Source organism: Aedes albopictus, unplaced genomic scaffold (assembly GCF_035046485.1).
Source record: "Aedes albopictus strain Foshan unplaced genomic scaffold, AalbF5 HiC_scaffold_144, whole genome shotgun sequence".
In the NCBI taxonomy this organism is placed as follows: Eukaryota; Metazoa; Arthropoda; class Insecta; order Diptera; family Culicidae; genus Aedes; species Aedes albopictus.
Genome location: NW_026916857.1, coordinates 1 through 57439, shown reverse-complemented (window position 1 = coordinate 57439; position 57439 = coordinate 1). Strand labels below are relative to the sequence as shown.

Sequence of the window (57439 nt, the reverse complement as noted above, 5' to 3'; positions counted from 1 at the left end):
ACGCCATTACGGTTTCGCCTTTCCGTGAAAATAACAATAGATGTTTTTCTCGGATTTACCGAAAGGCAGTCGTCGGCAAAACCATTTGTAGGAAAACCGCTATTATTGAGTTGCCTCAATAGGGTATCTGCTACGAGATTCCACAAAAGTGGTGATAAGACTCCCCCATGGGAGCATCCACAAACACTCAATTTCCTATCGCTGCTAGACGCAATGTCGAGAAGATATATCGGTTTTCGAGCATTTGGTGAACCCAATTGGAAATCATTGGAGATAGGATACCATGACTCCGTGCGGCTACCAATATGGCATCGAAAGGCACGTTGTCAAAGGCACCCTCGATATCTAAGAAAACACTCAATCAAAATTGCTTTTGAGCGAATGCTTTCTCGATATCGTAAACAACCTTGTGTAAAAGAGTCACAGTGGACTTACCAGATTGGTAGGCACGTTGGTTCACATGAAGAGGCACGTTGGCCAGATGAACATCACGAATGTGATGATCCACAATGCGTTCTAAGCATTTCAGAAGAAAAGAGGTCAAACTGATAGGTCTGAAACTCTTTGCTTCTTCAAACGACGCACAACCAACTTTTGGAATAAACTTCACAGTAATATCCCGCCAAAATTTGGGAATATACCAGGGTGGCCACTCAACCGGGAATACCGGGAATCGCAAACAACCGGGAAAAACCGGGAATTCGCTTAGAACAGCAGCCTTCCTTGGTATTGAAAGTCCAGCATAATCTCATCTATGAGAACTATTGTATTTTTTTTTTTTCTAAAATATTACCTATTCTCTTGTGATCCAACTATACCAGGTCATGATTGTTTCTCTATATTTTTTATGGCATACAGATTTCAACTTATTTCTTAAAAATTTCTTTATAAGACATATCCATAAAGTTTTTTTCTGAAATCATTGATTTCTTTTCTAGTTGTTTTGTTTTTATAGTTACACTTTCTTTAAATAATAAAAGGTATAACTGAAAAGCTTAAGATAATGAAATGCACTCTCTAATATTTTGTGTTGCATACTGCCAATTTTTTTTAGACTTTTGTTGATGTTTTCACTCTAAACGATAATAATTTCCAATCTTATAATTAATTATTCTAGTTGAGCTAAGATTAGTTAGGACTGGTAGTACATGTACCACGCACAACATTTCTTGGGCAGGACAGTCAATGTATTGTCCTACCTTACCTATGATTTTTTTTATGATGCTGAAAATCCTTCAGGTGATTTGATCGTCTACAAGAGTTTCATAACGAATTTGTCCATGCACTACACTTGGACATGTTCTCCAGATATTATACCATCAATTATTCAAGTTAGCCTAACATTTCTTTTGGCGTTTATACAAGACGTTCCCCACAGATTTTCCCAGATATTTTTTTTTTTCAAAAATTCCTCGACAAATTTTACTAGGAATTTCTTCAGGGCTTGCTCGAAACATTCTTGAAGTAAGTTTTTCCTAAATTATAATAAGACATTGTTCAAAACCAACCGTTTTTAAAAATGTTCTCTAGAGTTTTTTTTTACGAAATTTTTCAAGGATTTCTGGAAAAAAATTCTAAAAATATGTTCACCCTTCTAAGAATGGCTTTCTTTAGGAGTCATCTCAGTTATTTCATTAGTATTCTGTTAACGAAACCAACAGTGAACAGTAGCAAGTATTCCTACAATAATATACCAGAACAACTTTTAAATCTCAGATTACCTTCACGAATTTCTTCAAAAGATTTTTCAAAAAATCCTCCAGAGATTCCCCATGGATTGCTCCAGATTCTCAAGAAATTTATTAAGTGATGCCTGAACAATTTCATCCCACAAATAATTATGGTAGAGATTTCTTATGGAAATGCCAAATGATAAATTATTTATCATTTGGCATTCCCATAAGAAATCTCTACCATAATTTTAATACAATATTATATGTACAAAGAATCTATGAATATTTCGGTCAGACATTTTTTTCCTTTACTTTTAACTTTTAACTTTTAATTTCCCCCTCTAATACTTGTCCTTTGACAGATATGCGTTTTTTGACTACCACTTGTAGTCTTTCCTAGTTAAGTTATCCACTTTTTCATAAATTAAATTCAGAAAAGCAAGAAAACTGAAAATAGTACTGTCAGAGTTCCTATTTTACCATAGAAATAAGTTTTTATAAAACCGGGAAAAATGTTGAGGAACCTGGAAAAACCGGGAAATAACCGGGAATTTGTTTTAGCAAGTTGAGTGCCCAACCTGATATACCATGTAGGAAAACTACAAACAAGTATTTTTTTTTTCAAAAAATGTTTGAAATAATCAAATCCTTTCTGAAGCAAAATAGGATATATCTCATCTGCTCCAGGAGATTTGAAAGGAGCAAAGCTATTTAGTGCACATTCAATCGATTCTATAGTTACAATACTCAGAGCCGAAGCTAAAGAATCATAACTACCGTACGAGAAAGACGTCAGGTTCATCCAAAGATGTAATATCTACGCATCCGGGGAACTGTGTGCTGATTAAGTATTCTAGAACTTCCTCATCAGAGGAAGTGAAATCGCCATTTGGCAAAGGCATTTCGTTGTTCGTTCACTCGGAAATCCTTACATTTCGCAAGGATTTTGTTTACCCGACTGACTTCACTCAGACTGGAAACATTTGTACAAAGGTTTTTCCAGACGGATCCTCGGCCGGATCGTTCAGCAGACCGGAGAGCTTTCTCCTGTAGACCCTGCGAGCCAACATGAAAGCCTCCGAACCAGCCGAACGTCGACTGTTTCAACTCTTTCAACATTGTTTCCTGAGTTGCGCCAGATCACAGTTCCACCAAGGGGTTCCTCTTGTGATCTTCACAGTGCCGTTCCCAAAGCAAGCCGGACCACAGTCGCCAAGGATGTTGGAACTCGTACATACCAATTTGTGTGGACCCATGAACACCGTCACTCCGGGAGGAGCCCGATATTTTATGACGGTCATAGATGATTTCACCCGCTACTGTACCGTATACTTCCTACGAAAGAAGTCCGAAGCTGCAGAACGCATGGAGGAGTATATTCGGATGACTGAAACCCGTTTCGGAAAAGTTCCTGCCATCGTTCGGTCCGACGGCGGTGGAGAATATAATTCATCAAGGTCAGACGTATTATATCGTCAGAAGGGAATCTTTCCGCAGTACACAGCAGCCTACAGCCCCTAGCGCTCAGCAAAATGGAGTTGCGGAACGTTCATTTCGTTCGGTTGATTCAATCCGCAGATAAAACCGCTCAAAGTTGGCTATCGGATAATTATACCTTTTTCTAGATCCTTTCTAACTACGTGTTAAATAGCTCGATCTTTTCCACATCCGTTCAAGTTGATCAAGTTACAGTGAAAATTTGAGAATATTTAATGCACTCTTCGAAGAGTTACAGCAAGTTGAACATTTTTTTTTTTTGAAAAGTGAAAATTTGGCCTATCCCCATCGTTTTGTCTATCCCCTGTTTCTAGGCAGACCGGGAAATGAAGTTGATGTTAATGATCAACTTCATACGGGGCCGAAAAGCGGTGTAAACATTTCAACTTGTTTTTTTTTCTGAATGTGTGTTCCACTGTAGATTCTAGAGAATCCACATTAATACCAATGACTGCTTAAATTAAGTATTAAAAATAGTAAAATTTTACAAATATGCGCATACAGCTTGATAGCTAGCTCGCGATTGCAGGTTGGTACTATGTCACGGTCGCCATGTTGGTATAAAGCGACGATTGGTTTGTGATACATATGTAATAATTCACAAGGCTCTTTACATCGGTCCGAAGACAATAACTCGACTCTGTATCCAAAAATATGCTGGGGTTTCATACGTCCAAAAGTGTGATTCCGTTTGTGCTTACCTAGGACCTAGGACCGGGTCATAAGGCTTCACTAGGCCGCTGAGTAAGGATATGTACTAGGCAGCCTGCAAAATAACACATTAACCAATTCACTTCCATCAATAGAAGAATGGCCATAGAAAGTGAACAGCGTTTGCTGAAGAGTTGGCCAAAAAAGCAAGTATTTTAAAAGCAGCCTATTCAAACCAATAATTTTAAAATGGAAAACTTTATCTTGCCATATAATAAAAAGAACACCGAAAAAATAAATATCTACACAGTACTTCAAATAGACATAAAATGACAACAAAGTATCTGTGAGGCGTGGGGGTACTTCCAAAGCAATAGATAAATGGATCCCTGATTACTCATGCATTATGCTAACCCACTGTGACTCATTTCCCAGGGCACCCTTTGGTTCAACATTGGCAGCGTTGATTCCTTCGAACGCAACCTGGAAAATGCACAAACCGATATGAACATTGAACCGGTGAATTTCGTTCCGGTCATTTATCGTAGCGAAATAGAAGCTGCTAGTCTTACCGGCCTCTTGCCGACTCTGTTGATCATCGGTTTCCTGATCTACATGATGCGGCGGTCATCGGAAATGATGGGCGGCCGGGGCGGACGTAAAGGCGGTGGCCTGTTCGGTGGAGTGATGCAGTCCACGGCGAAGCTGATCAACGCCAACGAAATCACCGTTGGATTCAAGTGAGTTATAAAAGTTATTATGTATACAATCTAGAATGATGTTGAAAAATTTAAATTGTTCAAAATCTAACAATAAGTCTACCAAGTCATGTTTTTGCAAATTGATTTCGTTTATTTAATTCTACATCTTATGTTTTATTTCAGGGACGTGGCTGGTTGCGAGGAAGCCAAAATCGAAATCATGGAGTTTGTCAACTTCCTGAAGAATCCTCAACAGTACATTGACTTGGGAGCAAAGATCCCAAAAGGTGCTATGCTGACTGGTCCACCCGGTACCGGTAAAACCCTTCTTGCCAAGGCGACGGCCGGTGAAGCCAATGTTCCCTTCATCACCGTGTCGGGATCGGAGTTCTTGGAGATGTTTGTCGGTGTTGGTCCATCCCGTGTGCGGGACATGTTCGCAATGGCTCGAAAGCACGCCCCCTGTATATTGTTCATTGACGAAATTGACGCCGTTGGTCGGAAGCGTGGTGGAAAAAGTTTCGGCGGTCACTCGGAACAGGAGAACACTTTGAACCAACTGCTGGTCGAGATGGACGGTTTCAATACTACAACGAACGTTGTAGTTCTAGCCGCTACCAATCGGGTTGACATTCTGGATAAGGCCCTGTTGCGTCCGGGGCGGTTCGATAGGCAAATTTTCGTGCCCGCACCGGACATCAAAGGTCGTGCCAGTATTTTCAAAGTGCATTTGGGTCCTCTCAAGACTGACTTGAACAAAACGGATTTGGCGAGGAAGATGGCTGCTCTGACGCCGGGATTCACCGGTGCGGACATTGCTAACGTTTGCAATGAGGCCGCTTTGATTGCAGCCCGCGACTTGAACGAATCTATCAATTTGAAACATTTTGAACAAGCAATAGAACGTGTTATTGCCGGTATGGAGAAGAAAACCAACGTCCTCTCACCCGATGAAAAGCGCACCGTTGCCTATCATGAAGCTGGTCACGCCGTATCCGGATGGTTCCTGGAGCATTCAGATCCTCTGTTGAAGGTGTCGATCATTCCGCGAGGAAAAGGTCTTGGCTATGCGCAGTATTTACCAAAGGACCAATATCTACTGACTACTGAACAGCTTTTCGATCGCATGTGCATGACCCTTGGAGGACGCGTTTCGGAGGAACTTTTCTTCGGACGGATTACCACCGGGGCTCAGGATGATCTTAAGAAAATCACCGACAGTGCTTATGCCCAGGTACGTTGTTAACATAAATAATAGCTTTTTGAGGTACTTTATCCGCGTTAACTGTTCCGACAATTTGTTACACTTCGATGTTGACATTCTGGTCTACACTTTGAAGTTCCTACAACATTCTGGCATTGAGCTTCTGAATCGATTTAAAAACAAAATATGGCAACAGATGATATTATCCCTAATACTATCACATTTTTCAAACATTACAGATAACTCGCTTCGGAATGAACAAAAAAGTCGGTCAGGTCAGCTTCGATTCCCAGTCCGGAGATCCAATGTTCACCAAACCCTACTCGGAACAGACGTCTCAGCTCATTGACGAAGAGGTGCGAAAGCTGATTGACAGTGCGTACAAGCGGACAACGGATCTACTGGTCAAGCATAAATCCGACGTGGAGAAGGTTGCCGAGCGGTTGCTGAAGAACGAAATCCTCAGCCGGGACGATATGATTGAACTGCTCGGAAAGAGACCTTTCCCGGAAAAATCCACCTATGAGGAGTTTGTGGAAGGTACGGGCTCTTTCGAGGAAGATACCACTCTTCCGGAAGGATTGTCGAGCTGGAACAAGGAAAAGGCACCCGCAGAGGAGGACGATTCGAGCAGTAAAAAGCCAACTGAAACGACGAAAGCGTAGTGGATAGATTATTGTTGTAGGGCTATTTGAAGCAAACACAAAAGTATATTGGTACCATTCGAGTCGACTTCAATAAATTACAAATTGTTGCTGAATCGATTCTCTTCGTTTATTTCATTCCAAAAGCCTTATCAATCGTCAAATTAATTTTGCATCGATTACTGTTTTCTTGATAAAGTCGTCCCGATAGCAACACAAAAGAATCTGTGGTTAAAAGGTTTTGAGTTCAAAGTTCCTTTGTATTCCGGTTTCATGAACGATGACGGAGGAAAAAAAGGCCTAGTTTCTTGGTCCCAATTATCTAGAGTAGGGCTACCCAACGTTTTTTTTTTGTTTCTGATATTTTCAATCGGTGCGCTCGCAAAAATAGTCATACATATTTACATGGGATATTCTCTGCTATACGCTCGGCGCTGGAGTACATCACATGATTGCTAGCAACTATCAACTTCAATTAATTATTTAATATTTGACATAAAAACATCTTAATTTAAATGTTCAATCATTCAAAAAAAAAAAATATAGGGTTATTCGTTAATTGTTGAACGCTATCCAAATGTTGAACAGTTTCTGAAAATGTTATTATACACTAAGGTCGATTCTTCACACGGGGGATACGTATCGTGTTAAATAGCGAAATAGTGTAGTAGGAGACTGTCAACACTCCACAGGCCCATGAAGCATGGTGGTGTAGAGAAAGATGTTCCAAGACACCCACGAGCTTCCACGAGTAAAGGCTTTAGTACCTACGAGCGTAATCGGTGGATTGTTGTGACATTACTGATATGGTGCAACCTGTAGGATGTCCATGGAGCATGGTTCTGTAGAGATCTACTTTCCAAAGATGATCTAGGTCCTCCAAGAACTTCCACGAGTAAAAACCCTAAAACCTATAAGCCTAATCAAGGATAATCTGCCCCATTCACAAGAAAGGCGACCAAATGTGAGAACTTCAGGGCTATCACTATTTTGAATGCTGCCCAGAGATGGCATTTCACCGCAGCGATTCACTGCGGCGTCAGTTTATCGACCACACTGGGGATAGGAACATTTTTCACCACACCAAAAAGCCAGTTTCTCTTGTTTTGGGTGGTAGGTACACGGAACCGCCAAACTACCCAAAATTGAGTTCTTTTGACGCAATCCCATAGTTCGGCCCAATAAGCCAAATTTGAGTAAATCGATTAAACTCACACTAGGTAAATTGCCTTCACCTCCAGCAAAAACATTTACTTAAGAGAAGGTAAATTCAACCCAAGACCCCCCCCTCATTCAACCCAAATTTGAGTAAACCTGCATTAACCCAAAATTGGCTTATTGGGCTCAAGGACCCCCGTTGGGTAGATGCATCTCTGTTTGTTTTTGACAACATCGGTGAGGGAAAGAGGGAAAACAACCTAATTTTGGGTAACTAGTTTATTCGATATACTCAGCTTTGAGTAAAATCGACCCAAAAATTAGGTAGTTTGATTTCTCCGTGTAGACCAAGACACTGAAAGGCGGCTTGTAGTAATGACAAGCACAACAATGTTTTTAAATTTACCATGGCAAAACATGATCATCGACTCACCAACGCTTCTTGTGTGCGTTTTGTTTCTTCTCACATCAACCGGTTCGATAGCCGAGTGGTAGCGTGCGAGCCTGGTGATGTCAAGGTTCTTGGTTCGAATCCGGTTGCAAACTGAGACTTTTTTTAATTGAAAATCGAGTCCATGGTAAAATTGAAAACATAATTCTGTTGAATTGAAACGAAAATCAGTCTGCACAAATTTAGTGGCGTTGTGTATTTAAATTGACCCTCAGAATAGTAATTTTCACCGCAAGCCGCCGTTCAGTGTGGAACTGATTCCGGTTGTCTCAAATATGGTCTTAGACTATGTTTTTGTCAACTGTTCATCACGTGACATGAAAAGCCGGAAAATGATGTGATTTGAGGCTATTTTCTTGCTAACCGTTCGGCAAATTTTTGAATAAGAGAAGGGCTCCTGTTTAGATGCACAGCGTGAGTGGTGTATTTTCTATTTCTCTTTCCCACACTGAGGATATATGGACATCTCTGATGCTGCCTACATAGTGCTATCCCAGATCATCTTCCGTCGTCTGTCACCTAAAACAAATGAGTTCGTGGGAAGTTATCAAGCCGGCTTCATCGACGGCCGGTCGACAACGGACCAGATCTTCACCGTACGGCAAATCCTCCAGAAATGTCGTGAATACCAGGCCCCAACGCATCACCTGTTCATCGACTTCAAAGCGGCATACGACAGTATCGACAGCGCAGAGCTATGGAGAATCATGAACGAAAACGGCTTTCCTGGGAAGCTGACTAGACTGATTAAAGCAACGATGGACGGTGTGCAAAACTGCGTAAGGGTTTCGGGTGAACTATCTAGTCTAGTTCATTCGAATCTCGCCGGGGACTGCGACAAGGTGATGGACTCTCATGCCTACTCTTCAACATCGCTCTGGAAGGTGTAATGCGACGAGCCGGGCTCAACAGCCAGGGAATGATTTTTACAAAATCCGGACAATTTGTGTGCTTTGTGGAAGACATGCCAGATATTGCCAGAACATTTGGAACGGTGGCAGAGCTGTACACCCGCCTGAAACGCGAAGCAGCAAAGGTCGGACTGGTGGTAAATAGCTCAAAAACAAAGTACATGCTGGTAGGCGGAACCGAAAACGACCGGATCCGTCTGGGTAGTAATGTTACGATAGACGAGGATACTTTCGAGGTGGTATAGGAATTCGTGTACCTACATTGACCATGCTCGAGGAGGACTTGCAAGCACTCGGAGTTTTCGTGCGACGCGTGCTAAGGACGATCTTCGACGGTGTGCAGGAGAACGGTGTGTGACGGAGAAGGATGAACCACGAGCTCGCTGCACTTTACGGCGAACCCAGCATCCAGAAGTTGGCCAAAGCCGGAAGGATACGGTGGGCGGGGCATGTTACATGAATGCCGGACAACAACCCTGCAAAGCTGGTGTTTGCAACTGATCCGGTTGGCACAAGAAGGCGTGGAGCGCAGAGAGCACGATGGGCGGACCAAGTGGAGCGCGACTTGGCGAGCATCGGGCGCGACCGAAGATGGAGAGCGGCAGCCACGAACCGTGTATTATGGAGAAATATTGTTGATTCAGTTTTATCTTGAATTTGATGTAATACTAAATAAATGAATAAATGAATCTACAAGCCTAATCAATGGATTGTTGTTACATTACTGATACGTAGTAACATACTTACCTTACCGATCAGGCTAACGCCGGGGTGGCTTATGCTGTACATAGTAGCCGTCTGCATTCCACTCGGTCCATGGCTGTTTGTCTCCAGTTCCGCACTCTGCGTAGGGTCCGCAGATCGTCCTCCACTTAATCGACGTTGTAACATCCTACAGGTCCATGAACCATTTTTCTGTTAGGAACTAATTTCCAAAAATGTTCTAGGTCCTCCAAAAACTTTCAAGAGCAAACGCCAATGGTTTGTTGATAATCTACAATTGATTTCGCTTATAGACCTTAATGCCTTCACTCGCGGATGTTCTGGGATGCCCTAGAACATACTTGGAAATCTAAACTCTACAGAAATATGTAGGATGTTAAACCGTATTAGTAATGTAACAAAAATCCATTTATTACGTAGATCTTAAATTATTTACTGTAGATCTTAAATTCTTTACTCGCGGAAATTCTTGGAGGATCTGGAACATCTTTAGAAAATAGTTTTCTACAAACCATGCTTCATGGATGTGTAGAACGTTACACCGCATCAGTAATGTAGTTACAATTAATTGATTACGCTCGTAGTAGATTTTCAGCCCTGTACTCGCGAAAGTTCTTGGAGGTCCTAGAATATCTTTGTAAACTACGTCTCTACAGAATTATGCTCCAATGACTTGTAGGATGTTGCACCGTATCAGTGATGTAACAACAATCTATTTATTGCGCTAGTAGATCGTAAAGCGCTGACTTGTGAAAGTCCTTAGATAACCGAAGTTATTGAATAACCTTGAACATATTTAGATTAGTTCTTTACAGAACCTTGATTATAATCAAAGTGAATTCAGATCCAATGATACCTTCCCGGCTTCCCGACTAACAAAGCATTCCTGCAGCATTTGGTGGATTCGGAACGGTATCACTAAGAAAGCGGACCTGGTGTGATGGTTAAAACTCGTGACTCTCACGCCGAGGACCTGGGATCGAATCCCACTCCCGACAAACTCGCAAAATGTAAGTTCTTCCTGCGGAAGGGAAGTAAAGCCTGTATCCGCAATAATCGGGACACAGACATATGGCTGTAACTCTGCAATAGATACATTAAAATTGCTCAAATTTTGCCTGATAATATCTTAAGATGTGTTCATTTCACCTGCAAAATTTCATGTGAATCGGTGTAGTACCTTTTGTTGTAGCAACACTGAAAGGCGGCTTGTAGTAATGACAAGCACAACAATGTTTTTAAATTTACCATGGCAAAACATGATCATCGACTCACCAACGCTTCTTGTGTGCGTTTTGTTTCTTCTCACATCAACCGGTTCGATAGCCGAGTGGTAGCGTGCGAGCCTGGTGATGTCAAGGTTCTTGGTTCGAATCCGGTTGCAAACTGAGACTTTTTTTAATTGAAAATCGAGTCCATGGTAAAATTGAAAACATAATTCTGTTGAATTGAAACGAAAATCAGTCTGCACAAATTTAGTGGCGTTGTGTATTTAAATTGACCCTCAGAATAGTAATTTTCACCGCAAGCCGCCGTTCAGTGAATGAAACAGTAGAACGCGAGCATTTGAATTTTGTACAGCCCCTGGTTTAGCTTGTCAGCGCTGTAACTTTTGAATTTGATAAAGAAAATGACTGAAATTTTGAACACAAACCTCTCAATCTACTTTACTAACATAGGCAAAATTTCAAAAAAATCGATGCACTAACAGCAATTTTATAGTCGAAACATATATTGGGGCTGACCGTGATTTTAGCCCTTCAGACAACCCTTCAGTGAGCACCCCTTATTGTTTCAATTGTATTGTTGAAAGTACCACCAATAATCATCAAATTTTGCAGGCATAATATACACATAATCAACTACTTTCTGTGAAAATTTCATGCAAATTGACAGAGATTTTCAAAAGTTATGAATGGGCAAACATCGCACATAAAAAAACATGTAACATTTTCACTCACACTATCCTTTATCAACACCAGTAACTTTCAATCCAATTGATAAAAGTTGATAAAATTTTGCAAGAAAGTGTCTCTATAAGTATCATAACTGCTCACGAAATTTCATAATTATCTTCACAGAACTTTGAATTGTAGCGGAAAAGAACCATCTAGTATGCGAATGAAAATTTGTGATGATTGTACAAAATCTTTAAAACGTCGTCTGTTTGTTTCTCATCCACAGTTAAAAGTAATGCATCGATTTTTATGAAATTTTGCACAAGTGATAAACATACACCAAAGAGTTCTCAGTTAATTTTTGGCCAATTTTTATTGATTCAGTACAGAGTTACTGCCGTACTTTTGTGTCCCGATTATTGCGGATACAGGCTTTAAAGCCTTGGTCCAGAGATGAATTAGCCTAGGGCTGAAAGTCTCGTTAATACAGATAAAAAAATCAATCGCGAACAAAACTAGAACCGTTCAACAGTTGAGGGGGTTAGCAGCAAAGGGATGTATGTAAGTGACAAAACCCCACTTTCGAGTAAATGAGGTTTAAAGTTTATCACTAATTTTTCTTCCCACAAAATGTATGAAATTTCAAAATCGACCCAATATTATACGATTTAGTTTAATTCTTCTGATAATCATAAAAGTAATCTTTGAAAAGATCCTGAAAGCTAGAAATCTGAAGATTTTTTGATATGCTCAGCTCAGAATCGACAAAATGATCACTTAAGGTACACCGGGGCAAGTTGAAACGGGTGGGCAAGATGAAACAGCGGGTTAACATGATGTTTTCTAAAGATGATAAACAGTTTGATCGCCATAACACATAGTTTTTGATTCAAACCATCTTCTAGCGAAGGATAAATTTCCAAATTGTATTGAAATATATTTCAAAACTTCGTGTTTCATCGTGCCCACCCGTTTCAACTTGCCCCGGTGTACCTTACACCCCTTTAATTCTGGACACTGGACCCTCAGTTAGCGAGAATCATCCAACATTAAGATGAGCTAGCTTGAGGAAGCATTCAACATTTGGGTGATTCTAAAGAATGTGCGGACAAAATGCTTGCTGCAGCCACTGCTTCAATGTCTGAAGCGTATGACGTAGATCTTCAAAAGCCGTTGAAGCCGAGGTTGAAGATTTCCGGTTTACCAGAGAACATTACGGAAAATGAATTAGTGAACAAGTTGAAAGCAGAACGACTTACCTGAGTCAGCTAAAATTTCAGTTAATCGTCTGGTGAAAAGAAGGAGGATGAATTCTGATACAGCAGTTGCCTACTTAGAGACGGATTCATGCACTTTTGATCGTTTGTTGAAAATGCGGCGTGTTAACATTGGATGGGAGCGTTGTCAGGCTTGATAATCCTCCTCGAAATCAAAAGAGTTTTGCAACACGCTCTAGAGCGGTGTTTTGCTTTTGCCTCGTCGCGAGGGAGCGAACAAACCCCAAACAGAGAGGCAATAAAAACTGAGCGAGGAAGAGGGGGACGAAAAAAGAGCCGATGATTATTTCGGGTTTTTGAGTGTGATTTTCGCCTCGAGAGTCTTTCTTTGTATGGGAGTGGAACTCGCGAGAGCTTTTTGAGTGTGAGTGGACGTGAGAAACACAACAAGCAATTATGAGTGTTGGACGAACTCCTCGCTGCGCGGCAAGCTCGCGCTCGGTGCTGTTGAGGATTTGCGTTGTGATTTATGAGTTTTATTTTCACTCCTCAGAAAATCGCCAAAATCGCTTCCTCATTTTCTCGCGAGGGAGTTTCTGTCAAGCCTGAGCGTTGTATGATCGTCGAATCCATTGATGTGATGCGTTGTTATAAATGTTGCGAATATGGTCATAAGGCGTCATCATGTAGAAATACATTCTGCTGTCCGAAGTGCGCTGGAGATCATGAAGTGAAGGACTGCCTAAACGACTATGAAAAATGCGTTAACTGCGACAAAATGAACGAGCAACGATCTTCGCGAGATGACGAAATTCTCAATGTTTGTCACTCGGAATGGAGTATCAACTGTCCACTGTACCAAGCACGACTTCGAAACACAAGACTGAGGATTGACTACTCTACATAGCAACCACTACATGACACTGGAGAGGATCCGGAAGAGAGAAACCATTCATCGTTGGATTATACTGTTTTGTGAGGTAAATCATTGAATGGTATATGCTCCGCCGAAGCTAGATGTGATACTGCGCAAAGCCTGAATCAATATTCCGAGTTACAGATGCTACCGACCGATCGACCCATCAACACTCCCGGAGTTGGTTCTGAGCCAAACCATTCATCGCTGGATTATGCTGTCTTAGCAGATTGTATCCTCTCATCTATTCGGAGACTTGTACAATGTGTACCGTGTGGATCGAAGTGCAGCAACCTCAAATAAGGAGAGAGGAGGCGGAGTGCTTATAGCAGTCGCTCGCAGACTGAGTTCTCGTGAGTGGCGCCAACAAATCAGTGAAGAAATCGAGCAACTTTGGGTACGCATTGCTGCTTCTGGTCGAAATATCTGAACCTGATGACTTTCATCCTGCTTTGCTCGTTACTCTGAAGTGCCCTGTCCCTATTACCTTTGTGGACCTGGTTGAAAACAATCAGCTCAACTTTCGGAAAACTGACTTCAACTCGTTGGATCGCTCTCTCCAGCTGATTGATTGGTCGCCATTATACGATGCGCCTGACGTCGATGAGGCTGTGGAATTCCTAGTGAACACAATGAGGATGCTTTTCCTAGTGCATGTTCCTGCGCAACGAGCCTCAGTGAACCCCCCTTGGTCTAACCGTCTGCTACGAGATTTGAAACGAGAGCGCGCTAAATCGCTTCGCAGATATAAAGCCAATCAAAATGCCAGCAACAAACGTGCTTTTGTTGAGGCAAGTAATACGTACAAGAGCTACAATCGCCAACTCTACTTGCTACATGTGCAAAAAACAGAAAACGACCTGAAGCGCAATCCGAAGCATTTCTGGTCCTATGTCAACAGTAAGAGGAAAGAATCTGGATTACCTTCAAGCATGTTCCTGCAGGATGATGTTTGCAACAGTCCACAAGCACTAAGTAACCTATTTGCTCGTCACTTTTAACGCGTTTTCAACAGTGAGTCGATATCGAATGATCAAATCTCGGACGCACTTCGCGATGTTCCAGAAAATGTGCTCGGAATGCGCAATACTACTTTCTCAGTTGAACAAGTCAAAGCCGCTATTGGAAAGCTGAAATCGTCCTGGCGGATGGGTCCCGATGGTATCCCTCCCACGATTCTGAAAAAGTGTTCGGATGCTCTTTGTGGTCCGCTACTCTCGATTTGCAACAAATCTATGGCGCAGTGTAAATTACCAAGCTTTTGGAAAAGGAGTGTTATGTTTCCGGTGTTCAAAAAAGGAGATAAACGTGACGTCACCAACTATCGCGGGATTACATCACTTTGCGCTGGATCGAAGCTTTTAGAAGTACTCGTTGGAAATGTATTGTTCAACGAGGCCAAGCAGTACATTTCGAATGACCAGCACGGTTTTTATTCGCGAAGATCAACTTCAACCAGCCTGACCGAATTTACATCCTTCTGCCTCAGTAACATGGAACGTGGACACCAAGTAGATACCATATATACGGATCTAAAAGCTGCCTTTGACCGCGTGGACCATCGTTTGCTTCTAGAGAAAATAAGACCCATGGGTGCCGTGAATAGTTTTGTTCTCTGGCTGGAGTCATACTTGACAGATCGTCGTCTGTCCGTGAAGCTAGGTGACACCGAATCGTACAGTTTTTGCAACCAAATCTGGTGTTCCTCAAGGGAGCAATTTAGGGCCCCTCCTTTTTTCGCTGTTCTTTAATGATGTATGTGTCGTGCTGCCTTCAGGTTGTAGGATTCTCTACGCTGATGATCTAAAACTATTTTTGATAATCAAAACTCTAGAAGACTGCCTAAAACTTCAGAGGATGTCAGATATGTTTGCAAATTGGTGCAGTAGAAATCGACTTCTAATAAATGTTAAAAAATGCGCGGTTATTTCCTTCACACGTAAGAAAAGTACCACTAACTGGGACTATTCTTTATGCGGATAGTTATTAGAGAGAGTTACTTCTGTGAAGGATCTCGGTGTACTGTTAGATTCAGGCTTAACATTCAGAGATCACTATTCAGCGATTATTGCTAAAGCAAACAGGAATTTAGGATTCCTCATTAGATTTTCTAAAGAATTTCGCGATCCGTATAGTCTAAGAAATTTATATTTTGCGCTAGTACGACCGGGTTTAGAATATGCTTCCGTAATATGGAGTCCTTACACTGAAATTTGGAAATCTAGGATAGAGGCGGTGCAATCTAAGTTCATCAGATATGCTTTAAGACTTCTCCCATGGAATAACTCTGCTGAACTTCCTCCCTATGAGGATCGTTGTAGACTCTTAGGAATTGATACCCTTGCTTACAGAAGAAAATTACATCGAGTATTGTTTGTAGGAAAGATCTTCAAAGGAGAAATTGACTCACCGAGCATTTTAGGACAACTCAACATTAATGTTCCTCCTCGACCTTTGCGTAGAACTGACTTTTTATATCTTGACTGTAGACGCACCGATTATGGCAAGAATGATCCAATTTATGCTATGTGTAATCTGTTCAACTCTGTGCATTGTGTATTTGATTTCTCAATTTCAATCGAAACGTTCAAAACGCGTATTTTAGGTTCAGATTTGTTGTAAGTAAGCTAGATATTCATTAAGACTGTAATGTCAGATGGATCAAATAATAATAATATAATATATAATATATAATAATAATCTATATCTATATCTATATATATTAGACCTGTTCACTTTGAAACTTTTTTTCTAAAATTCTCCGTGACACATCAAATTATCAATCCACATGTAAAACCAAGTCTTCATTCCAAAATTGAGCCAAATTGATGAAGATTTAATGGTGTATCGAATCGATTTTGTGTTTTTTTAGCCGTTTTCACAGAAATATACTCAGAAATTCACAAAATTGCTCCGGAAAGATGCCGGAGATACCGTTAAGATATAGTTAGAACAATACTCTACAACTTTGCCGAAGACACTAGGGTGTTTAAATTGCGTATTTCAAAGTTATTCAACAATTTAAGTTAAAAAATCACGACAAAACACGATATTTTTACGATTTTACATATAAAAGCCATGTAATTTTACATTGTTTTAGGTGACTAAATTAATTAGCGATTACTCCTTTGTATAACGAACATTTCGTCCATACATCGTTTTTGTGTAGGAATTCGTTTTCATTGACTAATTATCAAAAGTATGTCACGTTGATACTAAAAATCGCACAGAGTTACCAGCACGAGTTAAAACAAAGTTACCCATGATTAAGACGTCATGCCATCGTATTCTAATGTCTTTTGATTTAAATATCAGAAATGGTGCAGATGGTATGGCTCGAGCTTGCGGATCAGAAGGTCCCAGGTTCAAGCTCAAATACATGATAAACTTTTTTTTTTGTAGCAGTTAGGATGATGAATCTGCCATGACTTACACGCAACCTCCCAAAGAATAATGATCGGGACCTACCAATTAAGCCCATTCCAGGACTAGCTAGATATTTAGTTTATACTTGTTGACAATAAATTGTGTCGACGAGATCAGCTGGGCGAAATATTGAGCATCTGTTTGATAATGATCAATTTAGCTAAAACAATTCAATACGATGATGGAACTGCTTCTGGATGCAACATTTTACAGACAACTGTGGGTGGAGCTTACTTCACTGAAAGGCGGCTTGTAGTAATGACAAGCACAACAATGTTTTTAAATTTACCATGGCAAAACATGATCATCGACTCACCAACGCTTCTTGTGTGCGTTTTGTTTCTTCTCACATCAACCGGTTCGATAGCCGAGTGGTAGCGTGCGAGCCTGGTGATGTCAAGGTTCTTGGTTCGAATCCGGTTGCAAACTGAGACTTTTTTTAATTGAAAATCGAGTCCATGGTAAAATTGAAAACATAATTCTGTTGAATTGAAACGAAAATCAGTCTGCACAAATTTAGTGGCGTTGTGTATTTAAATTGACCCTCAGAATAGTAATTTTCACCGCAAGCCGCCGTTCAGTGTTGTTATCTATCTACCCATAAATCAGCACAACTACACGATGAAGGGAAACTTCATTCTTACTATGCACTTTACGGTCCCGAAACAATGCTATGATGCCAAATTGCAATGAGATGCAGTGCGTAGTTTCATCAACTTATAGCAGGATCGAGACGCAAAAAAATGCTATTCCAGGAGTCGAACCTTGAATCTTCGAATCCACAATCTCATGCTCAACCAACTGCACCAAATTTAAACTGATGCAGATGAGACAAAGAAGTGTAATGACGTTTAAATCATGGGTAACTTTGTTTTATTTTATGCTGGCAACTCTGTACAATTTTTAGTATCAACGTGACAAACTTTTGATAATAAGTCAATGAAAACGAATTTCTACACTAAAATGATGTATGGACGAAATGTTCGTAACACATACACTGAAAGGCGGCTTGTAGTAATGACAAGCACAACAATGTTTTTAAATTTACCATGGCAAAACATGATCATCGACTCACCAACGCTTCTTGTGTGCGTTTTGTTTCTTCTCACATCAACCGGTTCGATAGCCGAGTGGTAGCGTGCGAGCCTGGTGATGTCAAGGTTCTTGGTTCGAATCCGGTTGCAAACTGAGACTTTTTTTAATTGAAAATCGAGTCCATGGTAAAATTGAAAACATAATTCTGTTGAATTGAAACGAAAATCAGTCTGCACAAATTTAGTGGCGTTGTGTATTTAAATTGACCCTCAGAATAGTAATTTTCACCGCAAGCCGCCGTTCAGTGTAGGAGCAATAGCTCATATAATTAGTCACCTAAAACAATGTAAAATTACATGAGTTTTACATGAAAAATCGTAAAAATATTGTATTTTTTGGTGATTTTTTAACAAAAATTGTTGAATAACTTTGAAATACGCAATTTAAACACCGTAGTGTCTTCGGCAAAGTTGTAGAGTATTGTTCTAACTATATTTTAACGGTATTGTCGGTACCTTTTTGGTGCAATTTTCTGGATATTGAAGTACATTTTCGTGAAAATGCTCGAAAAAACACAAAATCGATTTGATACACCTCTAAACCTTTATCAATTTGGCTCACTTTTGGACTGAAGCCTTGTTTTTGCATGTCGATTGATAATTTGATGTGACACGGGTAGGTCAAAAAAAGTGAACAGGTCTAATATATATATAAAAATGAGTTTGAAGTTCCTTTGAGGCAACAAAACTCAAGAACGGGTGGACCGATCAGCATGACTCTTGCATGGTTCGATTCGTATTCGTGGTGGCTGTGTTTATATGTGCAAAAAATTACGAAAATCCACTAGAAAAGTAAAAAAAAATGATAAAGTACGGATTTCTTATGAGCCGGGAAGAAATTCAGCGTGATCAAAATTAAATCAATCTAGAGTGCGTTGCTGCGATGACCTCAACAGTTGTCAAACATCACCACAGCTTGGCAAGACAAAGTTTGCCGGGACAGCTAGTATATAATAATATACAACATTTGGGTTAAAGGCTTCCAATAAAAATGTTCTATTTTCTCTAAGGCCGATGCAAATACCTATTATTTGCTGACTTTCGCTAACTGAGGGCCCAGAATCAAATATGTCCGAGACCTCTCATCAGGTACGAGGGTGGGACAAAAATGAATTAGGAACAAACAAATAAAAAGGAAAAAGTATACTCACTATTGAAAAAATATTTTTCAACTATTGAAAAATTGTTAGGACTTGAAAACATTTTTTTCTATTGAAAATGGAAGCATTGGCCACCATGTGTTTCTTTCGGGATATTTTGGGATTTTTAATTTTTAAAACAAATTCAACAAATTTGCATAGGCCTAATTTAAGGGAATTCAAAATTAAAGTAAAAGAAACTATGCAAACAAATGAAATCTAAAATTTCAGTACTAAAAGTGCAACAATTGGCGAATTACCCTATATTTCAGTTCAGCTGTTTGTGGGTATAAAAAATCGATATTGTGGAATTCTAAATATCATAATACTTGGTGGGTCTATATAAAAAATAATTGAGCCCGTACTTTTATTACGTCATTAAGGTGGCCTATTTCAAGATAAGGTGGTTTTAAAAATCAAGGTTTTTCAAAACCAAAATTTAAAAAAATAAATCATAATGTTTTCTAGTTAATCGATTTTTTTTGTCTGAAATATATAAAATTTACCTTACATGTTGAAAAATCAGAGATGGAAGTTTTTTAGTTTATTGAGATATGATTTTTCGAAGATAAAAATTTATATTTTCAAATATTTGACTTTTTTTTAAATTTGATTCTATTGAATCCTTATAAAACTTCTTCTTCTTCTTCTTTTTGTTTATGGCTTGACGTTCGCATTGGAACTTGGCCTGCCTCTCTTCAACTTAGTGTTCTTTTGAGCACTTCCACAGTTATTAATTGAAGGGCTTTCTTTGTTAGCCATTGCATGAATTTGTACATTGTGTGGCAAGTACAATGATACGCTATGCCCAGGGGCCTGTAGCATAATGAAAATTTTACTAATAATATTAGTCTTGTAGCTTGTAACTTATAATTTTCTGTTGCATAAAAATACTACAAGTACAAGTTACAAGTCCAATACTACAAGTCGGTTGGACTAATATTATTAGTAGTATTTACAAGTGTATGTTGCATAAACAAACTACAAGTATAAAATATTAGCTATGACTTGTACTTTTGATTACAAGTCTCAAAGGTCTTGTAAAATAATTTACAAGTTAGTTTTAAAGTATTGCAGAAGTCATATTTAGTTTTAAATATATCGATTTACCATTTTGATGAACTCAAAAGATATTATTTATCCAACATGTCAACCTTAATTCCAGTTATCGACGATTAAATTTGGCAGTATATGTATTCAGAACTCATTGAAGAGAAAATTGCTTTGATGTACACTATGTATCCAAAATATAATTTCGGCTGAGTCTCTCAAGTTCTCCAAAGTTTCTACAATACCCATCTTTGATTGGAGGTTCTTGGTAAAGTTATATATTATGGTCACTGCATAAGCACAAGTAAAGTTGCAGATGCGAAATAAATTTGAATCAATTGCTTATATTGCGCATCATTAAGCTAATTAAGCGCTACAATATATATATACACTAACTCGAATCGAGTTGCGACATATAAAAGTAGGTAAAAGCTCAATTTTTGCATCCCTGATCACTTCGGATTTTAACAAGAAGCATAATACATGTTGCTAAATCTTTATACATTGTTTTTCAACCAGTACCTACTATTAAATCTTTGGGACATTTTACTAAAAATCTAGGTTCTTGAAGTGTCATACTTTGTGCCATACTTTGTAAAAAAATATTTCGTCAGAGCGGCCGAAAATTATCCAAACAGCACATGCTTTTCATCTATCGTATGAAGAATGCAAAACTTCGGAATAAATGAAGTTATTTCCGGATGTTACGCGGAAAATGCAGAATATAAACAAACATCAACTGCCATTTCAAATTAATAGTGAACTGTCGGATGAATTTTGACAGGTAAATGAACCAAAACAACTTGTATTTTCATGGTCACTAATATTACAAGTGCTAATAATATTAGTGGAAAATTGAGCCTTTATGCAACACAAATTATTAGCACTTGTAATATTAGTACTTGTAACTTGTAACTTGTAGCTAATATTATTAGCCTGATTATGCTACAGGGCCCAGGGAGTCGAGAAAATTTTCCCGACCGGAACGGGAATCGAACCCGCCGTCTCCCGATTGGCGATACATAGCCTTAACCACTAGGCTAACTGGAGACCCCTCTTATAAAACTATAGATACAAAAAACACCGGGGATAACTCAAAAATGCAATACAATGCATAGTTTTATAAGGACTCAATATAATGATGTTAACACACCTTTAGAGTAGCTTGCATTAAAATATATGGCTTCCTATTTAAAAATAAAAACATATCTCAATAAACATACCTACATCTCTGATATTTTGATAACGAATTTCTGAATTTTCTGATTAAGATAACAGGGTTTCAAGGGTGCAGTCAGGTTTTTTTACGCGGTTTTCATTTACGCGGCCGGGTAAATGAAAATTCCATAAAAAAAATCATCGACTTATTTTTGCATGATTCGTCGAGAACTGGTGAGATTTTTTTACGCGTTTTTTTTTTTTAATTTTGAACTGAGTTTTTTTACGCGGTACGTATTCCCCGCGTAAAAACCTGACTGTACCATGAAAACGTGAAAAAACTTTTATTTCTGCAAATTTGATGTACTGATGTACTGAAAACTACAATTTATTATCTTTCAATGACGAAATAATGAAACGAATCTAATTATTTTTTATGCACTAATACGAGTTACGACATTCGGAGTTCCACTACATCGATTTTATATGTAGTATGTAATATTTCTTTTAATAATAAAACATTGAATTCTCTTATGGAGGTATACCCTTCCATTTTGTATACGCCCCATGTCAGTTAGTAGAATCAATGAAACTTGTATCAAAATATTGAAAATGGTCGACCTTTTCTCTCACGGTATGTAAACCCTCAACATAAAAGGATGTTAATTTTTTTAGACAAGTGATTTAATCTTTCATCTGATGAGATTTCTCCTCGCCGTTTGATTTTTGTAACGACTATACCTGTAGTCTGACTAATATCTAGCTATGTATACATATATCAGCAGCTCTTTCCCTAGTGTAAGCTTGGGCACGGCAAACGTGCACGCTTACATCCCCGTTCAGTTCGGTTTCAGGCGGGTTCCAGTGCGCGCGCGACATTTTCCAAGCACTCTTCCTGTGCCGATGTGTATTATACTGTTCAAATATATTTAGCTAGCTAACTAGAAGCTTGCCACCCCGTGGGGAACAGAGTGTGGTGCTGTTGCTGATCTCATCTCGCGCGAGTTTGCTATCTCTAAATTGACGGGTATCGGATAGTGCGGCATTGTGTCGAACCGCGGCTCACTTTTTCACCAGTTACGGTGCCGGAGTTTTGATACAAAAATACCTGTGGTTCGATTTTCCTGATAGTGACAACAATAGTGCAATTGAGGTAATGTTCTATTTTTGGGATGAGGGAAAACTGTGCTTTAATAAGGCACATTCCGGGAAAGATTCGCTTTAAAGTGTTTGATAGGGATAGTTCTAACCAACCGATGAGCTGCAAGAGGAATAAAAGCGGAAAACTACGCATTTCTTTCATACTGAAAAGTAATTCATCTTATGAGATGATATCCTGAAAAATAGCATCACCTGCGAAAATGGAGATGACAAAGACGGAGATGAGTATCCTCAAATGTGAAGATCAATAATTGTTCATGCGCATTCAAAGCTTTTCCAAGGGGGAGCAGTGCTGATGAGATTGCTGTTGTTGTCGCTCCCCCATTCCAGAGCAGAGTATAGCGATATGTTGACCAAACTGACCACGGATTAGCGAACGCCATAAAGTCAAGCTCGATTCAGTTCTATAATGACGAGGGTATGCTAAGCGAAAGTGATTTGTATACTTTTCGACGGACGTCGTCACGCAATGTGCAATGGCGTGTTACACCAATAGTCAGCCTAATATGGTTTAAGGATCACAGACCACCCCGGACAAACACCACCCACCCACCGATTGTGCATTTAGATGTAGGTAGGTGGACATCGTCAAAGAGGGTGTGTTCTTTTACGCGGAGTCTCGACCTCGTTTTTGCGCCTTCTTCTGATACATCCTTTTATGGGCCATTCATAAACCACGTAGACTTTTTGAGGGGATGGGAAGATTCTAACCAAAATATACGGTCCATACAAATTTTTAAAATTGACTACAAATAAAAGTCTAGATAGTAGCATATCACATGCACAGTCCCTTACAATTGACGTGCTTTAAGTTCCGTTGCTCTTGATTTTCCTTTAGATAAAGCATGTGCGACATTATGGTGATATGGGTTAAAACACGCGAAACGGAAAGTGATTTGAAGTTATGTGGACTGTGAAGGTATAGAAAATAGAAGAAAAACTTAGTGGTACATGAGTCATTCGTCTATAGGATGTGAATCAAGAAAACGAGTGTTCTGCATTACAGTGAGAATCCTGCGAATGTGAATGTGTTGGTAAACACTTTCAGTTTCTTTGTCAGAATCCTGCCTCAAAATATGCGTCATATTCTAATGCGTGATGAGTCATACAATTATATTTCTAGATTCGTCGCATCCTTGAATGTATGTATTGATTAAAACACTCCTAAGTCAGCTAGGGCCTTCAGCATTCAGATATTACATACAAATCTCTTTCAAATAAAAATAATCAACGAGTCATGGATTATACAAACACATGGACAACCCCTTCAACTTTACAGTAGCTGGGCAAGCAGTGGAGAAGGCTTGGGAGAAGGTCGAAAACTTTCAATATCTTGGCAGCCAGATGGCGGTATTGAGATCGACATAGTAACACGGATCAAGAATGCTAGGACAAAATTTGAATTTTCAATTTCAACGTGAGATCTGTGCTGTTGTAAGCCAGCAAAACGTGAAATTCTTCAATAAGGTTCCACAAGATCTCTTTCTGGGAATTCTCCAGCAGATCCTTCTGTCATCTTTTCAGGAGTTCCGTTGAGATCCCTTTAGCATCATCTAGAAGATCCTTTTGAGATTTCGGAAAGAACCACGGAAGAATTATAAAAAAAAAATCCAGGAGTAAAACCAGGTAAAACTTCTCCATGGAAAGAACTCCTACAGGAAACAAAGAAGGAACTTCCGGATGAATCCCAAAAACAATATAAAAAAAACAAAAAAGAGCAACTGAGGAAATTCAGAAGTAAAGCAAAGTATAATTTATTGTGACGCTCTCTAAATGATCAAAATCATCATCCTCTATTAATGATGAAAATTTCAACGATTTTCTTGTAACGAGTGAAAAATTATTTCAGATTGAAGACAAGAGAAGGAAAAAAATCGCAAACACGTTGAAAATTTAGGTACGACAATCGCGAAAAATGTTAATATCTCCAAAACCATTATATGTGATGTGCTCAGATGTTGTTAACCATGCCATGAGGAAGTGCCACCGGAAGATTGAAGTTTGTGTTCATGGATAAATCTGCTTGGAATTCCAAGATTCGACAGGAAGTTCCGAGCTCTGGGCCTCGTTTTCTCACTGCACGATAATGACATCAATTGTGTACAAGGGTGATAGCCTCAAGAATCGCGTGCTGCTTTTATGGATTGCTGAGGTAATTTGGCGTCGATTTCACTAACAAAAGTTTCTTCTACGATACATAGTTTTTGAGATATATTTTTTAAAGTTTGGGGTGTTTTACAAATAGTCGACTATGATTTTTTTGAATTCCATATATGATCATATATCCACTACCTCTGGCACTGGTGAAATTTTCATTGAAATCGGAGAACCTTAGGCCCAAACCTGTTTGGTAATAAAAAAAAAAAGGGATCGGGGGGAAAGCATTCAAATGAGCAAGTATAAGGCTACTCAAGAAAACCATATCTATAATTATATAGATGATGTAAACAAAAAAGGGCATTGAGACTCAAAAATCATACTAAATTACACCAAGCAGCTAGCTAAATAATCAGAAAACTACTTTAACCCTTTGAAGCCAGATTTTTTCCAAGCGTTATTGTGGAACTTTTTCTACGTTTTTCTGTAGTTTTGGTGGTCAACAGCATAAAAACGGCAGACTATTATGCAGAATATTTTTCATCCAAACTTTTCTTGAGTTTACGAGAACTTCTTTCATTATACAAAGCTAAAATGTTTAATCTATCATGTCCAGTAAGTTCGGGATGTCCTATGTCGTCCAAACGGTTCTTGAGTTTAGTTCCTAAAGTCTGCGGGTGTAACGGTAACTTCTTCCATTATACAAAGCTACGATTTGTAATCTATCATATTCAGTAAGTCTTCTGAAAGTATAAGATCAGTCGGTACATCCTAGATCATCCAAACTGTTCTTGAGTTTAGATCCTAAAGTATACGGGTGTAGCGATGACTTCTTTCATTATACAAAGCTACGATTTGTAATCTATCATGTTCAGTATGTAAGTCTACTGAAAGTTCAATAGACAGTATCAGATCAGTCGGGATATCCTACGTCTTCCAAACCGTTCTTGAGTTTAGATCCTAAAGTCTACGGGTGTAACGGTAACTTCTTTCATTATACAAAGCTACGATTTGTAATATATCATGCCCAGTTAGTCTTCTGAAGGTACAATAGACAGTATACGATCAATCGGGATATCCTAGGTAATCCAAACTGTTCTTCAGTTTAGATCCTAAAGTCTGCGGGTGTAACGGTAACATCTTTCATTAAAAGCAACGATTTGTAATCTATCATGTGCAGTAAGTCGTCTGAAAGTTACAGTGGTTGTTTTTATTAACAAAGCATCAAAACAAAAGCCCATGATATACCAAAAAATATATAACAACGCTTATTATTTTTTTTTCTAACTACTTTGGTAAGTACAGTGGATTATGTAAAACTGCTTAACGTAACGGCAAAAGCTATTATCATAAGTATAGACCTGAAGCTATGGTCTCTGGAGTAGTGTTGTTTATCTGGAATATCTCAGAACTATCTTGAAATGACTCATGATATGGCAGGGGGGTTACAGATTTCAGTTTAAAGTTCATTGTGAGAATAACTACTGTTACTATCAAAAGCTAAACTTCAGAATTATTCTATTAGGATTTATTCATAATATAGTTCAGAATAGTCAGTTAGAATTATTATAAATATTATTATAATACAATATAAATTTAATTAAAATTATCAAATTAGGATTATTACATCATAATATAGTAAACTTCAGGTTGGTCCAGTTACCGCGATTAATTATGAAACGTTACTAAGCATGTCAGATATAGCTGATGTTACGAGTGTAGACCTGAAGTTTTGAACTCAAAAATAGTTTGACTGACCTGGAACATTCTCATAGTGTCTCTAAATGACATTTGAGATTTCACGAGCTTCACGGATCTCAGCAGATTATGCTATGCTATGCTATTATTTATGGTGAAAACACATAAAGTTTTTCTTGTAGATTTGAAGGACTTCATTATAGAACAGTTTGGACGAACCTGAATGTCCCAAAGGTTAATAGTAAGCTAGTACAGGGGATACTCAAAATAACTGGGACAGGTAAAATTTTCACTTTTCAAAAAATGTTCAACTCGCTGTAACTTAACGAAAAAGCCATCAAATATTCTCAAATTTTTACTGTAAGTTCATCAACTAGTTGTGTATCAGTGGTCAAAATTTGAAAAAAATCAGGCCATTCTACACGAAGTTATAAAGATTCTAGAAAAAGGTATAATTATTCGAGAGCCAACTTTAAGCTGTTATATCTCCGGATTCAATGAACCGAATGCAATGAAATTTTGATCATTTATGACTAATATAATGAACTTTGAAAAACAGTTAGCTTAATTTGAAATTATTAATAAGAAAAAACGTTATTGTGATTTCATTTATTCCATGTGTTTTTTAGTAAATTTATCTATTCTTCATATGCATCCCATTACTTTTTCAATTTAATGAAGGCTATTTGGTTGCTTTCCTTTGAAACATAAATATATTCAATTCAATTAGAGGAAATTCAAATGAACTATAATTACTATCTCGAATTTTGAAACGATGATGAAGTTTTGGATAAATTGGTGTTATATTAGAAAAATAATATAATCTAAATAATTTTCTTCCGTGTGAAGAATTTTAGGTTTAGTCAAATGTTTTTAATAGTTCATTATATAAGTCATAAATGATCAAAATTTCATTGCATTCGGATCATTGAATCCGGAGATATAACAGCACAAAATTGGCTATCGGATAGTTATACCTTTTTCTAGAACCTTTATTTCTTTGTGTAGATTGGTCCGATCTTTTCCAAATTTTGTCCACTGATACACAACTAGTTGATTAACTTACAGTGAAAATTTGAGAATATTTGATGCCCTTTTCGAAAAGTTACAGCGAGTTGAACATTTTTTGAAAAGTGAAAATTTTGCCTGTCCCAGTTATTTTGAGTATCCCCTGTAGACTTCACGAATAAATATGCAACATTACTTAGTATAACAGATATACCTGTTGTTACGAGTGTAGACCTGAAGTCCTGAACTCCAATGTAGTTTGGTTGACCTGGAATATCCCAATAGTGTCTATAAATTACATTTGAGATTTCAAGAGCTTCGCGGATCCCTGCAGATTATGCAATACTATTAATTGTGGCAAAAACACAAAAAGTTAATCTTGTAAATTTGAAGGACTTCATTACAGAACAGTTTAGGCGACCCTGAATGTCCCAAAGGTTTATAATAAGCTAGTAGACTTCAGATTGCTCCAGTAACTGTGGTTGATTATGCAGTGTTACTCAGTATTACAGATATGGATACTATTACGAGTGTAGACTTTAAGTCCTGAACTGCAAGGTATTTTGCTATACTATACTATTTTTTGTGGCGAAAATACATCAAATTATTCTTGTAGATTTGAAGGACTTCACTATAAGACAGTTTGGAACATCTAGAATATCCCAGAATATAAAACACTTTTTTGATATTCTTGGCGAAGGCTAAATGAATAGCTATAAAAGTTACTCACATCCAAGTTGTGCTTTTAGAACAACCGGTATGTCAATTATGTCGTTTTCCAAATTTCATAGTGTTCAGGATGTTCTAGGTTATGAATGAAGTCTCAAATACAAATATTCCCATTTTTCCCTAATAGAGGACTCAATTTGTAACAACTTTGTCAAAGACAGTAGTCTGTTTCAACGAATGGGTGAATTTATGCAGCCATTTCTATGTTGGGGTCATAAATTACCCCTCCAGCTCCAAAGGGTATTGAGGTTAAATAGGTTACTTAGATAAATATACGACAGTCTTCTTCTGCTTCTTCTTCTTCGTTTGCAGCGAGTTGAACGAGCCTTGCCGAGTTGAATAAATACGACGAGTGCTGAAAAAATCGAGTTTTGCAACGAGTTGCATACAAAATTTTTTTGTAATTGCAAAAAATAAATACCCAATCAGTAAAATTTATTAAATAATCTTTTCTTGCTACACGGACATGTGTCAAGAACAACCACGTGCCACCATTCATGCGTGGTACTTTTGTTCTATCAGGTAGGCTATGATAGGGTAGGTGTCAGAAGTTTGAAAACTCCCGTCGTCATCATACTGCAGCATGGGCAATAGGCCGTCCCTTATTTTGCAAAAATTGGAAATGTTATAAGTTCGTTAGTGGCAAATGATCGTTTCAGCTAAAAAATGATCGTGTCAAAATTTGAAGTCCGTATCTCAAGGCTAAGTGGTCCCTCAAGGGGCCTAAAGTTGTCAAAAATTGTATGGAACCAAAAAAACATGAATTTTTTTTCAATGAAAAAATATGCTATTCTACTAAAACCGGTGATTTTAGGACCCGAAAGGGCCAAAAATGTGCTTAGAATTGCGATATCTCTACTCGTTTTTGAGTTATTGAACAAAATAGGGTAGGTTTCCTTCGGAATCTAAAAAAATAGTCAAAAATGCTGATTTTTCGGTTGTTTTTTGTCAATATCTCGGAAACGAATAGAGATATCGCAAAACTAAGCACATTTTTGGCCCTTCAGGGTCCTGAAATCACCGGTTTTAGTAGAATAGCTTATTTTTTCGTCGAAAAAAAATTCATGATTTTTTGGCCCCATACAATTTTTGACAACTTTAGGCCCCTTGAGCGACCACTTAGCCTCTAGATACGGACTTCAAATTTTGACACGATCATTTTATAGCTGAAACGATCATTTGCCACTAACGAACTTATAACATTTCCAATTTTTGCAAAATAAGGGACGGCCTAATGGGCAAGTACTTTCAGCTGCTGTTTCTATGCCTGATCTGCTGCAGTCCTAAACACAACCTGAGAAGACCTAATTCGGACTCGAGCTGCTCGGAGGCAGCAGCTGTGTCTACGATAGCCGCGAAAGTTATTGAAAAGTGGGTTCTGGCAAAGGTGCCACAAAGTGCTACTTTTCAGCACTCTTAAGGACAAACGTCTTGAAATCCCATTTCAATATTGCATCAAACTTCAGACGCACAAATCTCAAGAAGCAAGCTTCAAACAACAATGTATTTCATTATTCTGTTCTTGCTCACTTGTAATTAGCTTAAAATAAAAGCCTCAGGTGCACTTGTTTTGTTTACGAAGAGATTTGTGCCCTCGAAATCGTGAGTAGATGCCAAAGTCGGCCATTGTGGCGGCCATTTTGGGATTCTAACAAGCCTGTCCTTAAAAGTGCCGGCACTTTTTTTAGTGTAGAAAAGTAGGCCGTTTTATCATTGTAACCGCGAGTGAAAAGTAGGGGAAAACGCAACGCAATTACAAAAATGTCATTTACGAGCTTTTTGGTGGAAAAAGTGCTAAGTTGCCAATACCACCACTATTAGTACTACCTCCACTAATGGAGCTAGCGCTTAAAATAGCTCTGTATTCGATAGGATTAGAATGGAAACACTATGCTGAAGATGGATTCCGTTGCCCTCAATTTCAGGGACAAAGTTCTAGAAATCTGAAAATAATCATGGTGGATCAGAAAAAGGTGCTCATTCGTATAAAATTTGAAAATCGATGATGTTTTCAAAATTGAAAACTTAATTTTACGATAAAATCCATCCAAAAGTATTGAAATGCTTCAATAATTCTGGGATTCAATTCAATTGACATATTACAATTGAATCACAGAAGTCCGAAATTTTTATAGATTTTACTAGGTTTTTTTCCAAAACTTCTGCGAACTCCGTGGAAAATTCTACAAAATATCTAGGCTCAGTGTACAAGTTATGGCTATAGTACCTCAAATTGGCTATAGTTGATTTTCAACCTATAACGATGAAAAACAACCTGAAATATTGTGTGAATACAAGATCACACTCACAAAAGATGATTGCAATCATTCAAACTTCACAATTTGTTAACATTGTTATAGAAATAAATCATTTTACTTATAATTTCGGCTTCCTTGCACCCTATTTCGCCATAGTGTACCAGTTATGGCTAATCCCATGAGGAATGCATGCAAATAGTGCGAAGTGGAACCGAAATAAGAAAATGTGTCCATAACTGGTACAGGGTTCCTATCATTGGCACACGCCGTAATAAATACTAAAAGTAGTTTTGGCTCAGTTTGTTTATTTTTCCTGTAAAGTATGGAAACTACACAATCATTTGACATATTGGAAACATTTGTCGGTTTTCTTCTTATTTTTGCAGAAATAGTTTTCCTTAGGTAGTGCGATAACTGGTACAGGCACCCAACATACAATAATTTAAGGGCCAATAAACAAGAATATTCAGTAGGCGCTTGGTGGAATCATTTAGAAGTTCCTCGGCGAAGATTTCCCCCAGTATTTCCGGTAAAAATATAATATTCAATTGTAGAATTAAAAAAAAAATCAATTGTGAAAATATTGATAAACAATCAAAAAACAATTGATTTACAACTATTTTTTTTTCTCGTCAATTTCGAAATAGTTGGCCAATTTCCAGTAACTTTTGTTCAAGCACATTTTTCGGAAACATTTCCTTAACATTGAAATAGTCGTTTGAAGTCGTGGGAAGGAAAGGATTAATGTTTATGATCATTTAGCACCACCTCGCAACTTCATCCTTTCATTCAAATTTAAAGCTATCGTATAGATATCATTCAACTCCATTCATTCCGATTGCTGCTACTAGTCATCATATATCATATGGCGCGCGCGTAATGTCTAAATTTGTTTGCTTTGTTTTGAACTTCAGCATTTTGGATGCCCCTCTTTATAATTCCGGCTATGATGTAATGTGCGCCGGCTTAACTGAAAATAAATAGGTGTGTCTGAAATCCAAGCAATTTATAATATCGTATGACGCACCCCAACATAGCTGGTTGATTCCTTTGAAGGTCGCTTGGCTGCTTATCTCTCAGTAAAATTTCAAGATCTTTAATTAGTGCTGTTAATTGACAAAGTGTCGAATCTCACCCATGCTGACAGTCATAAACTGAGCGAACTCGTTTAAAGTATCGTTACAGCCATATCGATTCCCCGTATCTGGTGTGCTATAGATGCACTAACATAAGGGGGAATTGAGTTTGGATTTTCTAACACATGCTTGCTAAATTTTCTCACATGTGTGAGTTTTCAATTGAAGATGAAGAAATACTCGAATTTTCACCACTATCTGATATCGAGTTATTTTAAAAATTGCTTCAACGCTTGCTCAGGACACTTACCTTTTCATTGAGACCAAGAAACACAACATTTTCACAATATTTCACTGCAAAACTGCTATTTTATAAATTGTGCGCTATCTTTTCCAAATTCCCCCCCAACGCACACCAGCTCGCACCATTTCACTAGCACTATCTTACCAGGAACAGTCTCACTTTTCAATTGTCTCTCGAAACGTAATTGCTTCCATAATCGAAGTGTAAAATGTTTCACCGGCTTCACAAATGGAATAATATTCACTACATCACGAAAAAGTCCGCGGCGATAGCCACACAATCGCGAAAACTGCACAAAATCGTTTTTCACTTTCCAACCGGCGCGGTATTTACTTCCATGTAGTGCACATACATGGTGTGGCTTTCCTTGATTTGCTGTTTCTTTTGTTCTCCCATTGCCTATGCGTGCATATTTCTTGCGTCACATGCACAGCGTAATAAACAAGTTGAAGATGGGAAAGAGACAAATGAAATGCACTAACGAACCTGCCTCATCTGTACATCCGCGTGCAGGAGTATTTGTTTACTCTCTGTTGAGTCAGTTGGCGCTTTCACCAATACATGCAAATTGTGAGTTGAACCATAAAGCTATGGAATCGATGCTCGCTACACTAAACGTTCTCAACCTTCGGGGTACCTCCCACAGACGATTTGTTTTCCTGGCATTACGTCTCAAATGGGTTATCTGAACATGAAAGTCCCCTTAAGGTAATCGGATGGTGTTCTAAACAACTGCTGATGGAACTTTCTCAAAATTAATTTGTATCTGCAAAAGCATTCTTTCAGACTCATCACAATTTTTTTATAACGATTAGGAACCACTGAATACGTACATACAAGCAGGAAACATATCATCGATGCCTTGCGCGGAGCATGCAGTTGATGCCGGGCCACGAGAGCGGGGACGGCTGTGTAAATTATGAACAAATTTACACTGGTCGCACTCTACTTTTGTAATAAATTAGTCCCACTGGGCAAGATTGCATCGAAAACGAAATGGTTGAGATCCGTTTTTGGGATCGATTCACGTGCGTGCACCTTAGCTTCTCACCTGATTCATTAAATATGGAATGCAGGTTGATGTTCCCACGTGGAACGCATTTCTTTACATGGATGTTGTCATTAACATAAATAACTGTCGAATGTCGAAGCTTGGCAGTGATTGTGTAGTATCCCCCCTTCAACTTTCAATAACCGTCGCTCGTATATTTTTATTACTTTGCAATGTTGATAAGGAAGGCGTCATTCGTTGTTTGTCTAGAAGCATTTGGGTTCCACCAAAAATTTCGTTTTTTATCAGTTGGCTTTCTATGTCGCTTGGGGATCGCAAACCGCATCATCAAGCGCTGTAGCTCGCGCGAGAGTTTAGCAATCGGCTTCAAATTAACACTCGTTGGAGAAATAAGTCAAATAGAATATATTTATGTATGATCTCATATTTGAGCAGCCGAGTGTGGTGACGATCATATTGACAGTAGAATAAGCGCTAAAAATTCAAGTTCAGCTCACGTACTTCTCGTAAAACAACTCGTTGAGCATCGATACTCTGGTGTGATATCACATTTCGGATAGAACCCGATCTCTCTTTTCTTTGAAAAAATGTACTCTCATGTGGCTGTTCATCGGTTGGTCATCATACTAACAATTCGCTCAATACGTCATAGCATAATAATTTATCCATTTATTTTTAGGTCCATCATAATGGCCGACGATAAGCAGAATGGTTCAGACATGGTTGACAAAGCTGCTGTGGAAGTAGCTCAAATGGCCTTGGAATCCAACGAAGATGTCGCTAAGCCAGCTACTGCGCCCAAGGAAGCGGCCCACGAAGACGCTGGAAGCAAAGGGGCCACCAAGAAGGAGGAGAATGGTACACCAAAAGCCGCACCCGTTTCGACTGCTGCATTTAAAGAGCAATTCAAAGCATTTTCAAAGTTTGGAGACACCAAGTCCGATGGCAAGCACTTGACCCTTTCGCAGAGTGATAAGTGGATGAAGCAGGCCAAGGTAAGTGCGATGTGGTGCAGTGTGCAATCCATCATTTTGAAATGATTGTTTAGCTATCTTATCACACACATCAACAGAATTGTTTTGTTTTTTTTTTTACTTTAAGATAAAATTTGACGACTGGCGTTTCCCACATATTTCATTCAAGATTCAGCATATTGTCTTATTTACTTGATTGGTATTTGATGGGCTACAACCTGTAGCGGTGAGTCTATGCCAAATAAAGAAATTACCTCCACTGGTCTCGGTTACAGCCAATCCTTCAGTCGTCCTTATCGTTTAGAGTCCTAAGTCCTCCTCAATTTTAAAAGACAAACGTGTGCGTGTCCTACCACGAAACCAACCGCACCTTCCTGTTGCTGAATATAGTTTTAGATTATCGTTCCTCCAGCATACGAGCTACGTGCCTAGTCCATGAAGCCTGCCGTGTTTTATTCGCTTCGCTGAATCGGTATCTTTATATACTTGGTGCAATTCGTAGTTCATACGACGTCGCCCATATAGCCGAGGCGGTAAACGCACGGGTATTCAGCATGACCATGCTGAGGGTAACGGGTTCGATTCCCGGTCGGTCCAGGATCAAAGTAAAGGAAATTTCCTTGATTTCCTTGGGCATAGAGTATCTTCGTGCCTGCCACACGATATACACATGCAAAATGGTCATTGGCAGAGGAAGATCTCAGTTAATAACTATGGAAGTGCTCGTAAAACACTAAGCTGAGAAGCAGGCTTTGTCTCAGTGAGGACGTTACGCCAAGAAGAAGAAGAAGAAGAAGAAGAAGAAGAAGAAGAAAAAGAAGAAGAAGAAGAAGAAGAAGAAGAAGAAGAAGAAGAAGAACGACGTCGCCAGATGCCATCCTCCAGTTTACCGTCGAGTATTGTTCGCAGCTTTTTACGTTCGAAGACTTCAAAGGCTATCCGTACGACGCATTAAAATCAATAAACAGATGATGGGTATGCAAGTTGAACTCCCGAAATTTATCAAGAATCGGGTGAATCCGTCGGTGATCGGCCTTCACAAAAACCCGACTAATATTCGCCTACGAAGGACTTAGCAATTGACCTCAGCCTGTTAATGAGAATTCTGGACAACATTTTGTACGCTGAATTGAGAAGTTTTAGATCTCTGTAATTCACGCACTGCAGTCGATGCCCTTTCTTGTATGGAGCGCAAATAAGACCAGAAAGTTCTTCATCTTCCCATATAATACGGTGCATGCTTGAGAAGCTTGGCTGCCTTGACCTTGTCTAGTATTGGAGAATCTACAGCCTGTCCGTTGTCGTCGATATGAATTCTGTATGTCGCTCTTCTATTCCCACCGTTCAACAATTGTTCGAAGTGCTCCCTCCTCCTGGTAGCCACCATTGTATTGTCTGCCAGCAAATTTCCATCACGGTCGTTCCTTATGACGGCATGGGCGTAGCCAGAGGGGGGCAGGGGGTGGAGGGCGTCACCCCCCCCCCCCCCCCCCCTGGCCGCCAGATTAATTTTTAATATTGAGCCAACTCAAATATTATCAATAATTCAGAGTTCCGGAGAAAAATATCTCAAAAAATGTAATATTTTAATAATATTAAAATTATTCACAATTATCAAACCTTTTTTACTCGAGAACCACAGGAAATTTCGCCAAATATTTCTCCTATAGAGAACCACTTCAATCTTATCAAAGATTTTTCGCCAAATAAAAAGCTTGGTTGAATGGCCAAACTTTGTGATTTTTATTCATGGAATATATAAACAGCATGACCGGTTCCGGTAGGGAAAATAAAGGATTTTGTAGAACCATATGCTGCTATAGAGTGCAGCTATGTGCTACTGCAACACGAATTTTCACTAGTATTCAATTCAAACAAACGTCATGCTAAGAGCAAAATATCTGAGATTTCCTTACAAATGTTTCAGGGATTCTTTCAGAAATTCCACAAGGGACTTCTTCAGAGGTTTCTCCTTCGTGAATTCTTCCATGGGCATCTTGCAGGGTTCCGATAGGGCTTATGTCAGGGGTTGTTCCAAGAAATGCATCAAGAATTCCTCCCACGATTCCTTCAGATTTTTTTATAGATACTTCTGTAAGGATGCATTCGACGAATTCCTCCAGGATTTTTTCCAAAGTTTTCTTCAGTGATTCCATCATAGGTTGCTCCAGAGAATTTTTTAAGAGTTCCTCTATGGGTTACACCAAACATTCTTCCGAGAATTTATCCTGCGATATCTACCCGAACGATTCCCCCAGGAACGCTTTTCAAGGAGTTCCTCTTGAATTTCTTTTAGGAATTTATCCAGTACTTCTTCCAGCGACTGTTTAGAGATTCCTTTAGGAATGCCTTTAGGAATTGCTTCCGGGATTCTTCCTGGAATTTTTTCAGGAGCTCCTGCAGGGATTTCTTCAGGAACTGCTACAGGGATCCCTCAAGGATTTCCTCCAATAACTCTTCCTGAAATTCCTCCAGGATTTCTCCAAGGATTCCATCTGCAATTTCCTCAGGAATTCTTCCTGGGATCCCTACAGGAATTTCTTCTGTGATTCCTTCAGGAATCATTCCAGGGATTCCTCTGGGAATTGATGCAGGGATTTCTCTTAACAATCATCCAGGCACGCTATGTTTGAACTAACATATTATAAAAATTGAATGTACATCGGGTTTCTTTCCATACTATATCAGAATTCATGCTATATTATCATATGCGGAAATTTTGAAAATATTTCATCGGGGAAATTTTGATTGTTTCATCTTTTTAGTTATTTTTCATACAAATTCGCATGAAATTCTCATTTTCGGTCAATTTTCACCGACAGAATATTTTGAAACCTTCTGCAAATAAAAATATAGCTTGAATACTGATGATTGATGGAAAGAAACCCGATGTACATTCAATTTTTATATTATGCTGGTTCAAACATAGCGTGCCAGGTATTCCTTCAGAAATGCCTCTAGAGATTCCTCCAGAAACTGCTCTAGTAATTCTTCTAGAGATCCAGGGCTTCCGTTAATCCTGCACGCCTAGGGAAATGGATATACTACAGGAATTCCTCCACGGATTCCTCCAAGATTTTCTGCAGGGATTAACTCGGGAATTTCTTCTGTGATTCTTCCTGGAACAACTTATTTTAAAAAATTCTACAAAGATTCTCCCAGGAACTCTTCATAAGATTCCTTTAGGAATTCCTCCTTGTATTATTTAAAAAACTTTTACAGGAAATAATTCAGTACTTCCTCCAGGAATTGTTTTGGAATTTCCTTAGGAATTCCTCTTGAAATTGCTTCCGGGGTTCCTTCTGGAATTTCGTCAGGTACTCTTCTGGGATTCCTCCAGAATTTCTTCAATAATTCCATTTGCGATTTCTTCAGGAATTATTCCTGTTATTCCTGTTCGAAGTTCTTAAGAGATTCATCCACGAATTTCTTCAGGAGTTCCTCTAGATATTTCATTTCATCTAAAAATTTCTCCAGGAATTGCCTCTAGGATATTCTCCAGGCATCCCTCCAAGAATTTTCCTCAATGCATTCCTTCCTCCAGGCATTCCTCCAGAGATTCCTCTAACAAATGCTTCCGGGATTTCACCGAGAATTCCTACAGAAATTTATCCAGGAAATCTTCGAGGGATTTCTCTAAGGATTGTTTCCAGAGACTCCTACAGGAATTCATTCAAAGATTTCTCCAGGAATTACTTCAGGGAATCCTCCAAGAATTCCACTAGGAATTTTCCTAGGCATTCTTCCAGGAAATTTTCCAGACATTCTTCTAGAGATTCATCCTTGGATTCTTGCAGAGATTTCTCCAGATTTTTTTTTCACCAATTCCTCCATGAATTCCTCCAGATATTCCTCCAGGAATTGCTTCAGGGATTCCTCCAGAAATTCCCCAGGAGTTATTCCAGGAGTTTCTCCTGGGATTGTTTCAGGATTTCTTCCTGGGATTCCTTCAGAAATCCACGCAGGGATTCCTCCAGGATTTCTTCCAGGAATTTCTCCAGGGTCTCCTCGAGGAATTTCTCCTGGTATTCCTCCAGGAATTTCCCCAGGGAATAATCAAGGAATTTTATCATATATTATGTCAGTAATTCATCCAGGGATTTCTCTAGGAAATCATTCAGGGATTCCTTCAATAATACTACAGGATTTTCTCTTGAAATACCTTCTAGATTTTTTTTCAGAAATTCCTCCAAGAATTCTTGTAGATTTACCTCCAGGAATTTCTTCGAGGATTTTTCTAGGGATTTCTCCAAGAATTTCCCCAAGAATTCCCCCAAGGATTTCTCCAGGAATTTCACCAGAAATTTCCCTAGAAATTCCTCCAGCAATTTGTAATGGGATTTTTTTTCAGAAATTTCTCACAGAGTTTCTCTAGAGATTCCCCAAAAATTCATCCAGTAATTGTTGCAAGAATTTCTCCTAAGATTCCTTCAGGAATTTCTTAAAGGATTCCTGCAGCAATTCTCAAAAGAAAACTTCCAGAAATTTCTCCAGGCATTCCTCCAGGATTAAATACAGGAATTTCTCCAGGAAATTCCCCAGGAATTACCCCAAGAATTTCTTCAAGAATTCATCCAGTAATTACTCAAGGAATTGATCTAGGACATCCTTCAGAAATTATGCCAGCAATTCCTCCAGTATTTTTTTTTTTCAGAAAATCTCTGGGATTTTTTCAAGAAGTTCTTCCAGGAAATTTTCCAGGATTACCCTCAGGAATTTTTCAAGGATTCCTCCAGGCATTTTTCCAGCAATTTCTCCTGCTATTCCTACATGAATTGCTCCATGGATTTCTCCACGAATGTCTCCACGAATTTTCCCAGGGATTCCTCCAGGAAATCCTCCAGAAGTTCCTCCAAGGATTCTTCCAGCAAATCCTATAGGGGTTTATTCTGAAATTCTTGCAGGAAATTCTCCAGGAAACACCCTCAGGAATTTTTCAGGGATTCCTCCAGGCATTTTTCCAGGAATTTCTCTAAAGATTCATCCAGGAATTTCTTCACAAATTTCTTCAAGGGTTCCCCCAGGGATTCCTTTAGGGATTCCTTCGAGGATTTCTCAAGGAATTCCTTTAGAAATTCCGCCAGAAATTCCTCCAAGATTTTCTCAAGGGATTTTTTTTAGAAATAGGAAAATAATATGGGTAACTCTCGCTGAGACCGTCCCACTATTTACACCATGTCTTTAAAAATTTTTAAAGTGGTGATTTTCTGAAAGTCCACCTCAAAAAAGTAAGAAAAATGCATTTTGTTAATCAATTTGATGGACCCCCCGTTAGTTAGAGCCACAACCATTTTTGCGGACCCCTCGATTTTAATCAATAGTTGGCTCATTTCAACCGTTATAACTCAAAAGTTTCTCCAAAACCACCTAATAACAAAATGTTGTTGAAAAGAGGAAAGATAGAGCTACTAATTACAATTATAAAAAGTTATGTCGGCCATATTGATTTTGGCCACCATCTTGGATTTTTATACCAAAACTGTTTTTTCACTATGTTGGCAACCACCGATTTTCAAATTTTTTTTCGTCAATTGAAAGCGGAGACATTTTTACACAACATATCAAAAATTTAGAGATGTATCTGTTTCCTATCAAAAGTTATCTGCACTTTTGTTAACCATGACACGTTTTCTTCATACATTTCCATGCGCACCGGCAACGACACCCAACAGCATCAGAGAATACGCCTGCATGTATACACAACGGCACCTGCAGCCAAATTAGGGAAAATTGGAGGTTCGTTCCCATTTCTCAATGATGCGGACATTGCTTTTTAAACTTTTTTGGTGTTTTGAAAAGCTGAAACTTTCAACTTTTCATTAGTGGATTCAGATTTTAAATAAAGCTTCGTAAACACTGTAAATAACGCTGCATTTATGTAAACAACCAGCACCTGGCCCAGTGAGCTAAAGTGTCATGATTTACAAAAGTGCAGATAACTTTTGATAGGAAAAAGATACATCTCTAAATTTTTTATAAGTTGTGTAAAAATGTCTCCGCTTTCGATTGACGAAAAAAATGTGAAAATCGGTGGTTGCCAACATGGTGAAAAAACAGTTTTGGTATAAATATCCAAGATGGCGGCCAAAATCAATATGGCCGACCCAACTTTTTATAACTGTAAATAGTAGCCCTATCTTTCCTCTTTTCAACAACATTTTGTTATTAGGTGGTTTTTGGAGAAACTTTTGAGTTATAACGGGTTAAATGAGCCAACTATTGATCAAAATCGAGGGGTCCGCAAAAATGGTTGTGGCTGCAACTAATGGGGGGTCCATCAAATTGATTAACAAAATGCATTTTTCTTACTTTTTTGAGGTGGACTTTCAGAAAATCACCACTTTCAACATTTTTAAAGACATGGTGTAAATAGTGGGACGGTTTCAGCGAGAGTTACCCTAATATAAATCTTCCGGAATTTCTGTGGAGATTTCTCTAGAAACTTATCCAGTAATTCTTTCAAGAATTCCTCTAAAGATTCTTCCAGGAATTTCATCATGGATTCCTCCAGCGATTCCCACAGAAATACCTCTAGGAATTCCTCCAGACATAGGAATATTCCTCCAGGATTTTATACAGGATCTTATCCAGGAACTCCTCCAGGAATTACCCCAAGACATCCTTCAGAAATTTTGTTAGCAATTCCTCTAGGGATTCCTCCAGCTATTTCTCCAGGAATTTCTCCTGATATTCCATCATAAATTGCTTCAGGAACTCTTCCGCGATTTCTTCAGAAATTTCTCCGGGGATTTTGCCATGGATTCCTCCAGGAAATCCTTTGAAGATTCTTCCAGGAAATCCTCCAGAAGTTCCTCCAAGGATTCTTCCAGGAAATCCTCTAAGAATTTCTTCAGAAATTCTTCCAGAAGGAGAACTTCTTGGAATACCTACAGGAATTTTACAGGGATTCCCCCAGGTGTTTCTCCACAAATTCCTGCAAGGATTCCCCAGGGATTCCTTCAGGAATTCCTTCGAGGATTTCTCCAGGAACTCCTTCAGAAATTCCGCCTCAGGATTTCTCAAGGTGTTTTTTCAGATACAGAAATAGAAATCTCCAAGAATTTCTCTGGAGATTCCTCTAGAAATTCATCCAGTAATTCTTCCAAGAATTCCTCTAGAGATTCCTCCAGCAATTATCACAGGAATTCCTCTAGGAATTCCTTCAGGGAATTATCTAGGATTTTATCCAGGAATTCCTGCAGAAAATACCCCAGGAATTTCTTCAAGAACTCCTCCAGGAAATTCTCCAGGAATTGCTCCTGGACATCCTTCAGAAATTATGCCAGCAATTCAGGAAATCCTTGAGGGATTTCTTCAGAGATTCTTCCAGGAAAATCTCCAGGAATACTTTCAGGAATTTTCAAGGGATTCCTTCAGACATTCCTCCAGGAATTCTTTCAGAGATTTATCAGGAATTGCTTCAGGGGTTCCTGCAGGTAATTCTCCACGAATCCCACTCCCGGCATATTCGCAAAATGCGAGTTCTTCCTTCGGAGGGAAGTAAAGCGTGGGTCCCGAGATGAACTAGCCTAGGGCTAAAATTCTCGTTAATACAGATAAAAAAAAAATTCTTCAGGGATATTCCCAGAGATTCCTCCCGGGAATCATCCAGAAAATCCTCCAAGGGTTCTTCTACGAGATCTTCCTAGAATTTCTCAAGGAATTTTTTCTTCAGCAATTTCTCCAATTTTTCCACGGAATGCTCCAAGAATTCATCTACGAAATTTCTCCAGGAATTTCTTCAGGATTTCCTGTTAGGTCTCATCCAATAATTCTTCCAGGAATTACGTCAGGAATTTGTTTAGAAGTTTCTCCAGGCATTCTCTCAGGAATTGCTTCAGGGATTCCTCCTGGAATTCCTTCAGATTTCTTCAAGAATTCCTTCCTCCAAGATTTTTTTTTTATTTCTCTAAGATTTCCTCTATGAATTCTTCAAGAGATTATATTTTTTTTCCAAAGATTCCTCCCAGAATTCCTCCAGAAATTTCTCCAGAACTTCCTCCATGGACTAATCCAGAAATTTATCTAAAATTTCTTCTAGGATTTTCTCATGAAATCTCTTCAGATATTTATCTAGGTGTTCGTCCCATAATTTATACAGGAATTCCTCCAGGTATACTTTCAGAAGTTCTGCCAGGGATTCCTTCGGGAATTTCTACGGGAATTCCTCCAGGGATTCTATAGGGCTTCCTCCATGCATTCCTATAGAAATTGCTCCAGGGATTTATCCAGGAAGTCTTCCAACGATTCCTCCGGGAATTCCTCAAATTATTTCTTCAGAAATTCCTCTCAGGCTCTCTTCAAAAATTCATTCAGGAGTTCCTTCGGAAATTTTAGAAATCCTTCAATCATCATTTCAGAGATGTACCCAAAAACTTCTCCAGGTTTACCTGATGATTTATTTTTATTTATTTCAAGAATTTCTAGAGGAATTCCTCCAGCGAATAGTATTGGAAGATAATTTAAAAAGGACTCATACAGGAACCAGGAAACTCTAGTCCTAAAAATCCTTAATCTTCCAGAATTTGCTTACCGCTACCAGCACCACCTTGAATCATGTAGATCAGGCGAGTTTTTTTAATGTATTGTTCAAAATACAACACTGCTAAAGGGTTAAATAATGCTTTTAGAATATAATGTTATTATATTCAATTTCATCGTACTGCGCATAGATATAGAAAATAGTAAGTACAAATTTGCTAAGGGTGCTTGCCCCCTCCCCCCTGACCGAAAAGCTGGCTACGCCCTTGTATGACGGGAGAAGGCGCTGTTTTTTCTCCCTCACGCTATTAACAGTTTTGTAGAACATCCGCATATCTTTCTGTTCCATACTCTCTTGCGTCTGAGCAATCACATTTTCCCCATTCGTTTTTCGGCTACGTTTGCTGCCCTATATCACTCCCTGATCTGTCGAGTCTCTGACATTAGCATCTAGCTTCTTGTAAAATTCCCTTTGGTACTCCTTGTCAAACTACCCGCTCCTAGGCCGTCTTCGAGCAGTGCCTCCACGCGGCCGTATACCTCGCTCCATAGATAGATTCCCTACGAGTGTTTAGATTATCGCTCTCGTTGATTTCGCGTATCCGCTCGTCCAGCTTCTGGTGATAGTCAGCTACCATACCGCAAACTGAAAACCGCTGCATGTTGAAACACATAGATCGACGGTTCGTATAAGCCGATACGGGTGATAGCCGAGCTCGGATCTTGCTAACTACAAGATAGTGATCTGGGTCGATGTTGGGATCCTTAAAAGTTCTAACACCAATTACGACCGAGATGTTGTCGGACATCTACCAGCGCATGGTCGATCTTGTTGCAAACATCGCCGTTTGGGTGTGTGCGCTTGCGAATATTCGTCAATTTGAAATGGCTCAAAAATTTCTACCTCATGCTTCCACGGGTCAAGCGATGACAAAGACCGCCAGCTAAGAATTGTGTGCTTAGCTGGTAGTGCACTCTGGGCACCGTTGTCCTTCTGACTTCAGCTAGATTGATGAGGTACGTCTCGAGCGTCCGTTCACCAAGGAGGTGCGGCTTAAACAGTATCTGCTATGGCAACCAGCGGCTAAGTATGAAATGCTCCTCCACCGGAAGCTATACCTAAGGTGGCAGCCCCAACACTGTGGATAGGGAACCATAGACCAACAACCTACTGTTTCCGAAGCCCAAAACCGTTACAGAAACCGAAAATGGAAGATTACGAACTGATTCAACGGCAACACGACTTTTAACCCAGACCCTAGCCCAGACAGAAATTCTGGAGCGAAAGTGGAGGTGGTTCGGCCACATCCGCGCAGGGTGGAAGTGATATCTGCAAGCAAGCGTTAGATTGGAACCCAGCAGGACATCGCAGCAGAGGCAGACCCAGAAGCTCATGGCGGCGCAGCCTCAACAACGAAATCAAGCAAGTCGACAGAAATTTGACATGGCCACAGGTCAAGGCGATGGCTGGCAATCGCTCAGGATGGGGAACTTTCAATTCAACCCTATGCACCACCGTGGGTGCCCAGGACTGACAAGGAATTCTTGCAGAAGTTTTGCATTAAGAAGAAAATATGAAGGAATAAAGTTGAGGTAGCATTTTTTTATTGTCAAAATACCTTCTGCCGAAAATTTTACACATAAGTTTTGTAAAATTTCCGGTTTTGTAAATGTGGTAAATTATGCAACAAAACATGCCGGAGATCCAACGAAAAAATTGGGTATGCATTATTAACTAAAAAACACAAGTTCTGTTTACATCCAGGAATTTCTTCAAAAAGTACGAGAGACCTACTAGACTGAAGCCTGTATCCGCAATAATCGGGACACAGAGATACAGCTGCAACTCTGCAATAGATACGTTAAAATTGGCCTAACAACATCTTAAGATGTGTTCATTTCACCTACAAAATTTCATGTGAATCGGCGCAGTACTTTTTGTTGTAGCAATGAAAGAGTATAATGTGCGCCACTGAATTTTGTACAGCCTCTAGTTTTGCTATTCAGCGCTGTAACTTTTGAATTTGGCAAAGAAAATGGCTGAAATTTTGAACACAAACCTCTTAAACTACATTTATTGTGTAGACAAAATTTCAAAAAAATCGCTGCACTTTCAACAATTTTATAGTCGAAACATGTATTGGAACTGAACGAGATTTTAGCCCCTCAGACAGCAATTAGTCAGCACCCTTTATTGTTTCGAAAGTACTATACCAATAATCATCAAATTTTGCAGGCATAGTAAACACATAATTACCTACCTTCTGTGAAAATTTCATGACTATTGGCAGAGAAATTCAAAAGTTATGAAGAGGCACACATCGCACATGAAAAACACGAAAAATTTTCACTAACACTCACCCATATCAATACCAGCAGCTTTCGAACCAATTCATCAAAGTTCATAAAATTTTGCAAGAAAGTGTCTCTTTATCATAACTGCTAACAAAATTTCATAATTATCATCACAGAACTTTGAACTGTAGCGTAAAAGAACCATCTGTCATGCGAATCAAAATTGGTCAAGATTGTACAAAATGCTTAAAACCACGTCTGTTTGTTTTTGATCCACAGTTAAAAGTAATGCATCGATTTTCATAAAATTTGACACAAATAATAAACATACACCAAATAGTTCTCAGTTGACTATTTGGCCAATTTTACTGATTCATTGCAGAGCTACAGCCGTACTTCTGTGTCCCGATTATTGCGGATACAGGCTTTATCTCAGAAACTATCTCAGCTAGAGACAAGATACTCAGCCACATGTTATTCGCCGTTTTATCGAATAGTCTCAACAATTTCTCAAAATTATAGGGAAATGCTCTATAAAGTTTGTTAGAGTTTTTATCAGACATTTGTGTAGGCTATTGTATTCGGCCAGAAGTTCATTCATTTCATCCAATGTCGGACGTAATAATTCTAAAGGCTTTATACTTGAAAAAAAAAAAACCATTCGATATTGTACAATTTTACAAACTTTAATAATATTTTTTTGTTATTCCTCGGATTAATGGTGTTTATTTACTTGCTCTCGTTTCTTAATACAGGTCATTGACAAGAAAATAACTACAACTGATACTGGAATTCACTTCAAGAAACTAAAGTCAATGAAGCTATCCTTTGCGGAATACAACACATTCCTGGAAGATTTAGCTAAAACCAAGAAGGTTGAGCTGGATGAAATCAAGAGCAAAATGGCCAACTGTGGAGCTCCAGGAATCCACAACGCTACGGTAAATACTAACTTATTTCATTTCTCAAAATTCCAAGAATCAACCGATATTTATCCAATTCCAGCCCGGAAAGGCAGCCGAAACGGTGGCGCGGCTGACAGATACATCGAAATACACCGGATCGCACAAGCAGCGGTTTGACGAGACCGGCAAGGGAAAGGGAATCGCCGGTCGAAAAGATCTTCCGGACAGTTCGGGATACGTATCTGGATACACTCATAAGAACACCTACGATAAGACACACTAGACAAAAAATCGCGTACCTTGTGAAATTGCCCTTCCATTTTCTCGACATGTAATCATAATCCCATGATGATAATATTCGATTAATCAAAAAAAAACGAGAAATAAGTTTCCATAGTCTTCGAAAGATAATGAATTAAGTAAGCTTTAAAAAAAATGGTTTAGTTTAACACATGACGATTGTTTCATGATTTCCTTGTTGATGTTTGATTTGATATACAATATACATAGCCTTTCGGTTTGATTTCTCATTCGGTCTAAGATAAGTTATTCTAGTCCTGTTAGTTTTATAAAGTGACATTGAAATGAATGAAGTTTTGTTAATGACATCAAGCGTTGCATTAGCTCTATAGTTCACCCACATAGTCATTGTTTCTCGTACCTAATGCAGTTCATAATGAATGGATACAATCCAAAATATATTTAAAAACCCAGATAAAATATAACATATTTGTATTTTCCGCTGATGATATTCACGAATGAATAAATTTGGTAAACACACTACTGGACTTCTAATTGATTATTTGATTGATGACATTTATCAACCCATTGAGCTTCATTGCCAGTGCATCCATTAGTGCAAGACTTTTCCGCGAAGAATCTTTTACAGGATGACATTTTAGAAATTTTCGTTAAAAATGTGAGGAATAGATATACACCAAAGTTGTTCTTGTATTCCTTGAATAGCTTGTTTCATGGATATGTCTTACTTATCAGAGAAACTGTCATTGGAGAAGTGTACACGAAAAGGATTAAGGTACCCCGGGGCAAGTGAGAATCGGGGGCAAGTGAGACCTATAGCTAGTATTTTTATTATTATTTATTTTTAAGACTAACATTCTTCATGGAAAACATAGGTATCACACCTACGGATACTTTGAATACAAAAAATGTTATTGTTTCAACCATAAAGAGATCATATACGTTATTGTTGTTCATATGTAATTTTTAATTCACTTGGTGAGATTGACGTGCTCTACTACATTCGTCGTTTAAAAATAGGTTTGTCTTTATACAAATACTTTTTCGGTTTCAGGATAGTATTTAGAGTTCTTGAAAATGATTTCAAGCGAAAAAGCTGTATTTTATTTATTTTATTACCTTTAGTTTACTGCTCTCACTTGCCTCAGTGCATTTCGCTATCTGGGGTAAGTGGGACCTATGAGAATAAACAAACACAATTGTATGGGTTCATCTCGCCTTGTCCAGCCTAAGATGAAATTAGCACGAAAGTCAATAAAAATTGACGCGTTAAGTAATCTACTGTTGAATTATACTTTATTACCTCTATTTAGATGATGAAAATCTTTTTTAAAAATGGTAAAACCTTGGGTAAAACAAAAAAAAAATCAAAAGCATGTATTTTTTATGTTTTTCTCTAAATATCTTCCATTATTTTTTCACTTAACGCTGCATAATGAATTCTTTTGAGCATTCAGGAACCGTCCATAAAAAAATTAAATAGGAAAATGACCTTTTCAAAATTCATGATTTAAAAAAAAAACATTATTTAATGATCGTAAGATTATGAAAGGGAGAAGATATTACTGAAAATCACGAAATCCCAGATTTACTTTTGGAGAGATTCATCAACTATATAATATAGAGACCAAGTTTCGAAATCTTTTGTCTCTTCACTTTACGGCGCTTTTTGTATAAAAAAAATCAATTTATTTTGCATGAGCTGCTAGAGTAGATTCAAGTACTTTTTCCCCAGCGATTTTTTATGTGTTACGTAATTTATGCACGATTCTATAAACCTCTTCTTATTTTAATCTCTAAAGATAGTCATTCATATAAGAGATTTATGTTACCTTATTTGTTGCAATTTATAGTAAGCCCTATGAACAAAACTCTGAATAGGTAGGTCCCACTTGCCCCGTGAAACGCAGTAAATGAAGATCTGCTACACTTTTCATTATATGCATAATATATGGAACGTAAAAATGATGAAACAGTTTTAATGCACGTTAATAAGTACAAATATACCAACAACGTCTTTTGGGTTCATTGGAATTATTAAAAAAAAATGTGTTCTGAAATTGTTGGCATGACAAAACCAAATTAGCATTTTTTTTAGGTCCCACTTGCCCCGGGGTACCTTATAACCTGGGATGCTTATGTCAGAAGAGATAGATTATCATGAATTTCGACTGAGTTTTCAGTCTTCGAAGTTTTCAATTACAAGTGTGTTGGTCACTCCACATTTGATAAGTAACCTTAGCGAGAGTTTCCAGAAGCCGTTCTGGAGAGGTTTCACCCCTGCTCTCTAGGCTCGCATTATGCGTTGAGTGCATGCAGTAAAGGCAATACGCAAACAAACGGCTTATTGAATTCGTTCCAACTTTTTGGATGGCAGTGCGCCGCTAAGTGGAAACAGAAAGAGCCATACCTACTCAATAGCAGAGAAAATACCCGTTTTGTACAGTTTTATGAGGTCTTCTGGGTGAGCACCCCCCCATGTGCGCAGAATATTAATCTTTGTTGACATTTTTGTACCAAATACAGGTAAACCTCGATTTAGTGGACCCTCGATTTTATGTACTTCGATTTTATGTACATTTCACCTCGATTTTATGTACATTTTTTTAATGATAAAATTTTCAATATTCAATTAGTTTAATACTTGCAGTTTGTATCATGATGACTTATAATGAAGGGGTTTTCAGCCCTTTTGACACGCGGAGCACTTTATATCAATAAATTATTTTATAGACCACCCGTATTAGACAAGATGTGTGATAAATTATTTCTAGTGCAGTCATGGTCGAATCAGAGCTAGTTAGTCAAGATTCCCCGATTCCTGCGTCCCTTCACATGTACATTTCCAAGGATGAATTCCTGGAAGAATCTCTGAAGGAACCGCTTGAGCAATTCCTGAAGGAACTGCTGGAAGAACTTCTGAAAGAATCCATGGAACAACTTTTAAATAAGCTTCTTCCGAACTTTCTGAAGTATTTCTAGTAATATTCAAGATGTCTCTAGTGGTGCTCAGGCTGGAGAATGACGCGGGCCAAATTTGCAATTTGGGATCGACCTGCGGGCCGCATAAAACATCGATGCACAAAACAACAAAAATAACAACTCTAAAGCATATTTATTGAAAAATCTGAACTGTTGAGAACTTGTGCAAGGGTCAAACTTTATAATCTATTGTCCTTCCTGGAGTTCAATTTAGATTCATAAGTTTGGTTGAGAAAAACGTTTGAACTTCAAATTGAAATTCAAACAAACAATTTAGAAGTTGCCTTGAAGCCACTTCAAGAACTTGTCAAGCAGTTTTTACAAGAATTTCTTTTGAATCGGTTTGCTGGATTTTCTCCTGAAATTTCATGTGGAGTTGCTCCAAAAGGTTTTCGAGAAATTTCTTGAAGTTTCTTTTAGTTTTTCTAGAATTCTCTTGGAACACCTCCAAGAACTCCTCTTAAATTTGCCTTTGGAACTGCCCTGAAGTTACTTCAGGAATTCCTCATTAATCGTTTCCATCGTTTCCTAGAATAGCTTCCAGATTTTTCCGAAAATTTTCCAGGTGTTTCTTGACGATTTTAGTTAATTCTTGCCATGAGTCTCTTCTAAAGTTGATGAAATACTTCATCATTAAATTTCTTCAAAAATTAGATTTTAACAATTGTTTCCGTAAGTTTCGCCAACATTATCTTCTAAAGTTGGTTCAAATTGATTGTTCAAATTTTCTTCAGGCGTTCTAGGCATCTTTTGTGTTTTGATGCAGTTGGTCCTGGAATCTTCTTTGTAGTTACTCCTGAAAATTCTCTTTTTGTTGCTCGAGGAATTTATTCTAAAGTTGTTTAAGAAATTTCTGTGGCACCAGAACATTTTTCTAGGAGATTGAGTTTCTTTAGGTTTGTTTTCTTCAGGATAATTTGAGTTTCTCCATATATTTCACTTAGAGTTGCTTAAAATTTTTCTCCAATAATTTTTCCTGGAGTTTCTCCAAAAATGTATGCAAAAGTTTCCCCAAAAGGGCACATGAGACGCTTCATGAATCTCACCTGATTTTTTTTCTTTAAGTTCGTTCAGGAGTTTCGCTTGGACAATTAAAATTGGATTCGTAAGTTTTGTTTCGAAAAATGTGTGTTTTATAATAGAAATTTAAACAAACATTGAAAATTAAACAATATTGGCAACCAAGTTGAGATTTGTTGAGAATTCTGTCAAAAACTTCGTGCTTTGTGTTTTTATGTTCTTCGGAAACGCGAAATGGAAATATTTGCTCAGCCTTGCATTGACTGCGCTTGAAAACTGCAACTAATTTTTAAATGATTCAAGATTACATTTTTAACAAACTTTCATTTGATTTTTACCACTTATAAATAACTAGAAGTTGGCTTCGTGACTTTGCTGAAATGCGGAAATACTTCGGAGTTGCAATTTCGAATCTTACCAGAACGGATTGTTCTTTTTGTTTATTTATCATTTAATTTGTATTCAACACTGTAAAAAATGATCAGCAATTTTTTTTGTTTGATTTCCTAATCAATTTAACGAGTTATTTCAAATAATCGTTCAAAAATTTGATTCGTCTTAAAGTACTCCGCGGGCCGCATCTTAAGGCTTGGAGGGCCGCATGCGGCCCGCGGGCCGCAGGATGAGCACCACTGCCTAAAGTATCGCTGAAGAAATTTCAGAAGGAATTTAAAAAAAACCCGAAGAAATTTCTGAATAAATTTCTGAATTAATTTCTGAAAAAAGGAATATTTTTAGAATCCATAAATGGATTTTCTGTGGAAGTTCCGGAAGGAATAACTGGAAATTCCCGGTGGAATACCAAACAAAATCTCTTGAGATATTTTTGAAAAAAAAAATAAATTCTGGAGGAATCCCTAAATAAAAATCCTAAACATTTTTAATGCATTCCTTGCGAAATCCATAGAGAAATTCGTAGAGGTATGCTTGGAGGAACTCCTGAAAGAATTTCTGCGAAAATACATAGAGGATTACCCGGCGGAATTTCTGATGAAATCTCTGTCAATTTCTGCAGGAATCTCAGCAATAGGCTGCGGCTTATTTTTCAAAAGTTGTTGAAACCTGGAATTCGTATGCTCCTTTGGATTCAAATGACACAAAAAGAGAAACCTCTGAGTTTAAGCCAAAAATATTGAGATTTAGAGGTCGCGCAATCGCTTCAAAGTCGAATTTTCGAGTAATAAAAAGGTGTTTTCACTTCAAGTGCCATAACTTTCCCAATTTTCAACCGATTTTCAATCTTTTTTTATGAATTTCTCACAAACTAAATTTCGAATAAACTTGTAGAACATCATTTTTTTTCCAAAGTCACGCAAAATATGAGTTTTTCAAGATTTAATTCATTTTTTTCTTCTTTTTACAAAAATTTTCAACTTTAGAGTCCTATAACTTTTTAACCGTTTGACCAATTTTAAATTTTTTTTAGCTTGCTCTTGTAGATATTTTTGTTGCCTAAGAATGCTGTGAATAAACTGTACCTTTAAAAAAACGTTTCAAAATAGATAAATACCAAAAACCGTTAAAAAACACGTATTTTATTGAAAAAATCAGAATTTTGGCAAAATTTTAATAGTTTTCATGCTTAGTTTCGGGCTCAAAGTGAAAAAAAATATTCTCTATAATCATATGGAAGCCTTAAACTTCAGTTTTTGGAGTGTTCTAAATCAAAAAATATTTTCATGTTCGAAATGCGAGAAAAAAATGAAAAAAAATCCTCCAATGTGTTCCATATCCCTAAATATGAGGCATATTTTGTCAGTTTTTGGTGAAAAGTATCATAAAAATGACTACTTGGATGAAAAGTTTGCTTTGGACAAAGATAGGCAATAAAAATATCTACGAAAGCAAACTGAAAAATTTAAAATTGGTCAAACGGTTAAAAAGTTATAAGACTCTAAAGTTAAAATTTTTTGTAAAAAGAAGAAAAAAACGAATTAAATCTTAAAAAACTCATATTTTGCGTGACTTTGGAAAAAAATGATGTTCTACGAGTTTATTCGAAATTTAATTTGTGAGAAATTCATAAAAAAAGATTGAAAATCAGTTGAAAATTGAGAAAGTTATGGCACTTGAAGTGAAAACACCTTTTTATTACTCGAAAATTCGACTTTGAAGCGATTGCGCGACCTCTAAATCTCAATATTTTTGGCTTAAACTCAGAGGTTTCTCTTTTTGTGTCATTTGAATCCAAAAGAGCTTACGAATTCCAGGTTTCAACAACTTTTGAAAAATAAGCCGCAGCCTACTCAGCAAGAATGTCTTCCAGCCATTCCATAGCAATCCTCTGTAGAAGTTTGCAAAATGATTGCAGATTTTTCCAAAATCTGTAGGAAATTTTCTTAAGTAATCTTTGAGAATTTCCAAAGACTTTCTTAAGAAATCCTTGGGGCAATTTCTGGAGGAGAAATGTTTTGAAGTAATACCAAAAGGAATGTGAATGAATTTTGGGAAGTTCCTTAATAATCTCTTGTAGAATTCTTAAAGCAATCCTTGAAGACAGTTCTGATAAAATGTTGAAAGAGTTTTGAGCTTCTGGTTTTTCAATGTATTCGTGAATCATATTCTAAAAAAAAAGTTCTTGGAATATTTTTGACAAACATTATGGAAGGTTTACTAGATGAATGTTTTAAAAAATCTGGAAGAATCTATTAAAGAAATCCGAAGAAATTCGTAGATAATTTCTGGAACAATCTATGCAAATTTTTTTGAACCCATTTTATGAAACTCTCCGTGCAAGACTTTCTTAAGGTGTTCTTGATGAAATTTCTAAATGACATTATAAAGTCTATAGGAATCTCTAGAAGATTTTGTAAAAAAAAATCTGACTGAATTTCGTTAGGATTTACTTGATGATTTTTTGAAGTAAATCTACAAGCAGTTTCCGAAAAAGTCCCTGAAAAATTTCTTTAAGAATCTCTGGAAGACTTTTTCAGGAACTCGTGAAAGATTTTTTAAACGAATCCTAGGATTGATTTCAGCAAGGATTCATGAAATAATTATCGAAAAATCTGTAGAAGTTTGTTCAAAGTAATCCTTGAAGAAATTTGTAAAGAAAACCATGAAGGAAAATCTGGAGATACTTTTGAAGAAATTATTAGTCGAACACCATGGGAGATTATCTGAAAGAACCCCTCGAAAAATTTGTGAAGGAACTCCCAGGGTAGTTTCTAAAGGAATTTCTGGAAAAAAATCCCAAATAGTTCTCACATTTTTTAAACAAACCCTGGAGGAATTCCTAGAGAAATCCCAGGAAATTTTTTTGACAGAAATTTAGATTTAAAAAAAATATTTTGAGCAATTTCTAAAGCAAACCCAGGAGAAGCTTTGAAATGAATCCTTAAGGGATCGTTTGATAGAATGCTTAAAGGAATTTCCGAAAGATTTTTGAAAAAAAAAATCTCAAATAGTCTCAAAAAAGGTAAAGGAGGAATTTGAACAAAAAATCATACACATCTCTTTTTGAAACTTCTGGAGAAATCCTTAGAAATTGGTAGTTGCTGTGGGAATATTTGGTGAAACCCTTGGAAGAATTTCCAAAATATCTCAGTTCAAATTCTTGAAGGAACTTTTGAAATATTTTCTGAAAAATAATTTCTAAAGGCATCGTTGAAAGTTTTATTAAAGGATTCTCTGGAGAAATTTCTGAATAAATGTCTAAAGATATTTCTGGAGGAATCTCTTAACACATTTTCTTAAGAATCCATAAAGAAATTTCTCTATAGAGGAATTTCTACTCATATCCATGGCTATTTTTTTGGAAAAAAGTGGAAGAATTTCAGAAGTAAATCATGAAAGTTGCTTTGATAGAATTCTTTGTGAAATTTATAGAATAGAAGGAATTTCTAAACAAATCTATGAAGAAAATTTATGAATGTATCCATGGAAGATTTTTTGAAAGAATCCGTGAAGGATTTTTAGGCCGAATACTCGGACAAGTTTCCGCAATTAAAAATAGAATAGAAGAATTTCTGAAGAAATTTTGGGTAGATTTTCTAAAGAAATCTCCAAAAGATTCTCGTTCGAATGTTTAGAGCAATTAATGAATAAATAACTAGAGGAATTTCTGAAGCAATCCTTGTGTGAATTTCTCGAACAATCTCTGAAATGATTTGTGAAAAACCATGGAGGAATTGGTGAAGCAAATCTTGCCAAATTTCGTTAAATAATTCTTTGTGACTTTTCTGGAGAAACACATGGAAGATTTTCCGAAATATTCGTAACGCGATGATTTGATGTGGAAAGTTTTATTCGGAGACCGTCGTAATAAAGTTGAAAATTCTGGGTTCACTTAATCTAATTTAACACCCCAGAATTGCAACAAAAGGCGACCGAGCAGATAGCGGCACAAACCTACACTACTCGTACAGAAAGGTCGTTCGGAAAATACAGCACAATCAGTAATCACGCTCTATCAAGTGCTTGTTATTGTCACGAATCTCTTAATTTGAGGAAGTTCAGATGGGATCCCTGAACTTTTTAAATTTTTTGGGACATTTATGAAAATAACGTTATTGTGTATGTCCATTGCTCAAAATATTGGCTTTAAAACCAACCATACACAGTTTTGCAAACAAAAGATTTCAATCGTAACAAAAAAGCGAGATAGCTTCTTAGCGAGAATTACTAATATATGCCAAAAACTCCGAGCCTTTTATCGAAAACTCATTTTTCGTGCAGTTTTTATAAGTTTTGGTACATTTTGGTATAAAATTTACATGAAAAAAGAATAAAAAATTTTGCTTCGATTTTATGTAAAATTCGATTTTATAGACATTTTAAAATTTGGAATGTCCACTAAATCGAGGTATACCTGTACGTGGTTTGGATACATCAAGTACCTTTTTAAATCAAACCATACCCCAAGATATTTTGAAGTCAAAGACAGGTTGATTTCTATTCTCGAAAGATTCAATTTCAGTTGGGCTGAGTTGAAAATTATAAAGCAAGGGACTTAAGCATGAGCCTTGGGGTAGGCCCACATATCTAATTCTGGTAGTCGTCATTTGTTTTTTTTTGTTTCTAAAAACCAGTTTTACAAGAAATTATTTAAAATTCCTGGAAGTCCACTAATGCGCAGCTTTTCTAACAATATAGGGTATTGGTTCCCTTATTAAGCATGTGGCTCCCATTTTCATCCTACGAAAAATAAAGGATTGAAGCGCTGTTTGTTTTGTTTCGTATTTCTGTATTTTTTTTTTTGTTAAAAGTGAGCACCCATGAAAACAAAACGAAAGGAAACAATCGGTGCCGTAATCGCTTGTTTTCGAATAGGATGAATATGGGAGCGTGAGATTACTGATGGCACAAATACCCTATCTATGGAAACCGAATCGAAAGTGCCTTCAATTTCAAAGAAAACTGAAGCCAATTGCTCCTTTTCTGCAAAGGCCAGTTGAAAAGCTTATAAAAGCAACGCAAGATAATCCTTTGTTCCTTTACCCTTGCGAAACACAGATTGCGTATTTGAAAGCAGGATTACTTTTTCTAACAGTTTTCTTAAACATGATAACAGAGACAGGGCGGTAAGAGTTATGGTCAGTTGCTGGTTTACCAGCCTTTGAAAAGCTATTAGTCTTTAACCAACCTGTCTCCATTCTGGCAGAACAATGTTGTTCTCCATGAGTGAGTTTAACAGGTCTAGTACCTAATCGTCTTTTCGCGGTATCTGAGAGATTCTTTAGAAGATTGAACTCGCGTCCCAAAGCAGAATTGTTTGATGAAAGAAGAGCCATGGAAAATTCCAACATAGTGAAGGTTCTGCCTAGAGAATCATCTCTGAAGAAGTTTCCCAAAAGGTCGATATAGTTGGTATTGAGTCTGGAAAGACCTATGGGGAAAGTTGCAAGAATGCCAGAAAACAACCATGCAAATTTGGTGCTCGGTACAGATCCCATTAGTATAATAATTCAAGGAGCACAGAGACGAAGTCGGGTGGGGTGGACAAGGTTGAAAGTTATCTGGCGAGAATCAAACGTGATCGAGGATAGAGAGTGTTCGGATTAGTGGAAATCAATTTATGTAGCAATCTTGGTGTAGACAGCTCAAACTGCAAATGACCTTTAATTAGAATACTTAATTATCCCATACAATCGTATACTTACAAAATACTGATATCTCTTTGGCCAATCCGAACGTACCCAATAGTTAATGAATGAATCCTCCTTTACCCTACTAAATTAAGCATCAGAATTCAATATTTGGAATAATTCAATATTATTTGTTACTCACTAATTATGAGCCACTGCGTAACGGTACGTCGCTCAACAAGGGTCTTTATCACACCTCAGCGATATATACTACAAAACATATACATATAGGTAAGTATTTAACTTTTTATCCATCTAATTCATCTACCCTCTACCTTATCAGCAATCAAAAAATCTCCTACTTTAATCCGCACAATATTCCGACAATAATTTCAATTTTAACTTCTTCGACAATTTCCCACCTAGCATTCCAAAATCACTTTCTCCATGAGTCATCACATTTCTCCTCTTCATCATCTCCAACGTTGACGTTGACAACTGTCATTCTCGTATCTCGTAACGTCGTGTTGCCAAAAAGATTGTAGTGACCAAACACGGAGCGAACAGAGAGTGAAAGCCGCTAACTAAGTATTATGAAGTAATGTTGTTCAATACGCTCGGCATAATAACGTTTGGCGTAAAGAACATTTGGCATAAAGAAAATGTGACGTAAATTTTCTTCCAGGAAAAAATGAAGAACAGCATTCAATAGAAAGAAGACAAACTTGTTGAAGAAATAAGCTTTTGCTTTTTTCCGAAACGGCGATTTTTCTTCTTTTGCTGTTCTCTATCGAAGCAAGCAATTTAGATTCCGGTAAAGATTCTTTCAAAAAAATCATCCTTGTCTGTTTATATTGTCGAGAGATAGCAACAGTGTATTCTCGTTCCTTGGATTACTTTTTGTGTAGTTGGAAGTTCACTAGTTATTGAAATAGGTTGTTATGCCAAATGTCACTTATGATAACGTGTTTTAGTCAAATGTCCCTAATGTCAAGTTTCGTTATGCCAAACGTCCTACCAGACCCGATGCATGAATTTGATGGTTTAGCAAAAAAATACATGAATGATTGAAGAATATTTAAAATCTGAATCGTAGATGTACTAAAAAATCCAAAACAACCTATCATAAAACAAGAGAAAGGATTTAACCCAACAGTTATTTTTAATCGCCGTATTGCCAATGAAAGTGGATTTCGGATAAAATAAAGCTAAACTTTGTTTATTAAGTCGACACATTTACACCGTACGCATCACTCATAAATATATTTCTTTCACTCACTTATTTACACCCCGTTAGCAACAACTAATTTCATTCGATGAATGGCGCATAGTAAAATTTATATTAATATCACATTTCTTATGTGGATATTAAATATAAAGTCTCAACAGTTTCCTTAGGTTTACCTATAAAAATAGCTACAAGTACATCCTCGGCTTCAGCCTTATCTAAATTTGTTACCTTTTTTAAGTTTTTGACGTAACTGACGTCTTTTTTTAGTTTTATATTCGCTGAGTTTAAGTTTTGCCATTTTTTTTCTGTCCGCTGGCAGACATTTTTAAAAGATAATGTTCAGAAGGAAGCAAACAAAATTAAGGAAGAACGTAAATTATAGTACGGAGCAGTGTTGAATAGATGGAGCC

At 37.8% G+C, this 57439-nt stretch overlaps 2 protein-coding genes and 1 long non-coding RNA gene across 5 annotated transcripts; 2 read left to right on the top strand and 1 right to left on the bottom strand.

Annotated features, from left to right (window-relative positions):
* Nucleotides 1-4256: 4256 nt before the first annotated feature.
* Nucleotides 4257-6486, top strand: LOC109424157 (AFG3-like protein 2; the record flags this gene model as incomplete). Its single annotated transcript, XM_062843308.1, is given in 3 exon segments — nt 4257-4561; nt 4706-5756; nt 5966-6486. Coding segments are annotated over 3 exon segments (1782 nt in total), but the record flags the coding sequence as incomplete, so codon positions are not given.
* A 15861-nt stretch (nt 6487-22347) lies between these two features.
* Nucleotides 22348-46292, top strand: LOC109424156 (tubulin polymerization-promoting protein homolog). Of its 2 annotated transcripts, none has more exons than XM_029866153.2 (4): nt 22348-22664; nt 33534-33849; nt 45360-45545; nt 45610-46292. In XM_029866153.2, exons 2-4 carry the CDS (start codon nt 33544-33546, stop codon nt 45790-45792), a joined length of 675 nt encoding a protein of 224 aa, XP_029722013.1. In that variant the 5' UTR covers nt 22348-22664; nt 33534-33543; the 3' UTR covers nt 45793-46292. The 2 variants fall into 2 exon arrangements, with proteins under 2 accessions (XP_029722013.1, XP_029722012.1); XM_029866152.2 differs by lacking the exon at nt 22348-22664 and adding an exon at nt 33157-33467.
* A 9505-nt stretch (nt 46293-55797) lies between these two features.
* LOC134284457 (uncharacterized) lies at nt 55798-57430 on the bottom strand. Of its 2 annotated transcripts, XR_009995784.1 has the most exons (3): nt 56134-57430; nt 56001-56068; nt 55798-55943 (listed from the first exon to the last, which is right to left on the bottom strand). It is a non-coding gene; the product is annotated as an uncharacterized LOC134284457 (long non-coding RNA). The 2 variants fall into 2 exon arrangements; XR_009995783.1 differs by having other exon boundaries at nt 55798-56068.
* Between the last annotated feature and the right edge of the window lie 9 nt (nt 57431-57439).

Bases quoted from the DNA above. Each gene is read 5' to 3' on its own strand.
- LOC109424156 (XM_029866152.2), top strand. From the start codon at position 33,442: ATGTACTCTCATGTGGCTGTTCATCG. The intron at 33,468-33,533 runs GTTGGTCATCAT...ATTTATTTTTAG, and splicing joins TCTCATGTGGCTGTTCATCG to GTCCATCATAATGGCCGACG. The intron at 33,850-45,359 runs GTAAGTGCGATG...TTCTTAATACAG, and splicing joins AGTGGATGAAGCAGGCCAAG to GTCATTGACAAGAAAATAAC.